This window comes from Pollicipes pollicipes, unplaced genomic scaffold, assembly GCF_011947565.3.
Source record: "Pollicipes pollicipes isolate AB1234 unplaced genomic scaffold, Ppol_2.1 Scaffold_3447;HRSCAF=4054_pilon_pilon_pilon, whole genome shotgun sequence".
Lineage (NCBI taxonomy): Eukaryota > Metazoa > Arthropoda > Thecostraca > Pollicipedomorpha > Pollicipedidae > Pollicipes > Pollicipes pollicipes.
The window spans coordinates 36,892,955-36,965,043 of record NW_023596297.1 but is presented as its reverse complement, the minus strand read 5'-3'; the positions used below and the strand labels follow the sequence as shown (position 1 = coordinate 36,965,043).

The window sequence follows — 72,089 nt, the reverse complement described above, 5'->3', positions numbered from 1 at the left end:
ATCCTCAGCTGAGGCCTACATGAGTATGTCCAGTTGGGACCAATATAACCAGCCCAGATGGGACCCATATAACTGGCCCAGAATGGACCTTTTAACTTCGCTAAATGGGCCCCAGTTAAACTTCACGGATCTGCCATTTCAAATTCCATCTCATTCATGGACCGCCGAAGTTCCAGACAGTTTCGTATTATCAATAATAGGCCATGCCATGGTTCATGTATTTGTCTGAAATTGTGTCGGCAACAACACCGTTTGTACAAAACATGTAATTCTCTGTAATCATGTCCGATGCGATAGTCACTAAACTATTCAGCTGATACTAGGCGCTGCCGCTGCCGCCGTTGTTAGCACGACGTTTCCCGCCGTCGTCGCAGTCCCTCCCGCCGAAACCATTTTCCTGGTACCTGTTCCCTTTCGTTGCGGGAGAACCCGTAGCGCGGTGTGTTGCACAGGATGGCCTATAAGAATGGCAGTGTTCAGCACCTCAAATCACTGTCCCACAGCCTGAGTGTGGATGATAATTCATGTACAGATACTTTGGCAAAGAAAGAACTGATTTTGCTAAGACGTTTACCGAGGTCGATAATAATGAGCGTAGCTATGTCTAATAGCAGTGCAGAAATGCACTTCACGCGAATTCTCTCGGAGAAGTTGTATGGGAAAACTTTACGTGAGGCCACTCACATGGAGCACTTGAGTGAAAGCTGCCTTGAGTTGTTGTGCCCTACTGCGATCATAATGCCGACATCAAACTATTAATGGTGCCATTTATGAGGATAATCAAGCGAAATGTTTATACCTTACGGGAAAGAAGTGAAATGTTGCAATATATTATGCCAGAACGATGCTAACAAGCACACTTCTATCATTATTCTACATACCGGAACAAAGTAGCTGCCAGCTGCCTATATGGGAATACAATATTAACTCGATAAATCAATTTTTAGAACTGCTGCTTTCCGACCCACTCACTCATTAAAGGGTAATTTTGAGTGTTGAGTGGTTTCATACACTTGCTCTTTGCCCTTGCAATAGATGGCCTGCGGCTGATGGCAATGAAATATTAATAGGTGCACTTGTCAAAAAATGTGCGAGATAAAAAAATAAATCAGCGAACCCCGGGCGAACACAGCCAGTCCCAGTTTCAAAAAGAATGGTATCATTTCTTTCGTATGTCACGATTCCAAGACTTGGTTTGCATGTTTGTTTGTCAAAGTGCTAGAAAAATCTAACAGATAAAATGAATTTGTCTTCGCTTGCTCATCCTCTGGAATTACCAATAATTGTGGTAATGAAATTCTCGCTGTCAATTGTGGCAGACTTGAACGTGAAATATGAGCTGAACATTAAAAACCCATGTGGTACAATACCTGCTTTCCCAAGCATGATGATTCTTGGGCAGCACCAGTCGTCTTCGACGGAAGCCTCTGGTTACTTCGCTAGCTTGCTGGCAAACATCATGTTTCCGGGTGGCCAGAAGCAGTCCTCAAGCAGTTATTCAGAACAGAGCAGCCGCAAAGCTCACCAGCAGTTCAGCGGATCAACAGCGTAGCATTTTTCCCACTAACCAAGGGCTGGAGTTGATGCCCGTACCCCCCCCCCCCCCGCCCATCGAAATCCGCAGCAGCGAAACTAATCCTACCGAAAAAAACACGCCAAAAGGGAACGTAAACTGAAAAAAACAATAGTGTATCGCTCGGACATTGCAAGCACACACATCAAAGGAAACAGGCGATGAGATGTGAAAATGCATTGTCGCGAATGGAACAAGTCATGGAAGTCCAGGACCTCGTCTAAGACCTTTATAATGAGGAGGGGGAATTTGTTACCCATACTAATTAGCCTCATATGACGCTCTACACAATGACGGGAGCCGACTTCGTTTCATTGAGGCTCATTTAACCAGGGGAGAAGGTTTCCACGCCGATGGGTGTGAAGAGATGCACAACATTGGAAGGATTTTCGTCCTCTATTCAACAAGGATGCACGGCACGCTGCACGGCATGGTACAGCCCTGCGAGTGCACCGCTCGTATCAAACACATCTAGTCAGTGAAAAGCAATCATGCCACATGAAAGCGCAATGCCCGAAACGGAAATGATATCGCGCAACGCACACTCAACGATGCAACCAGCAAGCAAACGTCAACACTTGCAGGAGGCGTCCTCCCTGCGCGCCAACTGTCTGGGAAAGGCAGCCACTCTTCCCGGGCCGCTTCCAGGAGCCGTCCTCCCTGCGCGTCAACCGTCTGGGGAAGGCAGCCACCCTTCCCGGGCCGCTTCCAGGAGCCGTCCTCCCCGCGCGTCAACTGTCTGGGGAAGGCAGCCACCCTTCCCAGGCCGCGCACCGGAACGGGCCCAAGGACCCTCGGCCGCCAGCCGCCAGCATAACAACCAGGATGCCGGGCGGGGACGATGTGGCGAAGCACGGGCGAATCAACGATAACGTTATTTGGTGGAAAGCTTTGGAGGACCGAGTCCGCCTCCCAACAACTGAGATAATCTAGCACTAGGCTTGCGGCGGTACATGAAAAGAAACGCCTCAAATACATCTGATTCCCCCATTCTCGACAACGTCCTTCGCCCCCAGGGGCGCAGCCAGAGCATTGGCAAGGAGGGGAGGGCGCCGAATTGACAAAGGGCCTCCTGGTGGGAAAGGCCCCACCCTTCCAAAAAAATCGCCGGCTGTGGTCTTCTTGTTATTGAGGACATGCTTTTCTTATATATATATATATATATATATATATATATATATATATTGCACGTTTTTACATTCTATGACTTGAATATAAGCCGGATGCTACCGCGCGATCAGTTCTGCCTTAAGTTTATAGTAAATAAGCTGACAAAATCATGCGCCAAATGACTGCATGAAACATATCGCCAGCACTTTTCATTTTACCATGGCCCTGTGGACCATTTCTAAACCGATTGATTTTTGAAATTGAAATTGAACATGATTAGGCTCTACAGTGTGTTCTGTGGTCTGAACGATACAGGAGCCCAAACAATGTAAATCGCGGGCACGCTTCGTCTGCGTGGATAATGGGCCCCAAGAGCTAAGACCAACACGGAACCGATTGTTCGCTGTGCATGATCTCTGGGCGAAAAAGAGGAACGCTCTGTGTCAGGGTTCTTATAGGCGCAACAGATCATCTTACTGACGTATGAGACCACGGCAGGGGTCTTTGGGCAGGAGTCCTTAATGTAACCTACAGCCAGCCCTCCGCACTCTGCAGCGATTTCATCGGGCCCCTGATCTTTGGTCCCGAGAGACTCTTGGGCCCCTCTTCGGGCCCACTCAAACACCGCGCCGACTCGGGGCCAGTTACCGCCACAAGATCTCTGTTCAGCACTGTGGTCCTTAACCGATAAAGGAGCCCCTCATTGTGTCAGGAACCCCGAACATTGCAAATCGCGGACCCCGGCCTCGCTTCTGCTTTGGAAATGGGTCTCAATGGCTCGGTTGGACACCGCCCCGACTGTTCGGCTTTCGCGGCCTCTGACTGAATTAGGCACCCGCTCTGTCTCAGGGGGTCATTAAGCGGCGCGAGAGAGCCTCGGACTGATTTTTTAGGCCACGACCTCACGGGCCGCGATTCTTTATGTGACCTACAGCCAGTCTTTCGGGCCCGTATGCCTTCCAACTGGCCCTTTGATCGTCGGTTCCGGCGGGCAAGTTGGGCCGCTCGGGCCCCATTTCGGGCCTTATCGAACACTTCCCTTGGTCGGCCCGGGGCCCTTGTGAGCACAGAGCCCTCTGTTACGCACTGTGTGCCCCTGACAGATGCAAGGCCCCCTACCAGTGTAAATCACTGGCCTCGGCGTTATAGCTGATTGGGAAGTGGGTCCTCATGCCCACACTGAGGCGGAGCCGACTGTGTGGTACGGTGGTGCCTAACCAATGTATAGGCTCATATCGACTCAGGGGTTCCCCAATCGGCGCAAAAGGCCCTCTGGCCATTATTTGAACGTCTGCGTTCGCAGGTCGGGGTCCCTGAATAAGACTCCGACCAGCCTTTATGTCCTTAGACCTTCCAATCGCACCCTTGATACTAGGACTCGGTGGGCCCTCTAGGCTCTTAGGACCTCCTCGAACACTGCGTCTGGCCAACTTGGGGCCCCTTGATGCACAGGGCCCTTTAGGCGCTGTGGTGCCCCGAGCAATGTAAATTGATGGCTCCGGCCATGTCCATGCTTAGGAAAACGGGCTCTTAGGCCCATGCTGCCACGGAGCGGACGGTGCGCTACTGGTGATATCTGACCGAAATGTAGGCCCTCATCCACTCAGTGAGTCCCTGATCAGCGCGCAGGGCCCTCTGACTGGCATGGAGTGCCCAGTCCTGCGGGCCGGGGCGTCTGAATTTGACCTCCAGCTGGCCTTTCGGGCCCTTAATCGTAGGTACGGAGGGGCCCTTTGGGCCTCTTGGAACCTAAGGAGGGGGGAGGGGCGTGCCCCCTGTGCCCCCCTGCCTACGCTACTGTCCGCTCCTGCGACCAAGAAGGGGTGCGAGGTGGGTCAGCGCCGGCAGAAGCAAGGGCGAAGGTCATGCGGCGTCAGGTACAGCAGGGCGCAATAAATGGGAGGGCGAGTGTTGACAGGTGGGCTGGTGGGTCACCGGTGTGATGTCAGAGAACGGCTACGTCCGCCGGTCCGGTGGTTCCGTGGAAAGAACATGCATTGTTTATGAGCGAATCCCCATGCTTAAAAGCATCTATACATAGAGCACTGCCACTCAGCTCCAGGTTGAAATCACAGCTTGATTGCAGTAATTTCATATGAAGCCATAACAGCATGAACTAGCAGGCACTGGTTGCCAGTCGTGTGCTGCCGTTGCAGGCAACACTAACGTTGGGAGCCTATTATTAATCACCACCAAGACAAAGATTTTAGGGCCAAAATCCCATTGAAAAAAGGACTTATGCAATAAGCAAATTCTTACACAGTTCTCCATGAACACATGTGCATAATACACATCATGTGACGTGTGTATGACAAGACAAAAAAACGTGCGCAAAAGCTAGTACCAAAGACCTTGTAAGCACATTTTTGCGTGCTCACACGCCTACAACATATCTGCTATGGCAAAATGTTGAAGGCAAGGCAAAAGCTCCTAAGCAGACTGTTGGCATGCATAAAGTAGAACACAAAATTTTCCTCGAACAATCTTAAGCACGTCAGTGGTGACAACACAAACAATGATTCACAAAAACAAGTACGTAAAAGTTCTTAAGTATCAGTGACGCAGCAACAATTGCTTGCATGCAAAACACTCCTTTGAGAACGTTTCAGAAGAAGTTGATTGCACCATTATCAAATTATTCACGCCACTTCTCCGATGTCGTCTGAATATGGTTTTTGAGGGATGGGTTCATCTCTTAGTCATATAATGAAGCTTGGCTTTTCCAGCTATTCGGTGTTCTGTTCAAACATTGTGGTTTAAGAGATGTTTGTCGACCTCAAACAAAATTCCAATGAAAAACGCTAAAAGCGAAATAATGTTTGCCAGAACACCATTTAGGTGCGAGGATGAACTTTGCAACGCCAAAGAACTGTAAATTTCTGGGCTTAGTGTCGCACAACTCAAAATGAAGCGGTGCTCTTTCTACCTTAAGTACGCCACCGCATAAGACGCTCTCACAACGCCACCACATAATAACCTTCACTTTCTGGCAGATTTTTTTCTTCAAAACATCAGGCAGGCGTGCATGTGCTTTAACACGCGCCCGGGTGGTCGTCTGGATACCCTTCGCTCGGGTGGGGGTTAGTTTGGCCCCTCTGAGGTCTCAGAAACTAAGAAGGCTAGAGACAACAACCTCACAGGGTGTGTTGACCTATATGTGAACTCACTTAGATCAAAGGCTGAGCCTCCTAGGTCATGACGTTCGGATCAAATAAGGTCAAACAAGGTCATACTTCAAGTTGGTCTCAAGAGTGTCCCCAGAACCTAGATACCTGTTCTAAGCAAGAGTTCCCATGCTCATCCAAGGTCAGTGACCTTGTTTGACCTTTCGAAGGACGTGGTGGCCAAAATCTTGGAAGACTGCTTTGAGTTTTGCATTTGAATACGCGACAAAGATTAAGCTAGGCAGTATGTTCATAAAAACGAAACGTTGGCCTGGGTCATTTTAGGTCAGTGACCTATTCTGACCTGCAATAAGTCCATGGAAGATGTCTAATGCGGTTTATGTTATCATAAATGCAAAATGAGATGAACTAACCTAACTACAGAAACTACCCCAAACAGCAAGCCCTAGAGTAACAACACAGATTGCTTTTGACCTTGTTCTGACCTTCATATCGGACCTTAGGTCAATGGAATTCGGTCATTCGATTGGTGTGTTGCCTAAGAAAATATCTCATAGATGTATGACTTCGTCTAACACACCGTTGTTCAATCAGATTGAATAATTCCCTTGGAATTGACCACCGAATTAATGGCTTGACTATGACCAGCCGTAACTCAGCTACCTTACAAGGCACATTCGGTTTCCCGGCACCACACAATCCGCTATTCATTTGTCTACAGCTATGCAAATTTGGTGCGGCTCCGCGGTGGCGTTCGGAGGCCATTCCGAAAAAACCCTCGGGGGTCAATTTGACCCCCACCCGAGCGCGTGTTAACACGCTATCCGTGCTCTGCTGGGGTTTTGAGCTGGGCCAAACCCTTTTACCTTCTGGTGTGGCCATGTCAGGGGTTCCATAGAAGTTCAAATAACGCAAATATTTTGGTGTAAGCAGGATACATGTCATGTGACATGCAATCATGGCATGCAATGACGTGAGTCAAAATGCTTTTTTTCTATTGTCGGCGATGGTACCAGTATTTCCGTCGGGCGTACTGTATCTTTGGTGACCATTTGACATGAACATAATTATGCATCCATCATACATCTGAATTCTTACTTCATGTGCGCACGAATGTGAAGCTAACTTTGTGGATGAAGAGCATTTGAGGACGCATGTTCGTGTATTGACGCCATACATCTGCGCACTGGTAGGCACGTATTGCATTGAGCATCCGCAGCGCACAGTCGGACGCTGTCAAGAACCGGCTAGCTATTCGTATCATCCAACCACCAAAACCATGGACAGGCAAATACCGTCCACATGCTGAAAGCCCTTATAGACGGTTGGTTGCTGGAATATCAGCTTGGAAACAGCGAAACAATCGGGTAGAGTTGTCCCTGTCGGACGTATGGCACTAAAGCTGTCGATAAGATAAGGATGACCGTCTGGGCCCGTGTTCATTGAACACCAAGCAGCTCAAAGAGCTGCATCTGATCAGTTGCATGCAACCGCCAGACTCCCAGACCAATATTAAAAAGGACAGTGGTTAGCGGTGTGATTGGAACTCCCGGCCCGCCTGACCAGCCGGCCCGCCTAGCCACCCGGCCCTCTGGCCGGCACCTCAGCGCTCCTGAAGGGATACGAAGCCTTCACTCCCCACCTTCGAGATCCCAGCGGTCAGCGCGACAGCCGTAGATACCGACGGAGCTCCAAACGCGACCAATGACCCATCAGCCAGTGAAAGGTAAATAGAAGGTTCATTCCATGCCCTTAGCGCACAAATTTCCGGCAGGGAGCACACCAACTGCCTCAAGTGACATGACAGTGAGTCGATCAATGTTGACTCGAGCTAAGTTCGCCTAAGTGCGGTCCATGTGGATGAAATCCACGCCAGCTGTCTCTTTTTCATTTGTACGCGGCATAATAAAACCGAACTAGTAAGCACACGGCACGAAAATTATTACGCACATAGTTAATATGATAGTATATGGGCAGCCAATCTGGGTCCCAGACGGGGCCCAGGCACCAGCCCGCCTGCATCTTATGATGGCATGTGGCTGGCTTGCCCACATGCGGGCCGCTTAGATCAGAGTTTATGCTGCCCTTCATTTTTGCAAACTGACTGTAAGCGATCAGAAAATATCCACCTTGGGAAAGCAAAGTACAAAAATGCATGTACTAGTAAAAGATGTAAGTTGTAAAAGATGTCAGCTCGTGGGCTGCTCATCTGAGTCCTACATGAAGCCAAAATATCAATAGCCCGCCTGCGGCCCACGTTAACATGAGCCCAGCTTGCCCACATGCATCCCATGTGAACCCCAATCCGTGCTGCTCTCCTTTGTGATGCACTCATTTCTATATGATAAGGAAAAAATCCAATGTGAGAGCGTAAAGTAGCAATGCTCATGCACCTGTGCCAAATATGGTAGCACCTGACAGCTCATCTGGATCCCAAATTAAGCAAAATTACCAGCCTCCCTGCAGCCCACATGGACGTGAGCCCAGCTAGCCCATGCTCAACCCGTACGGATCTCAGTCCAGCCAGCTGTTCCATACTGCAGAATAAATGTACACGACATGGCAAAACTTCAAAACGATAAAAACAATTGGTGTGCAAAATTGTGTACGTGGCAACTTTATTGCGTATGTAACATATGAGCAGCTCATCTGAGTCCAATATGGAGCCAAGACATGCCCATTTGCGGCCCATGTTAACGTGAGCCCACCTTACCCACATACATCCCGCATGGGCCACAACTCGTCTCGCTCCCCTTTGCTGTATACTCACTTCTTTATGGTAGGAAAAACCCAACGCGGGAGAACAAGGTAACGAGCCCAATGCACCTGCACCAAATAAAGTAGTGCACGGGAAACCCAACTGGCTACCAGATAGAGCCGAAATACCAGCCCACCCGCAAACTACGTGGACATGAGCCCAGCTAGCCCGTGTCCAGCCCCCATGAACCCCAGTCCAGGCAGCAGCCCCATGTTTTAGAATAATGGTATTCGACATGGTGAAGCCAAGACAATACAACGACTGGTATGCACATCAATATTGGGTGTGTGGCAACTTCATTACGCGTGTACCGTATGAACAGCCCGTTTGAGCCGCAGATTAAGCCTAGATACCAGCCCACCTGTAGCCCATGCTGCTATGAGCCCAGCTTGTCCACATATGGCCCATACGGATTCCACCAAAGCAAGCATTCCCTCGTTGCGATCATTTCATTATTGACGTGATAAATCCCGAAGAGATAGTACAAGGCACGAACATTTGAAATGCATACAAAAATATGAAATGTTGTGGGCACCCCATGTGGGGCCCAGATGGAGTCCAGTTAAAAGCCCACCTGAAGCCCATGCCCACATTAACCCAGCTGCCTCACGTTTTGCCCATGTGGGTCCCATTTCGGAATGCTGGCTGGATTACAGCTCCTGAGACCTCCGTGACCCTTCAAACTATGGGCACTAAGGTAACCGGAAAACTACTCGGTTACTCTGTGGTTGCTCAGGGGTCGTATTCACCTCTCAGGTACCTCCAGTGGCGCACGCAGGAGATGCGCAGGGGATGTGCCCCCCCCCCCCCCCCCCGCCGTAGGGCATTGGGGACAGACGATCAAATACCCGATTTATGGCCCCGAAAGGCCCGAAGGGCTCGGCGGATATTGTATTAGGGATCCGACCCTGCGGCTCGTGTACTCAATGTTTATCAGAGGGCCGTTCGCTCCGACCGCGGGCCTCCGGAGTCGGTGGGGCCTCTACGTCAATCAGGCACCACAAGAACCAAACAGCGGGCTCCACGTCGGCTTGGGCATAAGAACGCATTTCCCACGCGGGGACAAGAACGAGCTCGTGACATACATTGATCGGGGACCCTGAAACAAGGAGGGACACTTTGTTGGAGGGGGGCCAGTGTACTTACCAGTGGGTTCTGTGTTGGTGAGGGCAAAGAGCACCGGGACACTGAATGTTTTGCGTGTCGCGGATGACCATTGTTGTCTGTCAAGAATAAGTGTCGGTAATGCACAAATGTTCATGTCTGTGTTGCAATATGTATGTGACATATTTGCGCTAAACCGGTATTGCGATAACTGATGTATGTAGGCATAAGATCTATGTTAGAGCAGACACGATGCAATTTAACGTTTGCAGTTAATTGTGTGTGTTTTGTGTGTGTGTGTGTGTGCGCGCGTATGGGTGTGCGTGTGCGTGTGCACATAGGTGTTTGTGTGTGCGCGTAGCACTATTGTTCGGCACTCTTTGCGCATCGAGCACAAGCATTGACCGAAACTGACAAGACATAGGAGTGATATAGATAAGATAAGACATAGACATAGACAAGATATAGGAGTGATCGGAAGCAGAACATGCTACGGTAACTGCATCTCTTTAACTCTACACTGTCAAAATGCTAGAGAACTGGAGTAGGCCTCTTACTTTGTGAGCTATAGAGCCTCTTACTGTGTGAACGATAGAGTTACCCCCCCCCCCAAAATCCCTCGCATCCCGGCAATTAATCTTTTTACTCTTATTTTTGCAACTTGTATACGGGAACCCATCTTACAACGTGCAGCCTCAGAAAACCAGGCGTGGTAAGCATGCAAATACATGGAGCTTGTTGATTTTCTCCAGATGATGGTGGTAACTGATGATTTCTCCAGATGATGGTGGTAACAGGTGATAACTGATGACTAAGGCAGACTTTTTGCTTTGGCTGTTGCAAAGGAGTGAAAAATATCCTAGCATTCAAGATGTATTAAAAACCTGAAGTACAAGCATAATACCTGTCACGAATTCAATGGTCAATTGAAATAACATGCACAACATCGGCGACGACAATTACACGTACGAATTCATTGGCGCATATCCAACGGCTGCTCTAAAGCTAACGCCCCAGGGGGAATCGCCACTCTGCAAACTCGGAGCTCTGTACAATACGACATTTAGTCAGGCCCATACCCATAAGCAGCCGAAACACCCTGGCGCTCGCGAGCACACGTGGCCCTTTCGGCAGCAGAATAAGATCCTTCTCGCTCCATCGGAAGAGCCCACAACCATGTGAAGGACCCCGTAGCGATCAAGAGTGGCCCCGCCGATGAAGACCTTGGTTCGGGGGAGGGGGGGGGGGTGGTATAATGGTTATGGGGCTCGACTCTAGAACTGCCAGTGTGGGACTCGATTTAGATTTCGGCCCCTTCAAGGAAGACCCAATGAGGAGAGCCCAAACGATCGAGTTTGCCAGAGCAGGTTAACGAATGGGGCCACCGATAAGAGCGTAGAGCCTTCGGCAAGTGGCAGGGAATTGGAAGCGTCCTAGACCAATGTAGAGCGCCCATGAGCACATCGCGGGTGTGTCGGTAGGTTAACCGAAACCAACGTGAAGGGCGCTTGAGCAACCTAGAATATCCGGCAGTTTGATATATGGGACCCCGGCTGTAGCGTGTAGAGATTTTCGGACGGATGGGAAGGATGCGTCGAAGCCCCTGATCGACAGGGTGCTCCGGTATGTTGGGGCACCCTTGCTGGGACCTCCGAGCAAATGTAAAGGAATCAAGACAACGTGGAAGGTTCCTTGGCGATCGGGTTTGCCCTGCAAGGGGCCCAGGGGAGGCCGTGACCCTATGCCCCCGCCCCCACTCTGGATCCGCCCCTGAGCGTCAGCAAGTCTCAGTCGCCAGCCGCAGTGGACAGATAGGGTCCCAGTTACAGCGTGGGGCCTCTGGACGGTGTAATGAGCCTTAATCTCTCTTAACCACCACCCACTCGATCAGTGAGCAATCCCATTGTTCTGCTCGTGGGCCCTCTACTTCCGCTTGCGACTGGCCTTGGTTGCCTGGAAGCCCAAAAACGTCCCATCCTGTAACGTTTTGTGTTAAGAACTGTGCCTGTTGAGCTGGCTACGGGCCGCTTTCGAAAGCTATGGGAGCCTTCGGGGCCCCAGGGGAGGCCGTGACCCTATGCCCCCGCCCCCACTCTGGATCCGCCCCTGAGCGTCAGCAAGTCTCAGTCGCCAGCCGCAGCGAGTCTCCTCCAGAGCGGTTTGATCTCACTGACGGGCGCGCACCGCCTCATCACATCAGCCGGCCGGCCAGTACCAGCGGACATGACAGCGAGTCGGGCGGGATGATACCCGACAGCCGCCAGCGGCCACAGCCGCCGCACTTGAGGCAGTGCCGGCAGGTTGATGCGGTGTCACCGCACCGCCTCTCCCACACACCAAAACGTTTGAAAATAAGCTCCTTGCACTTGGACGTGAAGCCCTCGACGGCGCCGCCAGGCTCACCCGTCACACAAACATGTTTCTGCTTGAAGCCACGGCCGGCAGCATTGGCGGCGGCGGGAGAGCCCACCTACCCTGCGGGCGCGGCGGTCCCGGCCGAGCCCAAGCTGGCCGCCACGTCTCCAGACGCGGCGCCGCCCGCCGCGCCCGCGCTCGGCCCGCCGGCGAGCCCCGGGGCGCGGCCTCGCTCAGGCTGGCACAGCCGCCAGGCGCTCTGTGTAATTCATAGTAATCAAATTCCACTATACCTAGCACATGTTCATCGGTGAAATGCCAGCTTGGCTATGCCATCTGTTGACAAAAGAGGGAAATGACGGCAGAGGGCGAAACAAACTTCTGCTACTGTAGTGTCGTCTAGCGGCAGGAATCAAAACTAACATGAGTGCCGTGAACGCTGCATGTTTCGAAGCTGTGAACACTGAGCTGTGCATGTTTCGATGTGTCTGCGCTGCATGTTTCGAAGCTGTGAGGTTATGACTGGATATTGCGCGTTTGGATGCTATGAACGCCCCCAGTGGGCACGGGATTGGAAGCATGCCGGCTGTCAGGGATGGAACTTTGAGTTTTTCTTTGAAGGGGCCGAACTCATGAAGTTTACCAGTCTTACTTCCTTAGACGTATTTTGTCGTCACGGATTTCATCCACTTTTATCTGTGCCTATAATTTGGACTTAACACAGAGAAGAAATTATTTTACCTCCTCGTTTTCTTTTTGGTATCATGAGTTGACTGTCGTTATTTTGAGTTAACGACCTTCAACATACATGGAGTTACCCAGCCAGCATCCCCAAGTGGGACCCGCAGGAGCTCAACGTGGGGCAACTGGGTTAATGAGGGCATTGGCTATAGGTGGGCTTTTAACTGAGTTCCAGCTGGGTTACGCGTGGGGCGCCCACATCATTTCATATTTTCGCACGCACTAGACATGTTGGTGCCTTGTTCTGTCCCGTCAGAATTTGTCACGTCTAGAGGAAATAACTCATGAGGAGGGAATGCTCGCATTGGTGGGATCCATATGGGCCATATATGGGTAAACTGGGCTCATGTCAACATGGGCTGCAGTTGGGCTAGTATCCAGGCTTAATCTTGGACCCAGATGGACTACCCATATGTTATATGCCCAATAAAGCTGCCACACACACGATATTGATGTGAATACCAATGGTCTGCATTGTCTTGGTTTTACTATATCGTGTACAACTGTTCTAAAACATGAGACTGCTGCCAGGACTGGGGTCCCTATGGGCCGAGCACGGACTAGCTGGGCCGAGGTCCATGTAGGTTGCGGATGGGCTCGCATTTGTGCTCCACCTGGTACCCAGATGGGTAGCCCCCAAGTTGCTATATTTGGCGCATGCGCATTGGGTTTGTTACTTTGCGCTTCCGCGCTGGATTTTCCTATTATGTACAAATGAGTGCATATCAAAGGAGAACAGCACAGGCTGGGGCTCATGTGGGATGTATGTGGGTAAGTTGGGCCCATGTAACATGGACCGAAGATGAACTGGTGTTCGGGCTCCGCATCGGACCCAGATGGGCCGCCCATATGCTGACATTTTTTTTTACACTAGAGCATTGATTTTTATGCTACGCTCTCCATGGTTGGATATTTTCTGATCGTGATCGTGGGTCGCAGATGAGCAAGCTGGCCGCATGTCAGCATGTGATGTAGGCGGGCTGGTGCCTGGGTCCCATCTGGGACCCAGACTGGCTGCCCATATGCTATCATCTTGACTATATGCGTAACAAGTTTCGTGTTGTGTGCTTCCTGGCTCGGTTTTACCATGTCATGTATACATAAGAGGGACAGCTGGCATGGCTCTCATCCGCGTTGGCCGTGCGTGGGTGAGCTTAGCTCACGTCAACATTTATCGATTCACTGTCATGTCACTTGAGGCAGTTGGTGTGTTGCCAGTGCCCTAGAATTGCCGGCTTTGGGTGTCAGGCAACATCTCATGAGGAGGAACTATTCACTCATTTTCCCCCTGTATTATGTGAATTTCTCACTCCTACCTGACATCCAACCAACATGTCCAACTGGGATCCATGTGGGTCCGAGATGGGCAGTCATATGGCGCCCATCAGGGCTGCCCGCTTTGGTCCCACGTGGGCATGTCACGGGCAACCACCTAGGTCCTACATGGGCAGCCCACCTGGGGCCCATATGGGTCCAAACTGGGGCCCGCATTGGGCTCAGTTGGGCTGCCCAGTTAAGACCCATTTCGCTCCCATGTGGGCACCCCACCTGGGGCTCACGCGGGGCCTAACTGTGACCCACATGGGGCCCACCTGGGTTGCCTAGTTGGGACGCACGAGAGCATGTTCGGCTGGGGCCTATATAACCAGCCCAGATTGGGCCCATATGACTAGCCCAGATGAGACCTTGTTAACCATCCCAGATGGGACCCAGTTAGGCTTCACCGATCTTCCCTTTCAAATTCCACCTGGTTGATGGACCGCCTTGATTCCAGGCATACCGCTTCATGTCATCAATAGCAAGCCTGGCCAAGGTTTATTCACCATGTGTTTGTCCAAAATTTCCTCGGCAACAGCACCGTTGCACAAAACATGCACATTTGTATTATCATGCCCGATGCGACAATCACTAAACGATTCAACGCATGCTATGCGTTGCCGTTGCTGCCGTTGTTAGCGCAGTGTTTCCTGCCGTCGTCGCGGCCTCTCCCCCCGAAACCATTTTCCCGGTACCTATTCCGTTGCGTTTCGTTTCGTGCGCGGTATGCTGCGCAGGATGGCCCTGGTGTAACGCGTAATCGTCAACGAGGCGTTACACTGGAAATTATAATATCCAGTACCTAAGATCACTGCCCCATGGCCTGAGTGTGGATGACCATTCATGTTCACTGATTGTGGTACTAAAATAACTGATTTTATGTTCAGCCGTTTACCGAGGTTAATAATAATGAGGGCAGCCCTGTTGAAAAGCAATGGAGAAATGCACTACAAATGTACTCTCTCAATGTACCTGTGCGGAAAAACTTAACGAGAGGCGACTAGCATGGAGTATTTGCGTGAAAGCCGACTTGAGTTATTATGTCTTCCTGACGCAGCTATGTAGCATGTACTCCAACGTCCTACAAACGTTCTATGACGTAGTCAAATGATGACGTTTAAGTAATTCATTTTCTGCATTGTAAAATTTGCAATCTAGAGCAGTCTTTTGGACTGAAGTAATACCTGTGGTTACAAATGCATCTACTTCTATATTTCATGCAGGCGTCAACATCTTCAAATGTTAAATATGCCTTCAAAATTTGAGAATGTTTTGTGTACTACTATTTAGCATTGATTTAAAGAGGCAAAGCCAACTTTAGCACCGACCTTGGCACATCTAATGGTGACATCCTTGACGTTCAGGGCGTTTCGCAGCAAGCGAGTAAGGCGTGGGGCTGTGGGTGGAGGCGGTATCTAATTGTCACGAGATTTCAATCTTGGTTCGTAGCTCAGGTCCTTGCCTTTTTGTTGCGGCTCTTTATCTCAAGCTCCCCACTCTGGAGTCATGGTAAGATTCGCCAGGAATTGATAACAAGTGTGCCGTTATGGCATGCAAGTCACGTATGCTTTTGGATAGGTAGGTATCTCGATTTAGGCACAACGGTTATATTGCTGCCTTAGGTAGAGGAAGACATAGGTACCTCATGTAACAAAAGAGCATTGTACATAGGTTGTCTTGTTAATGGAAACAAATGCTGTAGATGATCATAAAACAGGTATATCTACACTTTTACATTCAAACTATAATAACTTTTATAGGTTATATCAAAGCACTCCAGAGATGCAACATTCCTGCCCCATTTGCACCATTACTACAATGGTGTGATCTGCATGAAATACCTCTGTGAAAATGGCCTTTGAAGGAAAGTAGGAAAAAAGAACTGTAGGCTCACCTAACCCAACCCAAGTGTCATCACCTTGACCAACCTCCCCCCATCAAATCCCCTGCTACCCACTGTCTCAGCATTTGTATGCTCAGTGCGACAGAATAGCACTTGACAGACATTGGCCATCCTTATCATAATTATTGTATTTGTAAATGTAAGATGATAAGATGTTCAGGAATATTCCTGTTTGATTATCATGGTGTCTGATGCCTTACAGACTTCAGGTATTGAACAATTCAGTATTACAGTGTAAGTTACTAGTCTGGGCAATGACCCTACCTTATGTTGCAAGTCTGTAGAAGCAAGCATTTCAGTATATGAGGATTTCTTAAATTTCAAAATGCTGACCTGATACTCTGGGTTTCAGTCCAAATAAATTTTACCAGGAATTACTTTTGAAGTGGATGTTCCACATTCAAAGATATCAAGCATCAAGCATCAGATGTGATGAAACAAGCTCGAGGCCATCTGTAACTGATGCTCATAATGCCAAATATGGAATATCAAATATGAACATCTCACCTTTCTCACCTTACCTTTCTCCATTTTTGCAGGCATATAGGGTAGGAAGTAGAGTGGCTCAGGTCATAACAAGAGCAGGATTGTTAACAGCTTTGGAAGGTTTTCTGCATGGCTATGTCAGTTCAGAACCCCATACAAACTTGGGGCACTCCCCTTTAAGGTACCTGGCACAGTTATACCATCTGAAGAGGGAGGTTATTTATGAAATATGTGGTTTGCAAAATAAGGAGCTTGGTACAGATAGTGCCCTCACAGAAAAGAAGGGTATTGTTTAGAAAGACAGAGAAGAGGGACATCATGAAATGGATATATTAGGGATACCTTGTCATTTTACTTTTAAAAATTTGACTGAATGTGATGCTTTTATATGGTAGATAACATAGCAATGTGATATTTCACTACACATCAAAAGGACAGCAACAGGTTGTGTGGGTGGGCAATGAAAAGGCTTGAATGTCTTCAGATATGGAATGTTCCCCTTATAGGAAATGTTCCACATCTGAAGATATGGAGGCAAACATCAGATATGGTGACAAAATTTCATTTATAGCTATTGGTATATTTTTAAGTAAAAAACACCACTAGACTACTCTATTCCTCTATTTTGTAACTATGCCCCACAATTTTGATTGACCCTGTCATGCTCTGCACAACATTGCATCAGAGTCAACTGATGGTTGTTGTGTTTGTAGATCATGCGTATGAATGCCTGATATGAACAACCGGGCAGTTGCATTTTTCTTTGACTAAGCCACCACATTTTCCTGGCATGGAGTAATGGCAAGATCTCAATGGTATGGTGCCATGGATGCCTGGAAGACCTTGAAGTAGTGTGCATAAAATTGTGTTCACATCTTTGTGAGCACATAGCTCGGAAATCAGAGGGATTCAGGTCACAAAAGGGCATGGCTGTGAACTGTACCAAATGTTCTTGAATGTGACTATTTCAGGTTAAAACCCCAGACAATTAAGGAACACTCCCTTTGAGTCACCAGCACAGCAATAGTTGAGCCATGTTTAATGTTGATGTAGTCTGGCACTAGTAAGCTGGAATGGTGCAATAGATGCATGCACATGCATGTGCACCACTGGCTGGATTTTTGAAAATTGCCTAGTACAGTTTTCAATGAATGAAGGTGAAACCTTAGGTTTATCTATTGAGCACATGGGGAGGACCATTGCTTCAGGCTTACATAGCTTTACTCTTTGGCTTATCTCTTGGCTTGATTTAAAACATTCCCATGATATATTCACCAACTTTATTTTTACACCTCCGGGCATTATTTGTGGGACAATGCATAATTACTAGATCTTGTCACAAAGCAAAACTATTTCAGATGTAACATATTTACCTGCAAGATTGCAGTTTTTACTTGTACCTGTACCTGTAAGACCATGTGTTCCTGAGATGCATCCCAGCATGCATCAATAAGGACATTTAGATAGCTATATTTCAGTGCCAAAAAAACTGAATTTCAATGAAGGTGATGAGAGGAAAATGACTCTGTCCATGGGACAAATTAACTAACAAACTGAGATCATGCAATGTGGAGCATGTCTTCATGTGTGAAAGAATATCTGGTGAAAATCACCACACTCCATCTGTTTTGCCAATGAAAGGCAAGGAAAAATAAGTTATTCCCAGATAGAGAATTCCCACTAATGCAAAACAAGCATTTCTTCAGGAAAAGCTGCATGATGATGAGGAACATGGTTTATCATTCAGCCCGCACACGTGGAAGAAGCATTCAAAGGACATGCACCCACAGTCTTATGTGAAAGTTTTGGAGAAATCTGAAATTTTATTGCGGATGGAATTTTGAGAGGATAGATTTCCAATGCATTTTAGGGTTACACCAATTCATGATTGCAAACAAAGGTTAAATTTGAACATCTGGAAAGAGCTGATGGCACCATGGGGCAAACATTGAGAGGGCCAAAGAAGTGAACAGAACCTCCAGCAGTGTATTGCGTGAGATAACTGCTCTAACATCACACAACGCAGCCCGACCTGAACTGGCATATGGGTCCAAGATGTTGAGTTTACCAAAGACCAAATCACCCAAAGGATAGGAGGACATTTCAGGCACCAGGGCAAGATAGGGTGACCCACTGGTCTTGAAGAAAATGCCCACAGTGCCACCAAGGCCCCTCCTTGTTCTTTTTCAGAGGTTAATCCATAGCATCCACACACTATAGCCAAGGGAAGAGCACAGATATTGTTCTGCAGAATTTTACAGAGATTTTAACTCCATGTTATGTCAGTGACTGCTTGAGGTGCTCACAGCTCCAGGGATCTGTGGAAAACTGCCCAGTTTGATCAGACATTTCATTCCAGAAAGAAGGCAAGGCAAGGCAGGGATTGACAAATGTCTGTCTGTATGACAGCACTCAATGTTGTATGGTGGGGAGCAGTTGTGGTGCCAGTATTCTGTTATGTCAGTAAATTAGTCTCCTGACAGGGGTTTGAAGTAATGGCACAATGTATGTAGGCAACCCCAACCTATTTTGTGCCATCATAGAGAAAATGATGTGCAGCTCCAAGATGACCTCAAAAAGTGTTAATTTTTGTCAGTTAAATGAATGTTTTCTTCTAATACCACCCGAGACAAAAGCCTGCACTTTGAATGAACAAACCCATACCACGAGTATCAAATGAGGGAGTCCAACTTGCAGAGGATGACATAGACACAATCTGACCATATACAGCCTGGCCTAAAGACCAAATCATCATGCAGCGAGTAACAGCAGAGGTTTGAGAGTACTGGTGGATGAAACTGTGAAATTTGGTGATGGCTGGTTGTGGTAACTTAGAAGTCGTGAGGTGCTGTAAGTCATAAAGTAGTCTGGTGAGGATATGGACTGATAACATTACCACTCCTGCACAAAACTCTGTTCAGGTCAATATCAGAGCATGACTTAAGTTTTTTGGGCCTTTCTATGAGGAGATCAGAGATAAAAAGCTGGTTAAGAGGGTGCAGAGCAGAGCTACTCACCTTGTCCCAGGTATCAGCCATATGAGTGATGCCTCAAGAATCTTAAGCTCCTTTTACTGCACTACAGGCATATCAGTGGCGATGGTTCATGATCATAGTGTATGCAGCCCCACATGACATCTCTGACATGAAAATGTTGAGTATGTTTTCACTTCCACAACTAACCATAAGTCACTCCTTGATGCTTTCAAACCCTGGGTGTCACAAATTTTGAGTCATCACAGCTTTAGTATCAGGTTGATCCATCATTGGAACAGTCTTCTGGCATCAATGATAAAGTAAAAAATAGTTAATTCATGATGTAGTCGAAAGTAGTAAACAAATCTGACAACAGACCTCATAAACAGAGCATGTGATCCCCAGACCGAGGTGAGTCTCATGCTGTGGGATACCACAAGCAAAAACACCCTTTAAAATCAAATCAGTACAAGGCTTAAGGCATATGATTATTCAGACTGCTTGCTACTTCGCACCTAAGTCTCATGAATGCAAGGCATGTGCACTTACAGGTATTCATGCATTTAGATTGCTTTGATGGCTCAGGCTTTTTATGGCTGATGTCTGCTCTGGCTTCATGCCATTTGAAATGGTGTATTTGAGTTGCTGGTTTTCCCATTTTTAGCAGCTGGCCTCGGGCTAAAAAATACAATTGTGACTACAGCTTCAGCTTCATGTGGCTACATCTGCTGACCTTGTCTTTGTCATAGTGGATCTGTTCACTGCAGCTTCTGTAAGTGTAAGAAGGACCATTGGTCTTTGGGTATGTAGTTGCTATTAAACCCTCATTGCCCCCAGATGCTGATGTGAGGTCCCATCAGTGACCAACCATCCAGCCACCATGGGTCAGATGCTCTCTGAGCCGGTGACCCACAAGGAGACGCACAGTCTCTGGTCGGAGGCGTACCGCGTGGGTTCCAGCTGTATGCAGGGGTGGCGGGTCAGCATGGAGGACGCGCATACCCACATCCTCTCGCTACCGGACGACCCGGCCGCCGCCTTTTTCGCCGTGTTCGACGGCCATGGAGGTGAGGCGCCCCTGCCCCGCGACGCCGGCCGTTGACGACCTACGTGTCGTTCAGGGAGTGGCCGCAGTAGACCTGAAGTTAGCCAGGGCGTGCTTTTGTTGCTGCTAATGGCGCACCCTCAACTTTGTTCCCTGGAACAATGCCCACTGAGTTTTGTAACTTTCAGTCTGGTTGACTCATAACATTCAGTGTATATCATAAAGTTTCATCCAGATATAAGCCGCACTTGAACGTGAAGATCCCACTTAGCAGATTGTTGCTGGAGACCCTGACCCCAGCTGCATCAATTTGAACGGGGATGTTTGCACGGCAGGCGAGAAGGTGGCGCAGTACGCCAGCAAACATCTTCACAAAGTGGTGGTACGCCGCCCTGAATACGAAAAGGGTCGCGTGCAGGAAGCGCTGCAGCAGGCGTGCCTGGAAATCGACCGCATGATGCTGGCCGACGAGGTGCTGAAGGATGACCTGGCGGGAACCACCGCGGTTAGCATACTCATCCGCAACGGCATCCTCTTCTGCGTGAGTCCCGGCTAAAAATAGGCGATGACTTTGTAGCGGTGACTGTTTTGTGTTGCACGAATGATCTGTTTTGCAAAGGCTCCGGGAATTTTTCTCGAATGGTAGGTGTTCCAAAAGTTGCACAGTGGTGAGCATGTACGGCCGCGTGGGAGAGGCCGGTGCCGGCGTCTCGACAGCAGCGCGGCAGTCTCGTAGCCCGGAACCGATCCTGACTGTTAACCCACCACCACCGACTGCACACTGACCGGCCGCCGGCAACCATTCCCTGTTGGCCGACTTAATGAGGCGATCGCCGGGGGCAGAAGTCCTGCAGTGTATGGATGGAAATTACCACACACTCTCAGCCCGTGTAAAACCCGTAACGATGGGTGACAGTCTATAGATGGAAATTACCACACACTCTCAGCCCGTGTAAAGCCCGGAACGGTGGGTTGCAGAGATAGATAGAAATTACCACACTTAGCTTGTGGACAACCCGTAACAGTGGGTGGCAAGGAGAGATAGAATTTACCACACACTCTCAGCTCGTGTAAACCCCGCATCGATAAGTGGCAGGGCGCCAGCTGTGATCTGGTGTGAGACCGAACAATCAGCGACCCTGTTGTCAGTGACTAGCTAGGCGCGAGTGCACTGCAGTGCTAATCGATCTAGCGCCCAGTCCGAGGCAGATAATCCCTGTGCCGTACTTTGTGACGGGGTTCAGACCGCGGGTCCAAGCTCCGCACGACGCCACCGACATGCCGAGTGAGCGGCGCCCAGTCTAGCCGGGAGCTGCGGGCTGCGCCTGGTACCCCCGGCGTCGGAGGGAGGGAGGGTGAGGGGCAAAGGTATCGGATCAGAGATGCATTCGCGTGATCCTGCAGGCGCCCGACTTCTCTGGGACCCAGAATGCGTTGTAGATGGGGTGTCTCCAAGGGGTGAAGTCAGAAAAGAAACGAACTCTTATAGTGAGATGACTGTCCCAAAATGGCTAGAACCCGTATTGTAATGAGAATGAACACGCGGCTCATGCCTGCTTCGCTACGCGAAGAGGCAACAACAGTGTTGTCTCCTGCTACAGAACATTTTAAACGCATTAGATGTGTAAAATATGTACTAAAGGGTTGAAGAGCCACGGCCGCCCATGGGACATGCGCGAAAGCCACTATGCTTTCTTTCTTTACCCTGGAGGAAAGTCACTCACTACTGCTTTGCTGCAGTGAACCACCGACACCACGAATGTTCCCCCAACAAACCGCTGAAAATGAAGCTACTTTGCCAAATAAACCTTACAAAAAAGCTATCGTTAAAATTGCAGCAATGTGTCGCATGAAGGGGAATCGGCCCCCTGTTCGCATGCCTTAGGCCCCCAAGTAAGTGGCCAAGGTCTGTGAATGCAAAAATTAATTTGAAATGGGCACAACACTATAAGAAGTGCGTTGACCAAGCCAGTGTGGTACGCGAGCTGAAGTGAAAAATCGTACTCTTGCAGTGGCTGCTAACTTGTGCAATAATAAATCAAGTTTGCTTGATCGCGCGCGCAAATTTTGTAATGCGGGCTTAGCAGCGCAAATCTGGCACGACTGACCTTACGCACACCAATACCACCTTTAAGATGGCAGACTCCTCTCGAGTCATTTAAAACTCGTGTGAGTGGTGTCCTCCCTCTGTCCTTCCTGCTCATCCGGACGCGTTGTCCAGCTTGACCGCTGACGCTGAAGGCTGCTGGCGTGACGGCCATGGCCTGCACTCTCGGCATGAATGAACAGTCTCACACAAACTGGGATCAGAAACACATCGTTGTTCGGGATGTTGTGCCGTCTTTCTGGAGGTTCTACTGTGGCTCATCCTGCCCCCCATGCGTTGGCATAAAGTGTGTCCCTGCTGGAACAAAGTCGATTAAAACAGCGTATCGCGCACAGCGCTTATAAAGGCCTTTCTCGCCCGCACTGTGCCCAACGCCGATGTGGGGCGAGCGTGCACTTACGTCGTGGATATTCACTTCAGTTGAATCCACTATGTGTGCATATTCCACCGGAATCATTGTAGCTCCCTGTGCCTACGTGTGGCTATTATGAGGGCGGTAACCATACAAGAATACCAACACTCTTGAATTTGGTGTTTAAAATCGCACGAGCTGACAGCAGCTGTATGTATTTGACGCTTGTTTGATACATCATACGTACCCCTGACGTAGTTCACGCGATAAGCTTCTTCAGCCCAAATTTCAGCCGTACAGTATTTGCCTACCTCCGGAACAGACCGGAACGCCAGGAGGCTCGGCCCACTGCCGCTCGGAGCGCGGTAGTGCAGTGAGCCGTGGCGAACGACAGTGTGGGTGCGGTGGCGGTCGGGCCCTCAGTCTGCCCTCTGACCCGGCATGTGGCGCGCTCTGCAGGCGAACGTGGGCGACTCGCGGGCCATCGCCAGCGTGGGAGGTCGCCTGGAAGTGCTCTCATTCGACCACAAACCCAACAATAAGACGGAGGTGGAACGGATCACGGCGGCCGGCGGCTGGGTCGAGTTCAATCGCGTCAACGGCAACCTGGCGCTGTCGCGCGCGCTGGGCGACTTCATCTTCAAGCGGAACGAGGAGAAGTCCCCCGAGGACCAGGTGGTGACGGGTGAGCGAGCCGTCCCACACGAGTCCGGCCGTACTGCGCGCGCGTAGTTAGGCCATGGAAAGCCGGAAACGTGCGGGTGTGACGATGTGCCTGTTGGATGCCTTTAGCCTTGTTTCTGTGGGTACGTGTGCGTCAGCCAGCATTAGTTGTGCCAGCAAGCGTGAGATGTGTACGCCAGTCAATGGTCTAGCGGTGGTACGGTCCGCTGTTTTCAGCATTTCCCGATGTCGAGACAAGAGAGATCACCAAGGACTGGGAGTTCATCATTATGGCTTGCGACGGTATCTGGGATGTGTTAACGAATCAGGTAAGCGTCTTGCTCTGCTGGTACTATTCGTGATAAACGACAGGGTTTTGGCATTGCCACTGGGTAAAGTGTGTCGAGATGCATATTGTTTTGGTAGCTAAATAACTCCTTTAAATAATGAGTCGCCTGCGTGGTGTGGGGGATGATGCTGCCCAGCAGTCCTGGACAATGAATGGTGCTGAACTAGTGACCCAAGGGTCCAGCTGCCCTGGGCACCAAATGATGCTGGACTGGTGACCCAACGGTCCAGCGGCCTTGGGCGGAGAGTGATGCTGGATTAGTGACCCCTTGGGCGGCGGATGATGCTGTACTGTTGACCGTTGACCTGTTGAACGTAATCCTGGTCGGCCATCGTGAATGGTCGCGCCGCGGCATTGTACCGGGTATAAGAACGTCCGCATTTCCGCCCGCCAGATATGCCGGCGCAAAAGTATCTAATAACTGGATCAGTCCGTCTTAGGTCTCGGGTAAAGGGTACGGGTCTTCTTAGCAAATGCTTCGAACTTGAAGCCACCCACGCACACCATTCAAAATGTATCCAAGATTTTCAACATAAAAGCAACACAACTCTTGTCTCCACAGTTCAGCTTCGAGCCACCTTTTGTGGTGCCTATTGACAAATCAGAACAAATCAGTGTAGGTCAAATTGTAATTGCACGCTAACTGTTTTCAAGTCTGAATACACCAACACCCAATATGCGTGCAGCATTTAGTACATGCATCTCAAATAAGCGCAGGACTCGTCATTGCGGGACTTTTGTTGAGATAGCATTAAATCGCAGTTAATACCGAGGTTGACAATGCGTGTAAGTTCCAGCATTTAACCAGTATCTTCCACTTTCAATACCATTTCGGATGTCATCGTTACACACCAGTACCATTTAAACGGAAGTCGACGTAAAGCAGAGCTAAAAACGACCGATCGGGGCTGTTGCCGTGGTGTAGAGGAAACATGTAATGCAGACGATGTAGCTCGTGATCCAGGGGCACTGTGCGCGAGTCTCAGACCGGACGCACTGTTTGGCAAGACTGAAATGGACAGGCCAGCTTGCAACGGGCCAACGGGGGCCGCCCCAGGTTCGGGGTGGCCCGGCCGCAGCACTGCGCGGCAGGGAAGACCCGCCACATTCCTGGCTGGGGAAGACACGGAGGCCAGACTACGTTGAACTTGATGGCACAACATGGCTGGTGGATTGAGACCTCAGGCTATACCCAGCAAGCTATGCCTAGGTGACACTGAGCCCAAAGCCAGTCTTGGAAACCATTCGTAATAATATATAACAACAGCGGCCTCATCCTGATAAAGAAAAACGCGGTTAGAGTCGTCTCGCTTTCCTCACATCTGCTTTAGTCACGATTTTATTCAGATGCCCGAGTGTCGTTTGTGCGGCGCGGCTTTGTAGGGAACTAGTTGAAGTAGCTTTCCATACATACAATACAATACAATAGTTATCATACTACGTTAACGTTTTAGTAGTACGTTGCTGTGAATCGGACCATCCGTGTTGACGACCTTCATTTAGCTGAAACGGACGCTCAGTTTGCTTTCGACATCAAACATCCAACAAATCATTATTTGACCTCTATTGCTGTAAAGCCGATGCTGCTGGTGCAGCGCGCTACACATTCCAGGCGGTTGGACAGGTCATACATGCGGCGTGGCGATAAAGCCTTTCGCTCTTATACTGATGTCAAAACTGACGTGTACTCCTGTGCGACGATGTGTTTGTTGGAACGCTTTACTTAACTCAATTGCCAATGGACATTTACAAGGAAGGGTAATGCTTTACTATTTGCAGGCGTCGTGGCTTAGATCATATGCGATGCTGTCACGGCTGCAGAATACTTGTGCCGTCGCGATGCTGTGGTATGCGATGTGGGGTTTGTGGTTTCGGTGAGCACTTCTGTTCGCTGATACCATTCCCACGTCACCTGTCGCCACCAGGAAGTGCTGGATTTCGTGCGGACCCGCATCGGCCAGGGCATGGAGCCCGAGGACGTGTGCGAGGATCTGATGACGCGCTGCCTGGCGCCCGACTGCCAGATGGGCGGCCTCGGCTGCGACAACATGACGGTGGTGCTGGTCTGCCTGACGCCCGGCGGCTCGTACGCGGAGCTGAGCGCCCGCTGCGCGCAGCGGCCGCCGGCCGGCGCCGCCGCCGACAGCGACACCGAGGAGGACAACAACTGCCTGGTGTAGCGGTGCCGCGCGCCAGCGGCAGCCGTCCGCCGGGCCGGACCGGGCCGGCCGCGGCGGCCAGCTGAGGCCAGAGACGGCCAACGGCTCGGCCGGTCGGCCACAGCATTCCCCGCTCAGTGGAAACGGCGTCGGTCCGGCGCGGTGCACCGCAGCCCATCGGGGCACTGACTGCGCTCGTCAGCGATGACACGGCCCACGGTCTGCCTGGATACCAGCAAATCGTCGCCACATAATAGGAGCTCTAGTCAGCTGGAAAATCAACGTGACCTGACTGGATAAGTGATCAGCCGCTTAACATCTTTCAAATTGTATATACCTGGAACCCGAATTGTTAGCGTTGTTGATTGGTGTGTTACTGGACAAGTTTGAGATCAATCGTAATAGTCGCCCATGTTCGTGATGGTGGCGAAATTCCTGTTTCGCGTGTACCCGTTAGCTGTTTCTATTGGGCATGGGATGACTGTAGGGGTCACCGTGTCGTGCTCTGTTCAAACCGAAAATTATTTTCCCGTTGTCCATGGCTGAAATTAAGCGACCTGGGAAGGGCATCCATTCGCCACTGTAATACTCGGCACTTCAGGCCACGCATAAAAGGCACGGTTGTGCGCTGTCATTGCTCTGTTTCGCTGGGGGAGCTCTGGCCATGCTGTGTCCATTGCCATGTGAGCGAGACGCGCGTGTGGTAGAGGACGTTGTAGGGAGGGTATGGCTGGCATCGGTGTGGGGTTGTGGTAGCGCCTTCGTAGTGTACACATTGACAAAATGATGCCTGTGGAGCGGGTTGGCTGGTCAGAGCCGGTTAAGTTAGCAATTAGGCTTCTGGTCTGCCCCATCATGCTTCTTCGCACAGCATGGTGCTTGGGGGTGGGACCCATGGACGCCGCTGTGAGTGGATGTATGAGGAAGCTGGACATTGCTGGGCCGCGTCGGACGCTGGGCGGCAGGGAGCCCTTTGTGCGCCTCCTCAGGCTCTAACAATGCGTCGGCCGTCACATGCAATAAGGTGGTGGGATGGTATCCCACAGCGTGCGGCGGCGGCTGGAGCAGGTCGGGGCACGTGTGACCGGAAGCGACACTAACGCCGGTGACACGTGCCGGGCCGGGGTCGCCTCGCCCTCCCTCGCCCGGTCATGATACCAGCATGCTTCACCCATTTCTGGTGCGTACAGTTATCTATGTGCTCGCGATTGTACTTAAATTTGTCCTGGCCGTGCTATGTCTGAGCGAATGTGTGGGCGCCGAGGGGCGCTCCTGGCCGGCGGCGATGCTCTGCAGTGTGCTTGGCGCGCAGTGCTGCCGCGCTGCGACTGGTGGCGCGCCGCCCTCATACAACAAATCATCAGTCATGCGCAGGTCATACCGCCGACTGCGCGCACCATTAATCCACATTCCTCGATACCGGAACCAGTGCGCACGGACGCTCGGTCGCTATAATATAGACTCGCATATTTTGTCAGTTGTTGAAATCTAATAAAGGCATGATTAGGTTGTTTTCTTCTTATTTATCAGAGGGATGGCTGCATTCGCATTTGGGTAGATTCCAGATTCAGGGGTGTTAAAAAAAGGACTTTAATCTGGGACTGCTGCAATCTAGGCTGCTTGGTGTGGCATCAAATGGAAGTCTTGGTGATCATGATTGTAATACATAACAGTTGACGGGAGGACTGCAGCGACGTCACCAACATCTATGGTACATCTCGCTAGTGGCCGGTACCGCCGCACCCATTGTATAATAGCTGTGATTGTCACAGGCGGCACGCACGGACGCAGCCGCGGATTTGGCGTTGGGGTCAATTTTCCGACGGGCTTCTTCGCAGGCATTTTCCCGGGCGAAACGTTCCAACGGGTCTCATGTGTTTGGGCGGGAAGGGTACATTGACCCTACATCAGCCTGTTCGTGTTCCTCTAAAACTAGGTCTACTGTACATCCCCGTATAAGTGAAACCGAAACCGACATTTATCCGTGAATACGGGATCTGGGAGGCAAAAGAACGCACCGGGTCACAGATGGTCATACGAGCCAATCACGAAGATTTGTTTCAATCCGAAGTGATGCCAACCTGCGTAAGTTTTAGGTTGCTGGAGAAGCCATTTTTCGTGGATTCGATACGGTTAAGCCGTGAACTTATCATAGGTGTGGAATGAGACTTCGCTCATTATTAGGTGGAGTAGTCGGACGTTTGAAGGTTATGTGCGCGCGTCCATTTAGAATACTGCGTGCATTCCGGCGGCCCGGCGAAGGTGGCGCCGCGACCGGGCTGGAGTGACACAAGATCGCTTCATTGGACCAGTACGCTCGGGGCGTCTGATCCACACTGGGCCCGACTCTTAACGAGTCACCAGCCCGGTGATGTACCGGCTCATAGCCATTTGGCGCGTATGAAGCAAAACTAAATACGCGCATGCCATGATTGTTCCTGGTGTATACAAGAACATACGATTCCTTAAAGAGTAGATCCTTACGAAAAACTGCTCAGGCCTGTCCGGTAGACATAATTCCGCTGTGCCCTCAGGAAAAATGCATGTCAGCATCGTTCGCAAGGTACCCATTCGGATTCATATTCGTAGGCGCTGAAAACGCTGTCACGCAATACCCTGTCATGAATACATCGAATCTAAGCTTGAAAATAGCCACGTGCTAGTTGTGACTGCAAACATGCAGCATGAAGCATCGCCAAAATGGCGTCTCAGGGTCGCCACAAAGCCGTAGGAAATCGGAGGTAAAAAAACATGGCGACGCAATACCCGCCAACAATGTATAGTGTAAATGTGAGAACAGCCACATACTCGCCGTGATGGCAGGTGCTCTCGCTCTCATGCTCTTCTGGCAACCTGATCTCTGAAGTGTACCAAAAACCTCCAGACGATTAGGGGTAAAAAGGCACGGTCGTACACAATGCCGCCATAAGTGCATCGATGCCAGACTACCATATAGACTACACTCCAGGTAATTAGGGAAACGTACGCCACCGGCGACCAGCCGTTCGCCAATACTAACCGACCCTGCATCTGAGCCGACGTGCCGCGGTTCCGCCCTGCCTCTGCAGGATGGCCAGCCGGCCCCTCCGGTGGCCGGTGAGTGACCAGTCAACGTCACACGAGCCCGAGGCTTGCATGATGGAGACGGGCGACACCACGGGGGCAGAGCGTCACGCTGAGGCTGTTGCGATCCCACCGGGCGGCGGTGACAGATGTTACGATGAAGTCAATGGTGGTGTGATGGACACGACAGCGAAATGGAGCTGAAAAAGTGACCAGCACTAATGCTTTCACGCAGACAGAAATACGAGATATCTGGACGTGCGTGCATCGCTGACATCCCCTCCCTCGACCGTCAATGGTCAACACCGACAGTGCACGATCGTCAGGTGCTCGTCGCTGCACAATCGAATCAGACGTTCAGTCGCCAATCCATGGTACGGAAAAGGCAGGTGAGGAGAGCGTGAGGAGGAGCGCCAGCAATGCAACGGCACGTGGGCGCGGGCCACGAGGTACTACGATCGGACATATTTAGGACGAATTCGAAGGATTTGCCGGTTTCTGTTGAAATTGAGTATTCAACTGATCAGTTGACGCATGCAAATTTATGCAGAGATCCGGTTTCAGGGCAAGTGTCTTCACAGGTACCACTCACTCAGTTCCCCCGCTGAATCTGAGATATTAACTCGGACCCCAAGACCTAAACCGCTCCTGAAAAACAACCAGTACTGTTCTGAGTGAAGAGCGGAAGCCTTAAAGCACGTGCTGCACACTTTAAGCCCAACGCATTGCAAAAACAAACATGTATGTATTTCTACGTCCCTGTAGCATTTGATAGTGCAATAGTCATTTCACCACCAAAACTGATCAACATGCAACCACAAGTTCCATACGCCCCAAAACACTAACAACTATTGAGTAAGTAAGCCATCCGAAGACGGACGATTATGTTTTTTACAAGATGAAGGTTCGTTAGCAAGGTAAGTTTATATTGCTCCAGCTTTCGTGCTGACAGTATCTCTGTGGCTGGCACACGTTGTTGAATTAAACGCCCGGCAAACTAAGCGTATGCAAGCACACAACGCAGACCTGCTGACAAAGCTCATCATTTCTCTGCACTTTGAAGTGCAGTGATATCAATGTCTGATGTTTCCTTTCCTTCCAACTTATCCAACATCTTCTTTTCAAACAGCAAGTATGACTCGTACACCGATTTTGATTCGTACTCTACCTCTGCCATTTGAGCTAAGTCCTCTGGGGTTTGTACCCCTCGCTGTGGCGGCACGGGTGGAAGAGAAGTAACGTTTTCTGGCGCGGAAGCTGGTTCCTTGTCTTCCTCTTCAGCATTTTTCCTCTCTTCCTCCTTGTTCTTGGCTTCTGTTTCTTGGCGCAATGTTTCGCGGGCAAATAAATTCTCCAGCATTTTCATTTCATCTCCCTCCATTTGCGATAGTATCAGGGGCACCTCCAGCAGGTGGAGGTTTCCTGAGTTGTCGCTGACTGACAACACTTGACGACGACCTAGCTTTCGTAAGCTCAAGGTTGTCACTTCTACACCTGACAGACTCTGTGTGAGCAGAGCCTCTTGGGCCCGATCCAGCATGTCCCAGACTTCAATCGAGCCCTGCTGTCTACCAATGAAGAACACAGAAGGCCGTGTCAACGACCATACTCCGCTGGTGCGTCGGGATGGGGCTTGGGCTGACACCATAAGAGGCTTGTGCTTGATTCCAACCTTCCACACCGCAAACCGAAATCCACCGACGGTCAACACCAAGTCGTCAAAGAATGGAGAGATGCAAATGGATCTGATCGGTTCAGCATGAATCTGCTGCTCTTCAAGCTCACATACTATCGTCTTGTTTGTGTCGGAATCTCTTTTTACTCTGAGATCAAAAAAGAGAATCTCCCCCGCCTGTGTCCCAGCATATAAGCTGAGCGGGCTCTTAGCAGCACCTTCTGGGGCTTCCTGGGCAACTTGCTCTTTCTGTTCTGTTTCTTCAGGCTCTTCAGCTTCTTCCCCTTCGTCATCTTTGAGTTCTTTTGCAATGCACCGTACACGGAACTGGTTTAGACTATAAGGTGTCCCATCGGAGCGGTTTGGCAGGTTAATGCGAACAACAGGGCGCCAGTTGTGGTCCAGGAGCTGCCAATGCCCAATTTCGGTACTACCCACGTCGGGTATTACACCGAGGTGAGCCCTTCGAGTGTTCTGCACGAAAATGTCCCAAACGAAGAAGTAGTCGTCACCGGCACAGGACATGATCTGGTGGCATTCCTCATCGGACTTGGTAGTGTCTTCAATCACCTTGCCTTGTTTGTCAATAATGTATGGCGGTAGCAGCCACTGGAGATCGGTCACACACGACGGGTGACCAAAGTCGGTGTGTGTGGTGGCGACTGGTTGCACTACAGGTATCTTTCCTTCGGTGTCTTCCACCAAATTACTGAGAAAAGCTAGTTTCTTGATCTGAATCGTGCTTTCTGTCATCGCCAATTTCCCATAGTACTGGGTGAGATCCCACAAGACAATGCGACCGCTCATGCACCCACCCGCCACAAGGTTCGGGTTCACGGGATTGAAGCGGAAAATAAAACAATCATCAGGTGCTTCCAGCAGCAATCTCGGGTGGATTGGATCCTGATAGTTCCAGAGCAGAACCAGTGATGGAACAATCATAATTCGGGACATATTCCGCAGGCGTACATCAAATGACATCTGCTCCACACAGCTGACACCAACCAACCCTGGGATAGTCGTATGCCAATCGTCACAAATGATTTGCTTGTCCTTGCTGTAGTGAAGATCCTGGAACGACTGATACTCTTTCAGGTACGAGTCTTGCTGCGCAGTCATCATAGACCTACTAGGGTTTAGTTTCACCCAGTCGTTTCGAAAGACATCTATGATTTCGTTCTGCTGTAGTGCCGCCTCCATAACTGGAGTAACATCTTTCACGAACTGATCAATGACGTCTGATTCCATTACATCTCCTTTGTCTTCCTCTGATAGTTCGCGGGCAACATACTGTGACCATTGCCTAAGTGGTTTTCGGTATTCCGTCTGAATGGATTTTACTTCTTCAGCAGGAACTGCTTGCGTGCCCTTGTCGAGTTCTTTCTGGCACACCACATTCCTGCGCTCGTAATTAGGCAGACATTCCTGGTACGTGTCTTTCCCGGCATCAGCATCGCGGTTGCTGAAGTTGCATTTCTCGGCGAAATGACGACGAGACTTCATGATTGTGAGTTTGACTTTCGGGCGGCATTCAAACACGGTTTCATCGACAACCTCCATGTCGCTCCCTAAGTTTTGCCATGGCTTCGGTTCAGGAGGGATGTAAGGAATGTCAGGAAGGGCGAATGGATCCTCCTCCTCTTCTTCCTCATCGGGGGGAAACAAGACATTTGTTTTCGCTTCTTCTGTGGCGCAAGCAAAAAAGTTTTCGCCATAAAGAAAATCTGCATCATAAACGACAAGAAACTCATCCGAGGGATACGCAACTATCACCTCGTTAATTGGAAAAAAATCCGAGATAGCCTTTCTTTGATTGATATCCTCCAGAAGAGCATTTTTGTCCAAAAGAACATTAGGTGATTCTCTCGTAACATTTACATCAGCAAGAATTTGGAAAATTTGTTGGGTTTGTGTAGTGAGAAAAAGAGGAACAACACCTGGTGGTGGTTCGGGAAGAACCTTTGCCTCCTGAGCTCCATTTTGCGGCTGCGCTTGAACTGGCTCTTCCTGTGATTTAGACCTTCCTCTTTTGCCTTTGTTTTTTGGAGATTTTGAGCGACCCCTTCCTTTCTTTGCACCTTTATTCCCTTTCTTCGGAGAATTTCCTGGACTGACTTTCTTTTTATTTGGTGATTTCTTCGGACTTTTCTCCGCAGATTTTTCTGGGGTTTTCTTCTTTTTGTTTGGTGATTTTTTCACGCCTTTGGTTTTTCCTGGCATAGTGATGTATGTTACCTGAAAGAGAAAGCTACAGATAAACATATATAGTTTCCATATCAAGCATTGCATAAGGTACCACCTAACATAACAGATGCTGCAGGACTCCTGCAGAGATGTCAATAGTACGCAACGTACCAGTCCACCACCTTTAACCGAGTCCTTAAATTACGTAATCTCTCCCAGCTAATCTCTTTGCTAACGTGCCACTCTATTATAAAAAGTGGTCCTATTCTCGTGTTTTACCTTGAAGTTTCTGAATTTGAGCATTTGCTAGAACTGGCGGTAACCCAACCTCTGCGTTAGTCGTGGCGGGTCAGCAGGACTTCCTTGGCGATTTCAAACGCGATCTGCCAGAATAATTGCGCGGTAGTCCTGAACATTATGATACAAGGCAATGCGAAAATTTTTACCCTAGACTGGCGCGTCGCAGATCGCGGCGGATGACATATACATGCCACGACAGAAGCCAACATTTCATTCTTAAAGGCTAATGCAAGGTACAAGCTTTGAACAAGTTGTGTACAACCTCAAGTGAACGTACTCAGGACTCGAGTCCCATCTGACAAGCGTGGGTGCATTGGCGCTAACAAAGCGCTACTGTGTGGGTCAGGCGTTGCAGCTTACCGCTAAGTCACGCGTTCCTGTCTGTACCTAACATCAGGGTGAGCCCGCCAGGGTGGATGGTAGCGGCGCTATAAACAAGGTGACACCGGAAGTCGCGAAGGAAAGGCCCTCGAGTCAAGTGGGATCTGGTCAGATAGAGGGCCATTTCAGGACCGCCAGACGACGCCAAATTCTGCATGATCGAAACGTTCGGATTTCAGCCAACTAATTTTCAGAAAATCCTGTTCCAAAATCGTCTACAAAATACCCAACATATGGAGAGGAGTATCCCGTCTTCAACAGAATAGCCGGGCCTTCGTGATAACCTGCTGGATCTACCACTGGCTGTCCGGTCGCGATGAATAAATGTTCACACCAAAGCAAAGTAAGATGCCCACTTGGGATCATGCAGATGTGCTTCAAATAATCACTTGCCTGGAGTGTCATGTAATATCCATCCAGAGGGCAGGCGGGGGGGGGGGGGGCATGCCCCCCACGCCTTAGGCCCCGAGAGCCTTTCTGGTCCCTCGGGACAAACAAGGGCCCGATTTGAAGGCCCGAATAGTTCGAAGGGCCGTTTGGAGGTCGTATTAAGGGGCTCCGGTCTGCAAAGCCGAGCATTCAAATGGCTGTCAGAAGGCCCTTTGAGCCGATCTCAGGCCTCTTAGTTACTGAGGGTCTGTTTGTACCTTTACCTCTATCAGTTTTCCCAAGAAGGGAGAAGACCGGGACCCGCCGTTTACAATGACAGGGCCCCTTTAAACAATGAGGGGACCCTGTGTCGGTGAGGGGCTACAGTGCTCACCAGGGGTCCAGTGTTGGCAAGGGGTTACGAGTCGGCCAGGAGGCAGTACTCGAGGGAGCTCAAAAGATGGGCCGAAGGATCCTTTGGATCTGGCCATTAGGAGTCAGATTTGAGGACTGCAGATCTGGACTCTCAAAGGTCAGTCAGAGGGACCTTCGCACCGATCACGGGCCCAGGGGTCGATGAGGGCTCCTGTATTGGTCAGGCACCACCAGTACTGAACAGTCGGCTACATGCCAGTCTGAGCCTTGGGCCCCGTTTCCAAAGCATTTCTCAACATTTGCAAGGGGGGACAGAGTCGACGCAAGCCTCCTTGTCGGTCAGATACCAACAGCATCAAAGACTTGGCTCCCCGTCGGCCTGGGCCTCAAGATACTTTTCACAAGCAGGGACTAGGCCAGCGACTGATATTTGCATTGGTCGGGACCCCCGAAACAATGAGGACGGAGCCTGTGTCGGTCAGAGTTCGCGCTCAGGCGCGTCTCCCAGACCGCGTGCTAGCTCCAGCGCCTCGTGCGGTTACAACTGAGCGGAGCGGTTGCACGGAGCAACTGAGTGTACCGTGGCATATGAGACCCCGGAAAAGCGTATAGAGCCTTTCGGGCGACTGGGAAGAACCCGTGGATGAAGACGTGATCGATCAAGAGTGTCCAGACATGGAAGCGGAACGTGTCCCAATAGCAGCGTTAGGTCCTGCGAGAAAATGCAAAGAGGCCAATGGTAACGCGGAAAGCTCCTCAGCGATCAGATTGACCCAGCAAGTAAACAGGGCGACCAACAGCGCAATGCCTCTGGACAACGTAATGAGCCCCAAAATTTCCGCAAGCAAGGCCTTCTCAATCAGCGAAAAATTAACTTTGCCTGCTTATGGGCTTTTTAATTTTGCTGGCAACGGTTTGTGGTCGTCTGTAGGCCCAAAGACATACAATTTTGTTGTGTTCTTGTTTTGTTAGAAAACTGCGTCCGTTCGGTCGGTTACGGCCCCTTCCGAGCCTATAGGCTCCTCGGCATGGTCCATGGGTGGTGTGCGGTCCCGTGCCTTCCCTTCTCTGTATCCGCTACCGGTCCGAGCAGCTCTAGATGGGACCGCCAAGAACACGTAGGGCATCCATTCAAAGTACCCAAGGCACAGCCTGGAGGGCCCCAGAGTGATCGAGTGTGCCCGAGCAGGTTAACAGATAGAGGCTCCCGACAAGAGCGCAGGGTCCTCTACTCAAATAATAAATACCCACGACACAATCTGGAAGGCCCGAGAATTATCGAGTGTGCCCAAGCAAGCTAGCATATAGGCCCCCGTCCAGAGCGCAGGCCCTCCATTTAAATGGGAAGCACCCAAGACTCAAGGTAATGGGTCCCGATAGATCGAGTGTGCCCGAGCGGGTTAACAGATAAGACTCCCACAAAAGGGCGTAGGGCCCTCCATTCAAACAGGAGGCATCCAAGACACAACGTGGAGAGCACCAGAAACAATCGAGTGTGCTTGAGTAAGTTAACAGATAGGGCCCCCGACAAGCGTGTACGCCCTCCATTCAAATACGAAATACTCACGACACGATTAAGAGGGCCTCCGAATGGTCGCGTGCGCCAGAGTAAGATAGGTCCCCAGATAGGGCGTCAGATAGGGCCCACGTCAAGGGCGTGGGCCTTCTATTAAAATAGGAAGTACCCGAGAGCCACTGCACGTACTTTTGTCAAGAGTTTGCATTGCTTATCTACCTGAGATGTAACACCTGTCACCTGTTTCACTTTCGTTGCCTCAAGGAGATAAGTGCGTGACATTGCGTGCGACTATTTATTTGTTATGTTTTCTTAACGAGTGTCTTAATCTGTTTCTCGTCTTAATGTCTGACCAAAGCCGGAGAATGGATAAACCAATAAAAACAAGCCGGTTGAAACATCATTCTTAAATTTCTTTTGTACTAGCCCAAAAAGTCTATAGCATAACAAGCTGGTTGAAATATTATCTTACATTTACTTTACGAGCCAAAAAAAGTCTATAGCACAAACACCAACCAGTTCTTCTAGGGACTCCATAACACCGACGACGGCACGTGACAGAAGGTTAATTAGCCCGAACATGTACGTGCATACTAACATAACCTAACCGGAACGATAGCCAGAGCGACTATTCCATCTGCAATGTTGATCGCTATGAATAAGTGCCTGTTGTTTAATACAATTTACATATATATTTCAACAATTTGAATGATGCCCTAGTTTCAGAATCCTTGCAAAGTAGAAAGCATTACATTTACTCCGGATTCAACATTTGGCAACTTTAACCACCTACTTCATAAATTGTACTCGTCCTTACCTTGGACATCACAAAATGTAGCCTTATCATTCGGCTGGTCCAGGTGAAAGGAAGCTTTCTAATGTTACGGCGTTACCCAAAGTGAGTGACCTTAACGATCCTTCAAGACTGTTACACTAAGGTCGAACAGTAACTAACTGATGGAAATATAATCGTTACTGAAATGTTCCCCTCAGCAGCTTGCTACTTGTGTTGGCTTGTTTGTTGAGCCATCATAAACTCGACCAAGTTTCACGAAACTACCTTAAAATGCAACTTGAAGCTTAAAACCCGGTTTAAGCTGAGTGGAGACAGATGCTGCTCGTCGTAGTCATGCTTATTACATAAATATAATGCCGCTTGCGATGACATGGCATCACTAATTATGAACGGCCATCGCATTGACGGATGGTACGGGACTCCGCGGGAGTACTTCTTTGAAGCATGATCACACGATCACGAGTAGGCTTTTGATTTGTTTTGGTATGATGGAATGAAATGGCCCAACAGCCACTGGCAGATTCGGTGAAGAATGAGAAGGTCATGGCCACGCCGTAGGAGATGGAATATTCCTCTTGGGGATATCGCTATTTTGCACGCACACCGCAATGAAGGACCTTCTGATAATAAGATGTCCAAAATCCAACCATTCCACTCCAGATGGTATTTCTTAGATTTTCTGGTTCTGCAAATAATCCAACCCACACTGTTCCCATGGCCCCTTCCTGCATGGGGATTTTGTCTGGTGTTGGACATAGGCTACATCACCGCGGCACTTTGGGTGACTGCAACGCCTGGAGAAAGCGACGCTTCGTACAAAACGAGCCATTAAAACGCACCGAGGCGCCCCCACGTGCGCCTGTCAGATCGGAAAGTTTGGTCAGGTTCATTTCAAGGCAGGACAAAGTCTTTTGAACAGTCGCGTGCCGCGCGGTGCATTGCTACTTGTGTTGGCTTGTTTGTTGAGCCATCATAAACCGCCGCAGGTCACGCCGCCGCAGGTCACGCGTTTTCCTGTCTTTACACTGCCCGACTCCATGGAACACTGGGTTTGCACAGGCGGCCGCTCCAGAGCTGCGCGCCATGAAGATCAATAATGGGCTGCCGTCTAAATACCCAACTCCCTCGAAACGGAACATTCAGCGTTCAGGATGCGCCGACATCCGGTTCAAGCACGTGGAATCATGGTAAGCCCGACTGCGGAATTGTCGACCCCGCGGTGATTCAGCCAGACTCCCTGCCTCTGCTCAGATAACTAAGCCTGTGCACTGGTGTATGATTTCATATCAGGTTTGTTCCTTTTGGGGTACCGCCGTAGTGAAACTTACTATTGCAACATGAGCACTTAGCACCTAAATGTGATGCTAATACGTTTATACCACGCAGCGTGCACAACGTATGTGCGCACGGGGTTACTAATTGGAATCATGTGTAACTTTGCTGTGATCAGGATTCATCCCCTTGAAACCCACCACTGTGTTTCATTCTCTTAAGTTCATCCTAATGACACTTAGTATGGACACCACCATGATACGTATGGAAACCACTATGGAAACGATATGTCAATGGATACATTATGGAAACCAATACACTGCTCATATTTACACGAAAATCACCTGCCGCTAGGTTGTTGAATCGCGTCCCAAAAAGCACACTGAGTATCCAACAAGAAACAGAATTAAGTGTGAACACGCAGGCTGGACTGCACTGCACTGGCTGGACTGCACTGCACTGGCTGGACTGCACCCGGCGTCACCCTACGCGACCGCTCTTCCAATTTCGATGAGCCCTTCGCTGGTGGTTCGAAGCGTTGAGATAGATACGAACATGAGTTTAGAAAACCTCTCTGAAGTGCATTTACTGCGAGAAATAAGCAGAACCTGCCGCTTTTGAGGAAAATATCTACCACATGTCGCCCAGAAAGAGTTCATAGCTCATGACCCGTCACGGAGAGAAGCTTCAAATCGTTGCATGTGCTAAAACGACGTAAACTCATGCATTCCACACTTTAGCACGGTGCTAAAACCGTACGGAAGTTATCCCGGAAGCAAAACCCGGTGCCTCCTCAGGTCCCCGAGTGTTACCCATCGTACGAAGCGTTAATATGGCGAGAAACAAGTATGCATCAGATGGTGTTAATGTAAGAATGCTTGATACAAAATCCCGGTGAGTGACGTTTGCTGTCCAGCACACTAGCACCTTTATAAAAGCTCGTACATTATCCCTGACCAAATGCATACATCCTTGCCTTGACGTTCCTCCACCGATTACTGTATCTACCAAGAAGCCAGTTTACGTCATGGACTTACATTGACATCCAGACAGGCTAGACGCGTGCGACCAAATACGAGAGGCTAGCAGGCAAACGGCTACCGGGGAGTGCGACATGCACAGTTATGCAAATGAGTAGGATCAGTACCGATGCATGTTTTATTAGCAAACACTGCTGCTTAAAGGCGTGGACGAGTAATGGGAGAAGTCATTGTCTGCGGATCAATGCAAGGGAAACCGAGCAAAAAATCCGCCACAAACTAGCTGACGCATTACTGCCACAAACGAGCACCACCAGCACCAATACACGTTGCTATTCAAAAGGAGTGGTTCTCTGCCTTGGTTGATTAGGAGTACTCAAAACAGTAACTTGAAAGCCGCCGTTCAAATGGCAGGCGTCCGTAAGGTATTAAGCAGCGTGTGGCGGCTTCCGAGACGGCTTGGACAGGTCCAAGCGTGCGAGGGCCATCCGTTGGATGCAGATCCGTTGCAGGTCCCCAGTCTTCTCAAAGTCAGCAAGAGTGGCAGACGCGCGAAGGTATTTGTGAGCTCAAGGCGATGGGTGTATGATCCGCCCGTGGTCTGGTGTGCGGTGGTCTTCCTGCAGTCCAGCGGCGCTCCACAAATTGTTTGAATAGATAAGTTGTTACGCCCGACTGACACGGAAAGCGCGGGTGACAGCTGCCCCAAAAGGGTTCATCTGGCCGATGTGGTCATTTCGTAGAACAGAAGGGGCTCGTCAAACTCTGTGCTGTAAAATGGCTGCAAGACTGTGTAGCAAAAGGGCTGCATGGAAGATTATCAAATAAACTAAAATGGTAGATGCCTTCTGATTGATGTGTTTAGCTTATGCACAACAAGCTCTTCTTGCATCCCACAAACTACCAATGCAAAAAAGTTAAGATAGCCTTGTAACAAGCTTTCTCACGTGGAACTCGTATCTAATTTTGAAACAGAATATGCATGACCTTCTGACACGATGCGGGACGATACATGACCTGCTGACATCTTTTGGCATCTTGCACAGATGGGACTACGCTGGTCAGCCAGATTTTGCATTGCCACTTGGCCATTGTCCAACCACCTCCTTATCTAGCATTTTCTCTTATTTTTTTTCTACTTTTGCTATCTTAGTTTGACCTTTCTTGCTCCACCAAGTATCGAACCACGGGCGTGGTTTAGAAAAAGAAAAGCGGGCTGAGGAGTATTTACGGCATTCGGGGTCCCGTCTCCGTACCTGCTCAGCAAACATTACTCGGACCGTCTTGGGCGTGGGGCAGAGTGTAAGCTGAAGTGCGCGACTTCTTAAGACTGTCACGAATACCTTCGTTGGTAGCCGCTAGACGGATTGTGGACTACAACGCCGCACTCGCGTTAGGCATGTCCGACACGACCAGTGTTGTTTTGGTGGTCATTGCTGAAAATGGCCGTTATCGGTTTAGATGGCTGGCGCACATTGTCAGGTTTTCGTAACTGTTAATATTCGTAACCTTCGAGTATTCTCGCCGAAGTGGATGTCAGCACACTTCAGCTTTTTGGGTGTTAATATCTGCCATTATAGTAACGCCGGGACACTCATACAACAGCACCAAACTAGGCTGGAGCCGACAAGGCATATTAAATGTATAATCAAAAACATGTAGCGTGCAGCATATAACAGAGACCACTCAGGTAGGCATGGTGCGAGTGCGGAGCTATAAAGGTGTAACTAGCTCCGACAGCTGTACTCAACTGAACATGACATCGCTGTCTTAATCTTTTATGTTCTTCTTATCCTGCAACAATTAGTCGAAAAATTATGCCATCCTGATTTTATTTTGAGTTACCACTTCTTAAGTCCTGCTTGTAGTTGGGCACCACAAGGGTAGGGGCAAACTCACTGAGGGGGAATTGGACATTGGGGGGGGGGGGGGGGGAGGGGGACCCAATAGAATACAAATCGGCATCTGCATCCATGGGTCCCATCGAACATCCACAGTAATTTCGCAGAGTCCATTTCCCTCTTCACATCACTGGGCCATTTGCGTATATATACATACATATGTTCATGTATATATAGATACACGTGTGTGATCGACATTTTATGGACAAGCAAACAGTTTCAATTGAAGGCTGATAGTGCTATGAGGAGGCAACACATTAAAGAGCTTCCCAACAAACAATTGCCGCAGTTTCTCCGTCACACAACACAAGCGGCTGCACCATTTAGCACGTATGCTGCAATGAAAAAGATAGTGCATGCCCATAAGGTATTTGCAGCAGCGTGCTACAATGATCTGACATGAAAGAACCATAAAACACAACGCTTAGTGCAACAATGAAGTTGTATGCTTATCTTTAAGCCATCTAATGCGATTAACTTTTTCGCTCACACATTCAGCTTCGGCATGCTCACTGGCACGTATTACCTCCCTACTTTTGCCACACGTTCCGCCTCGGTGGACAAATGGTGAGCCCTCGGTTAGCAGATGGTGACAAATGACAGACCGCTGCTCTGACCTTTCTGAAAATCGCACAGTTGGATTCAGGGCATAAGACGATCTACTATAATAATGTCAGGAAATGGATAAAACGTTAAGTGTTGTGGCCCTGTCCATTTGTCGCAGAATATCACAACTGCACGTAGCAAGGCATCGTGCAACCTCCCCGCTCCCAGTCCCACGATGACTGGAACACCACGTAATCTCACCAGGTAATCTCGTTCTTATATCAATGACGTGCTCAGTGGAGAGATGGCATGGAGTGACAACGCGTGATCTAACATCTCAGCTTGGCGGTGCAGTACAGTGGGATGCGTCTCTTGGAAAAGTTGCACCTAAACATTGAAAATTTCCGTAGTTATTTATTAGCTATCTATATTGTGATACGGGTCAGTAAAGGTGATTTTTGGTGCGTAAACGGCGAACATGTTTTGACTGCTGGCCAGTGGGTCACGACGTTCAACACTCATAAGTTCCACTCTTGTTTGCCTCCGGTAAATCGACGGCGCTGCATCAAATGCTTTTTGCAGTCGTGGATTGGAGAGTTTACTTTCGAGTGTCAGCATTTTAGCGCCTCCCTACAAGCGAGGTTCTCGGTTCCCCGTAATCTGTCATTAATAAGCTCTCGCGTACGGGACATAATCTCGAAAGCTGTGTCTCGGTAAACAATACACCCTGTCAGTGATACCAAGCTGGCTCCAACACTAAACCTCTCCGGTTACAATGAGTCCTGCATTTCTGGAATTGAAAATCCAAACCATTTCTACGAAGGAAAACACTTTTTACGTCACCTCCTGAGCTGAAAGCAGGCGAAATCTGATGAGTTTTTGAAAATCAGGGCATTTTATGACTTTTGAAGACCCAAGCGGACGCAACCCCCCCCCCCCCCCCTCCCATTCTCGGAGGCGACCCATTCGGATTCGAACAAGTGAGAAAGAGAAAGAAAGATACATTCTTACTTTCCGCCTCTGGCCGCGGCCTTCAGGTGCATTATCTGTGCCTTGCACCTCCACGCAATTTGATGAAATTGGCACAACGCAATTCAACGTGGGCGACGAGGTCAACAGCGACTCAGCCAACACTAGAACGCAGCGGAACAAAATGCGACGAAGAGCCGCAAATACGACGAAGCGAAACGATAGCACACGTTGCCATGGCAACCAATTCTAGTATCTCCATTCGTTGGCCTCTTATTAATCAGTCACCAAAAATGACTAAAAAGCACCAAAATCGAGATCGCTACCAAATTGGTTCCATTGCCACAAAAATGAACGAGTCGCCACCCATTGGGTTATTTATTGCCACCGATGTGGCTATTTTCACCTCCGGTTCAATGAATTCGCTAGCTGTAGTGAATACTTGAGTTATGAAGACGAAGGAAATACACGAATGAAATATCCAGAAAGAATGTCATTTACCAAGCGCGATGAGGTTCTACCAAGGTGAAACAAATCACGAAGATATAGCAGGAAATCAAGAATTGGTACAATAATCTGGAATTCTGAGCCCACCAGAAAACACACCATATTTTAAATCAAGCTCATACTAACTTGCGAATGTGCTGGGGTGCAGATGTCATTATTCCCATTGGAGTTGCCTTCTGAGAGCGAGTCACTGACCAGTATTGAGTTTCGTACATACCTAAACATCTAGGGGTGCAGCCAGCTGATTGGGGTGGGGGACGAGTACACAGGGGGTGTTTCCTCCAGCTAGACCGAGTGGCCTTCCAGACCCTAGGCACAGACTACCAAAGGTCCGATTGGAGGGCACGAAGCGTTGACCGGGGCACGATCTCGGGGCGAAGACTTGGCCCTCGAAGGCCATCCAAATGGACTCGTTGTGCCTGTCGGGGGTCCCCGGGACGACGAAGGCATCTATGTAGGCCTGAGACCACGAATGCTGAGCAGCTGTCTCCAAGCAGGCTAGGGGCCTGGGGCATAGGTGCATAAACGTTTCAAAAAGTGTGGGGGAGGGGGGCAAGCTCAGGGCGTATTTCGGGGACTTCTTTCTGGAATGCAAGCCCGATGACTGGGGAGGGGGTAGAGATGGGGTTATAATCGCTCTTTGTTCACATGTCATGGTGCTATGCTAGATATGCATCCAGAGCTCTTTCACTGGTGCACAATCTTGCCTACTCGATTCATCTATGTCATTCGGGAAATAAGGCTATCCAGTTTCCCCAAGATTATTCGTCTATTTCAACATTGCCTTTCCTGGGGAGACGAAGTTCCATTAGCGGAAAGGCATTTTGTGTCTTTGAGGAGGCATCTACCTCCACAGGGTAGATGTCAAAATAAGGCCTAAACATAGGCTGACGAGAATTTTGAAAGCGAATCAATGGCTCACAATGCGGCAGATTTTCATGCACCTTCATTTTGCTGGGTGCTTTTCAAGAGATAAGGCTGGTCGTAGCATTTTAGGCGAAAAATTCGGAGGCTTCAAACTGCCGAAGACAATGTGGCAAAAGCTATAAAATTGGAGATTCTCTGTTACTCTGGAGCCAGCCCCCTACCCTGTTTTGGGCACCTACACCCCTGCGGTGGAGGCTAAACGAACGTGACACGCGACGAATTTATCACCAGTTTACTCCAGTTTCAGGTCTGGGATTCAGGGCGCATTCCCCAAACAGGGACAAGACCGGGGCCCGCGAATTGCATTAGTTGGAGCCCCTGAGACAACGGAGGGACTCCTGTGTCGATCTGAAGACTACAGCGCATGAGGGTCCTATATGGCAAGGAGCTAAGAATCGGTCTGGGCAGTGTTTGAGCGGGCCCGCAAAGGGTCCCGAAGGTCCCTCAGGACTGACGATTAAGCGCCTGATTGGAAGGCATGAAGGGCTGGCTGTGCGTCACATTAAGTACCCCAGTCTGCAGATTGGGGCCCTCAAATGTTCGTCAGAGTCTCTTACACCGATAAAAGACACCCTGGGACAACGGGCCTCAATTTCTGTCAGAGACCGCCAACAATGAACAGTCGGCTTCGTGTCGGTCTGAGCTTTGCGAGCCCGTTTCCCAAGCAAAAACAAGGCGGGACCCGCGTATTCCATTGGTCGGGACCTCTGAAATAATGCAGCTCCTGTGTCAGTCAGCAGCTGGTGATCATTGCCAGTGGTGAGAGGTCATTTGGTTGGCCGTCCTTCCAGTTGCAGACTGCAGCACGGTTGCACTTGTTCCTTGAACCTTCAAACAGCGTCCTCACGGTCAAAAGGCAAAAACGACAGTCAAATTGGCTCCTAGAAATCTCAAAACGGTTCCTCCAACGGTCCAGACTCAAAAGTAACACTTATGGCGACTTCCAAGACTCTGCTCCCCCCCCCCCCTAAATCATTCTGAGAAATCGGCACCCATGGGTGCCTCAAACTCTGGGTGGGCTCCAAAAGGCTGCATGCCCCCTACCCCGCTTGACAAAATTCTGAGTTCTTCTCTGAGTACGACATGAAAATGTCTGCCCAAATCCAGGACATTCAGCCTGCCAGCGAAAACGAGATGTTTTAAGCCCAACTGGCATCAACTTGGGTATGTTTCGGAACGCAGACGTCACCCATTGCAGTCATGTTTTGAGAGCGAGTCGCTGACTTGTATTGAGTTGCATTACACACCCACCTGTGTTGAGTCCCCCCCCCCCCCCCTCCCCTCCTTGTCTGCCCAGGTGTGCAAACGAGGGGTTCAGGGGACATTTACCCCAAGGCCTTGACGGGGCTTCGGGACCCATGGGATAGGCTATCATGGGCCCGATTCGAGGATACAAAGGGCTGGCCCGAGGACGACCTCGGCCCACAAGCCTAGTCCTCAAATGCTAGTCCCAAAGGCCCTCTTTCGCCTATCGGGATCACCGAAACAGTGCAGGCCTCTAAGGTAGGTCAGAGACCCCCACCGCTTAGCAGTTGGCTCTGAGCGGACAAAGGACCTGGGGTCCATTTACAAAATAGGGACAGGACCTGGGTCCCCGTTTGCCACTGAAGGTCTCCTGCGTGGGTCGGGGTCCGTAAAACAAGGTGACCCCTGTTTTCGCTAAAGGCCTAGTGCTTAAAAGGGGGGGGGAGGGGGTTGTGTCAGTAATTGGCTCCGAGTCGACACATTTGATGACAGAGAACGGGACGGGACCCTGAGCGCCAGAGGGCTACTTTCGTTGTTCGCGATCCTCTTACTCTGAGACTGAAAGGAAACACAAAACGGACAATAGAATGTTGCGCAGTGAGACAATATAAGGGTCTTGCCAGTCCTCGACCCCAGTACCAAACAGGAGCCATTGAGCGCCCTGGAACGGACCAATGGCGGCCCACTTCAGGCCGGGGCCCGCTAATCTTGATCGTTGCCAATGTACAACTTTTGGTAAACATTTTCACTCGCCGCGGTGCGGCGCTCGCGTCACCGTTCCGCGGTTGGCATGACGCGGGCGGCAGGAAAGGGAGACGGTCACCGTCATTTGTGCGTGGCGCGGGCCTCGCTTGCACATTGCACCACAGTTCAGCTGATTCACAGACCTGTCGCTAATTGGCGGGGTTGGCTGTCGGCCTCGGGCTCGGAAAGCCAAGGCAGGCTGCTGAGCGATAGCAGAACTTCCAATCAGGTGACCCAGGTGCTATAGCTGGGAGGTGCCAATGCGCATTGGAAAAGCTCGTTTATTCCGGCGCAAACCCTATGTAAGCCGTGGGTTTTCGCTATTCGGGGCACTCCGCACCGTGGCCAGGCTGGGGCAGGTTCTTGGGGAAGGGCCAAAGAGGATGGCACTCTCTGGTCTTTCGGGGTGGGGAATTCCTTTGCGTGGCCCTAGATGTTTGCATTCTGTGTTTTGATTCGCGTAAAACGCCCGTTTGTCATTGTCTGATGGTTAACACACGCCCGGGTGGCCGGTTGGATACCCTTCACTCAGCTGGGAGACGGGGCAATTTGACCCCCTGAGATCGCAGGGACTAAGAGAGCTAGAAAAACCAAATTCACAGAGTGTGTTGACCTGTACGTAAACTCACTTAGTTCTAAGTTTGATGTTCCTAGGTCATGCCATTTGGGTCAAATAATGTCGAACAAGGTGAAATTCTAGGATGGTCCCCAAAGAGCCCCTAAAACCTAGATAACTGTTCTAAGCAAAAAAATCGCATGCTCATTTAAGGTCGGTGACCTTTTTTGGCCTTTTGAAGGCCATGATGACCAAAATCATACAAGACAACTTTTGATTTTGCATTTGGATAAGCGACGAAGATTACGCTGGGCAGTATGCTCCTAAAATCAAGATGTTTACCTGGGTCATTTTAGGTCAGTGACCTATTATGACCTTTAAGAAGTCCATGCAAAGTGAATAATGTGGCTCCTGTTATCAATAAATTAGAAATCAGCACCAGCAACTACCGCATACAACAAACCTTAGTGTAATAAAACAGTTCTGACTTTGATTGATTTGACTCAAATCTAACTTTACTTTGGTCTGACCTTCATACCAGACCGCAGGTCGCCCATTCACTTGTTGTGTTGCCTAAGAAAGCATCTCAGAGATGTACGGCTTCGTCTAACACTCCGCTGTTGGATTAGATAAAGCGATTCCTCCATAGAAATTGCCTTCGCTGAAACCATGGACTGACTGACCGACCATAGCTCAGCAACCTTAAATGGTAAATATAATTTTATGATGCCAGAAGATCCGCTATTCAATTGTCCACAGCTATGCAACGTTTGGTCTTTTGCTTCTGACGCGACATTTTGAGATTCGGAAACCATTTTGGAAAAACCTTCGGGGGGAGGGGTCAAATTCATCCTCACCCGAGCGCGTCTTAAAGCAAAATCCAAGACGAACGCCAGTGTTTGGTGTTAAAAGTAATCGCTTCAGTTGGAGAAACGTTTCCTTGAGTGACATGTGTAGTGAGCAAGTCAAGTGAGCTTATATTTCCCTTGCTGTGGCGCTGTGCCAGAGTTGCACTGCGGTGGACATTAAGCAAACTCCCTCCGGCCCGCACATCCCCACCGTGTGGCACGCGGAGAAAGTGTGCATCGCACGGAACCACAATCATGTATTGACAGAGTCTATCGGTGTATTGTGGTATTTCGCGGGATCGGCTGGCGCGGCTCGCTGGCCGGTGATGCGAGAACTTTACACTTGGGGGTATGTTATACCTTAGTCATAATTTCTCCCAACCTTTTTGATTCATTGAATTTCTTTTTGATCAGAGCTCACGCAGAGGAGGATTCTTGTGTGTGTGTTTTATGGTGTAATTACTATCCTACCTTCCTATCGTAAAACTCAAATTCTACAACAGAGCAGTGTAGAAAAAGCCTAACGTACCGTAATACTCGGCACGGGCCGCCCCGCCCTTTGACCTCCCTGACATCAAATGGCAGCTGCCACCGTCTCTCTCTGCCACCGGTCTCACACCATTCAAGCAGGGTCAAATAGCGAGGCGCGAGCGCGTTGAGTTATCACTGTGCCGCGCCCCTTCCCCCCTTCTTTTCCACCCTGACTGCGTCATTGCGAGCGAATACGTAACGGCTTGGACCCGCATACCAGTAGAGATGATTTGGAATCCCCAGGAACTGATACCTTAAGCTACGGAGTATGGAAGGCAACAAGCTGTGATTTTAGTTATGTGTAATTCGTTTTTGGTGCTGGTTCTTGACGCCCTGCCACCCGTAACTGGACGTTACAGCCCTTATGTATAACCGGTTCACTATACCAGGCTTTAACTAGCACCCCTGGCACCATCGTTGATGTATCATTCTTTTCATTCACGAACTGGTCGCGTTGGCTTGCCGATTCAGTTGGTGACACAGACGACTTTTGGTGATAGAACTGCTATTCTCGTCACCCAATAATTGTGTGTCGTTCTAAACTGTTCGAGGTTTCGGTCTTTCAAGGTTCACTGGAGGCTTGCTGGTTAACTTGTGTCCAGCGGTACCGTGGTCCAAGGAGATAGGCACATATTTCTTATGTGGTGAGCACTATCTGCTAGGTACTAAAGGTGCGATCGGTTTCTCAAGTTCTGGAATTTCCCCTAATATTGGAGGTGTAATTTGAAGACTGGACTAACGACGAACAGGGGTCAAATCTTTGAAAGTGTGGGACAGTCGACATTCTGTGGTGTCGCAAATTGGTATGAATCTACCTATTTCATGGTGCTGTTTGTCAACGTGATTTTATTGAAAAATGTGGGCAAGCTGTTGATGGGACACACCAGAAAATGCTGTACTTTGAAACATAAAAAAGAAAGTTTTGATGTTGAAGGGTTAGTGTCAATGACTGAGAGCTTGTGAAAATGATAATGCTCAGTAACAATTCATCACCACTCACTATCAGCTAAGATGTCTGATTGATCTTAGTGATAATGAATATTAATGGGTGCAGACATAAATTGTGGATGCTTTCATGGTAGCCTGTGATATGCATTAGTTAGCCAGGATCATTCTCTTTCCATTCATTCAGTTTGAGTTTGGAAGTGCAGTGACAGGAGTAGCACCTGGGGCTGTTGGTTTTAGGTAGCAGTTGTTTGATATTTTGGGACTTGTCATTCAGCTAGAGCAGATGAGTCAAATTTGGTTGACAATGCGGGGCACGAAACGGCCACAACCAGCGCGCCCACAACCAGTGCGCGTTAGCAGAATTACCCAACCTTGAAATCTTACAACACAAACAACATGTTTAGCACCCGAAATAATGAACAGGCAGTTAGCATTATTCATGTTGTCGTCTCGACCATTGCTACTCACAGTGCTCGCATGATTGTCTATCATCTTCAAGAAGTTGACATCTGACAATATTATAATTTCAGCAAGGAACCAGTGTGATTTTTAACACGCAGGCAGCAGACCATTTATAACACGTACTAAAAGTGCAAAAAAGCACCAAATCACGGACATACGAGACACCAAGAAAAGTATCCCAGTTCTGCACATTTGTGTCTCGCATGGTCTGTTTGTGTGCTGAGCCTTCAAACATAACATGATTTTGATCATTTTTATTAAATATTTGAAAACATACGGCCCGTCGCACGCAGAAAGGCTCCTACACTCTTACCTTATCATTGCACTTATTTCTGCTTCTTACCTTATTATTGCACTCCTAATTTGTTTCCAGTTCTGAAGCTTTCATTGATATTTCCAAACAGACAACACAGAAAAAGAGCCAACAATGTCAGTTGAACTGGAGTATTTCCAGTAATCTTAAAAAACGGGCCAAGCCACGGGAACCCGCCACCGAAGCCGGGCCAACGTTTTCGGTATGGTACATAAACGTCTATTAGCGCAGTGCACCTTATACACGAGTCTGGATAATGCGACTCGTACTTATTAGAACCAAACACATCGTGACGACAGTGTCGCTTAAGCTACAACACTTGGGTTCAATTAATATGACTACTCCGTTGCCGTGACATGCCGCCACCACGTCTTTCCTCCGCCCCTCCCTCCATAACAACTGCTCGGCTTTTGCTGCCTGGTTATGATCAGCGCCATCTACCGAAGGGCATGAAACTGCAAGTTCACAGAAAGCCCGGCATGCAGTCCGGCTGTTCATACCAAAGGTAACAGGTACCGTTCATTTCCTTTTCGACTCTGCGTCACGACCAATATGTGGGGAGGCCTGTGGCGTGCCGCCCCGCGCTTTCTGCATTATCGTTGCGCCTATGTGAAGGCAGTCGTGGATCGGTGGCCGGAAAGGGCATAGCGCCGCTCCACGCACGCGCTGTGTAGGCATCCACCTTCATCCCATTGTGTCGTATCTACGTGCAGGGTCAAAACGTCAATACATGTGCAGTGAGGATATCTGGTTAAACCAAGAAAGACGTAAGGCCCCATAGTGACACGAGGCCGGATGTTCAGTTAGCAACGTATTTGTTTCCCCTGTCGGGACCTCTTGACTGAGCTGAACCCCCGCATGTTTTTACTGCTGGCCATAACTCCACGCTGTCTGATCAGGCCAGGGAGGGGACACGCACGTCCTTTCCCTGGCGTCGCTCGGTCATGAACTACCCCGATCCCTTCCGACCGGTGGCAGGACCTCGGCGCGGCGTCCACCATCCGGGACCCAGCCACCAGTCGGAAGGGACCCGAAAGGACAGGCCAACAGAGCTGAACTAAGTAGGGCATAACTTTAAGGAGACACATGACAGGGGACTGGTTTACAAAAAAGCAAACCAAGTAAATTCATATTTGTCCGGAACACGCCGGCTGCTGAATCAAGCTGTGGAAGTGCGAATCTTTACGCGGAGCTCATACAAAACTAAGTGATCAGTGTCGCGGCGGATGATGAATGCGCCGCTTCGGAGGATCATTCGCCAAGCCTGGCCAGTTTTGAGTAGGCACGTCAGCGGTCAACAACCTAGGCCCATCGCGGGGAATGAATCCGATTCATCAGTGGGTCAAGCCGCAGCACAGCCGGCAGCGGCGGCCACACCTGTGGAGGCCATACCGACATCCACCGCACGAGCCGCGATCATCATCAGCTGTGTGCAGTGCTGCAGACAACCAACATTGTGTTACGGGCAGGAGGACCGGCAGGTCAGGCAGACCTTGCTGATCTCATGGTGCGGATAAGAAATTCTGTCCGCGGATTTTGCAACTTCATTTATCCGCAATGGTCACGGGCGTCGATATACATTCTTGAGTGATTCACTTGCCTCCCCAAGTCCAATCTGGCCACTCCCCAGGCTTCTAGTGATAGAAAGAAACAGGACATTAAAAATTGCACCTCAAATTATGCCAAATTTCAATAAGGCTCGTGCTAATGGTTTCCAGCTAAAATTAACACACCAAATTATGACTGATATGTTATGTTCAGTTTTGTGCAGCTAGCCGGGGTTGTTCCACTTTAAGAGCTTCGCTCCTGCTCTCGGCTGCGGCTGACGGTCGCTTCTGGCTAGCAAGCACCCGCTCCAGCATGAAGATCAGCCGCTCCTCCCGCTGCGCTGCCTGCTCGGACTGCTGCATCATCAGTGCCGCCGAGCGCTCGACCTGCTTGCCGTCACTGATCAGCTCGGGCCCACGGGATGGGCTTGGCTGGACTTCGGTTGGCTTGGCTCGGGTTAGCGTGGTCTGCCTTACCTTGGTTGGGCCGGGCCGGCGCCCGAAACATAACCGGGACTGTCACAGTAACCGTACGTCTGTACCGAGAGCGGACTGGAGCAGGGCCGCGGGAAGGCCCAGACCACATCAGATCGGATCGGATCGGTTCGGATCAGATCGTATCGGATCAGGTAGGATTAGATAAAATTGGGTCGGATCGGATCGGATCGGATCGGGTCGGATCGGGTCGGGTCGGGTCGGGGTAGGGCGGGGCGAGTTAGGGCGGGGCTGGCCGGGCCGTGTTGGGTGGGGGCCGGGGCCGGTGCCAGAGCCAGGATTAGGATGGCGACCGCGACGACGGCCGGGACCTGGGCAGGGTCAGGTTCGGTCCAGAGCCGGGGCGGGGACGGCGACTAGGGCCGGGGCTGTGTTGGACATGTAAGATGTGATTTGATCTGTGGTCAGACCACTTCGTGCTCGATGCTCCAACCAGCCTTGGTCATATCCCCTGTCAACCCGGTTCTGCCTAGTTCTGCAGATCACAGACCATATCACATCCTGACTTGATCTGATCTGTCCTGACCTGTCCAGCCTATCCTGCTCCAGCCCAGTGTAGTCCAGCCCCAAATTCAGTCCATCCCCGATCCAGCCCAGCCTCAGGGCAGGCCAACTCCCTGACCAGTTCAGCACCCATCCCAGTCCGGGCCCCCAGTCCAATCTTGCCCCCAGATCAGTCCAGCCCCCGGCCCAGTCCAGCCCTCAGTTCAGTACATCCTAGCCCTGAGATGTTTTGCATGCAGTATAGCATCATCATGTTTGACTGATGCCGTTCAGGGAAGGAAGTCCCTGAGATTGTCAATTGTCCCTCCGTTGCAGGAGCGCCGCTGTTACGCGCTGGCTGCTGTTGCCGTCCAGAGTAGAACCCGGCAAAGGGCGCTAGTTGGCAGTCTTCCCCTGCCGGCGGGTGGCTGTCACCAAGCACAGGAGCGCCGTCGCTGGACACCCCCCCCCCCCCCCCCCCCCAATGCAGAAGTGATGCCGTTGAACGCCGACGGGTCGCCGTCGTTCAACAAAGGGGCTGGCAAATCAAGCTGAGAATGTGAACGCGACTTTGACCAGATGGCAGAGCTAACTCTGTGGGATTCCGATCTGGCATGGCATGGTTGTTGTAGTTAGGATGCTCGGTAAGCCGGATTGATACGTGATAATACGGATCGCCATAGTTCGGGGACGACTTGTGCCAAAGGTTATGTGCTCTGTATGATACCTGATTAGCCTTAATTGTGTATTTTGTGCCCCGGCTTGCTAGCGAAGCGGTCTTCATTCATAGGCCGATCCTGGGGGGGAGGGGGGGCACGGGGCCATGGCCCCCCAAAACTCTGAGAGCATGTTTTGCCCCCCCCCCCCGAAACGTTCCCAGAACTTCATAAAAGTTTCTTCTACTTACCGTCTCTTTAACTTTGATGGTGCGGTATCAAACATTTTTTCCGTTTGTGAAAAACTTGATGAAGAAAAGTTGGCTGCGATTTGAATATCAAACAAAACGCATGTTGACGCGGCTTAGACATACTCGACGCAAACATCGTGTTTGATAAGTGCGCTGGACCTCGGATCCCACACCAGCCAGCTGGCGACAAACAGTTGCCTCCCCCCCCCCCCCCCACAAAAAACTCCAGTCTAGATCCGCCCCTGTCTTCACTGACGTTTCGTAATTGTTGTATGCGAGGGCGTTTGGCGTTATATTTTGCGCTGGACAAGAAAGATTTGGATATATAACTGGCATGCATTGTTTTAACGAGCGCGCTATGAATGAGTTTCATAAAAGTTACGGCGGAAATATGGACTGTGAAGCTGTATCTCGTGTGACAGCTCCAATCTTAACCCATTTTCTTGTACGGTTTCCCGCGCCCTTCTCCCGATTAGAGCATAGAGCCAACTGGTCGTTGTAAATCATTATAAAAGTAATTCGGTGTATTAGGTTAATGCTGGCTTCAGACTGGCGTATAGGGTGTCGAGCCGGCGCATAAGCCATGTTTACATAGCAAGTCTGGGACCTCCTGGCATCTCCAACGGAACACATACGTTTGTCATCCGGAAAATGTCACCTGTGTCGTTTGCCTCATGGGTGTATACACATTGGTATATATGGAACATCTTCGGACTGAATATACGTATACATACATACATGCATACATACATACATACATACACACATACATGCATACATATGTATGTATGTTATATTATATATATACACATATATATATTTATTTATTTATTTATTTATATTTATATAAGCTATATTATATATATATATATATATATATATATACACGTGTCCTTGTGGCTTTATTGCTATGTAAGTCAACGAAATACCAATAGAAAATTGCTGGGAGACACGTATAACATGATTCAGAAACAGTCATGCTTCACGCCACGCCAAAAACGCGCTTGCGATGTGCTAAATTCAGATTCTAATGAAATATTTCAGTTGTGGTCACCCGTCCCTATGGCATCCCGCATGCTCCCCACCCTTGACCTGCGTCCTGCCAACAGTGTGCGGAATCATGTATTGTATCATGAATAATGCAAATATATCATAGTACATGCATACGTAAAGTCACTTTCGGCTCAAGGCGGTCGCGTACCCCGGGGTCTTTCACCCAGGTGGGGCAATTGGGTCGCAGGGGGCCTGTGCATCCACGGGAACCATCATCACCGCTACACCGGTCCTGCTTTGTTCCTTCAGGGACCTTTCCTGTTTTGGACGCTGTTTGGAAGTCTCGAAAGCCTTTGCGTCTGTGCAAAAACCCACATCCTCTAGCCGATCTGCCGCTACATGGCCTGCAGTCACGTGTTTCTGCCGTGGATGTCCTCCGCACGGAGGATGTTCACGGCAGGAGTTGACCGTATGACGGCTTATTGGGCAGCCGTAGGTCGCGATTTCTCGTAACTGAAACCACTCACATGAGACTGGAGCAAAGACGTGGGACCGTTTCAAAAAATGTGGGGTGGGGGGCAGGTTCGGGGAGCTTGAGAACCTTATATCCTCTTGATCCATATAACACTGTCGTGGTTGCTATGCTATATTTGCACCAATCCCTCTTTCCGGCTTGTGCACAATTTTAACTTTTTTTACTCTCATTTACACCATTCAGGAAAGCGTATTCAACTTCCTAAAATGTATTCGTCCATTTCGACAGTCCCTTGGGGAGGCGAAATTCTGCAAGCAGTCAGGCATTTTGGGTCACTGGGGAGGCATTTACCTCTACGTTTTCGATACCGAAATACGCTCTGTGCCCGGCTACTCCCAGTTTGCAGTGTCCATAGTGCACAAAAGTTTGTATGCATCAGAACTTCGCCGACTTTTTTCAAGCTCCACTTAAAGGGAAGGTTTTACTTTTGAGGATATTGAAGCAAGCATCAGATATGATGAAATTGGCTCACTTATAGCTATTGTTGTACTTTGAAGTGGAAGACTGCTCTAAAGAACAAAAAAGCTGCTTAATGTGCTCGCAATTACGTCAGTGGTTGATTGCGTCTTCGTACCTTGCACAACATTGATTGAGCGCCAAATGACGGCCTTTGCATTTAGAAATTGTGCTCATGAACGCCAAAAATGAGCGACTCGACACTTAAATGTCTTTTTTTATTTTTTTTAAAATTATTATTTAATTATTTAATATTAATTTTTAATATATTAATCTTGGTTGTCGCATGGTCAATGGAATGAGAGGATTTCAATGAAGTTGTTATAGCGTCATGGATGCCTGCGTCACCTTAGAATAATCTATACCAAACGGTCTGTTCGACTTTGCTGGCGCGTAGCTCAGAAACTAGAGAAGTTCTTGTCTTAAGAAGGACAAGACTGTGAACTGCACCGAATGATCTTCAAGATGGCTATTTCAATTCAAAACCCCAGACAAATATGGGGCATCCCTGTTAAGCTAGATAAGTTTTTGTTGCAGCGTTACAGGAAGGGCAAATTCATAGGTGTTGTAAAAGCAGATATGTCCACATGTCATAAAGTTGTAGGTGTTTCTCGTTGCCTGGTATTTTAGGGAGAAGCTAGCGTTTCCTAAAAGACTGGCTTTCCATGCTAGTTACGTAAAATGCACACAATTACAGAAACTGACGTGAATCTATGAAGCACCCGAAATCGAGGCCTGACGGAGTTACAACTACGAAGGCCATTTTCAGCGACCGAGAACCACATGGTGGTTAAAAGGAAAATTTCAAAACTCACCTTATATCAGCATGTCTGTCGAAATATAGTGAATTTTGTGACCTATTTATTGTATTGCCTGAAGTTCGAGACTGCAATCGGTAGTGTACGGTATAATATTAGTAAAGACCAACAGCCGCAGAGATGGTGTTCTATGAATACATAAGAATAAAGTGGACTTTACTGTGCGCAGCCGGATCTGAGGTGTCACCTAATTTTTGAATTATATTTAATGATCAACATTCAGTGATGATGACACTCATCACTTTCAGTGATATTCCGCCGCATAGGAAAGAACGAAATGCACTCTCTCCTCAGGCTTCGACCAGTGGTCGCTCATTGAAGTATATATTGTCAACATATTCACATTCATACTGGGTCCCCCAGTCGTGTCCGAGTGGTTCAGGCTCCCCACTCAAACATGTGGTAGGCACCTGTGGCTGGGTTTCTGAAGCACCTGTTTGACCTGACAGATACCAGTGAACGGGAGACAAAATAGTCTCCACGATTACACGGTATGGCTGTGCCAATGCATTTCATAACACATAAAGTGCTCCCCTTGACGACGAGGCAGCATTTTCAGACGAAATGCGCGAAGTGGTAGTTAGACACAGTTGTCTCTCGAAACCGTTCTGACTTAATTAAGAAAGGCTAGTGTATTTTTGAATAATGTTGCCATTTATTGCGTGGCTCAACACAAGAAGCATTCAGTTATGGAATGCGACAGCTTTCTGCTTTAAAACCTTGCTAGTGTGGGACCGATAAATTTCACCGTTTCCACAATCTCCCTGCTGGCAAATGGCGCCGAATCTCGACATTTAGACAAACGCATTGCACAATCTTTGTGGCATTCATGGTGCATGGTGCTGCACTGTTTTGCCCCTGTCCGGCGAACGCACCTGGCGAACTTCTGTCCCTGAAACCAGTACCGCTCAGAAATGTCTCCCACAAACTCACGGCTTTCTGATCGTCAACGTTAGCACCAGCGGACACCGGCACATATTCGAACATGCCGATCACCTACTGGAGACTTACTATAAACACCTTGTGCATTTGAAGCGGTTCACCACCACATGGCTGATGGATAAGAAGTTGTGTAGTTCATATGTCCTATTTGGCGAAAGCACAAGCAACAACACCGACTCGGAAACCAACTCTTAATACTGAATCTACACTCAGTTTAGTGAGACCTGTACTAAAACGCTCTATGTTCTTGTAACGTTTTATGAAATGCCTCAAAATGTTGCATCGGTCAGGCAAATAGCGTAAGTATTGCCTTCGGAAAACGCTCACGAACTTCTGGCCTTTCAACAGAAGTAAGAAATTTTCAGCCAGACAACGAAACAGACGTAATTTTTGCGACAATTTATGAAACACCGGCATTGCAAAAACCATTGTTTTTGCCTCGCATGCTGGATTACATCAACCGTCGATGACATGTTCATCTTGCTCCATGAACCTATACTGACGGGCCTGTAAACAGGTGGCGCTGAGGAACAAGGATATATAAAAGACGGAATGGTCCTTTCGTACTGCAGTAGTCTACGTTTTGGACCGCAGAATATTTCCATTCGCCGGGCGTGACAGGATGAAGTAGTTGCGTCCAATCCGCAAGGTTGCAAAGTAAGTCCGCTAATTGTATCTGAGAAGCCGGGAATTGGTCTACATTGCTGGCCCCACCCTTATAAGTGAGAGGCCTCGGTCCCCGTTGCCCTCCCTCGCTCTTCAAACCTCCATGAACTTAAGAATGCGATCGTACCGGCACGCATGTGCATACCTATGTTCAGCTAGCCACGTATCACGTGTGCAGATATATTACGCGCTATCGAGCGTAATACATGGATTGGTCAATCATCTCGCATGCCATGTGATGTCAATAACAGTTTAGGGCCGAATTATAAGAACACTTAAGAATGTCAGGTTTGGTAAACGATACGATGTAATATATGATTGCGGTAGTTACCGAAGGTAATCCGTCAATACCGTCATGACAAATGTTCCATTCACCAAGCGCAAATAAATGTTTGAATCAGAACCTGCATCCCATCATTTCTAACAAAGTAACATCATGAACCTAGCAGAGCCCAATGGCAGCCTGGGGCATTTCCTTAGCCGTACCACCTTTGGGTTCAAAAAAAGAGCCTTGAGGACTCTCGGGCGTCGCTGATAGCCGAAGTCAGTCTTGCAAGTAAGTTATTCAGTTCAAATTATCACTCGCTGTCACTGAAGCAGAGTGCGATGGAGACCTTAATACTAGCACATCCGAAAGACGTAATTCACGTCGACCAATATCCAACCAAGCCATTGGCGTGTTTCATCACACTTAGTCTCAATAGCTCGAAACGTGAACCGCTGTAAAGTTGCGTAATCCTTCCGTGTAAAAAGCCACGCGCGTTTTTTGGTTTGCCGCTGGCTATGATCTACTTATACAAACGCGTGCTTCTGCGTAGGTCCTTCACGTGGTGGATAGGCAGGCGTGTGAATGAGCATTCGGCACCCCGTGACCGAAGACTCACGGGACAAAAGCAATTCGAGTGAGACTGGAGGAAAGCTTTGGACTGGAGCATGTAACCGTACTGATAAACTGCCTTCCGTGTGCAAGTGACGCACAATTCGCGCACAAATCACCAATCATCTCATGCGTCGTGTGATGCCAGTAACACAGCCGGAAAAGGCAGTTTTGCTACACGAGAATGGAAGTCTAGGGAGAGGCATTAGCAAACGTGGTCACGACAAATTTGCGGCGCAAAAACCACTTAACGTATGAATTTGGCCCTGAGTGTAACGTGCGCAACGTCATTAACCCGGAAGCACGTAAAGTATTTCTTAGACGCGACGCATAGAGGTTCAAAGATGTTTCTCCCTTTGAAAAGTCATAGCGTAGTGGATAGTCGTGTTCATGATCATCAATGAACCGTTAAGTGTAAATCGAACTCAAAACCAAAATACAATCGGAATCGAAAGCTTGGAGTGAAATTTTGAGATGTTTAGAGGGGTTTCTAGAATACTGTTGTTACTCATCAAATATTACGCGTTTGGTCTAACAATAAGTGCAAGCACGAAAAGGTGGGGTACCCTTTCAAGCTCGGGTGATGTCTGAGAGCAGGATAGGCCTGCTGAGAGAGCAGGACAGGCCTGCCGAGTATTGCGTTGCCCTGCACCCTTGTGGTGCCAGATGCAATGCAAACTCTCCTCTCTCGGTCCGTGAGTGGCGACTCAGAGCACCTCATGTGCCTCTCGGAGACAGAGCCAACAGAGCCGTGCATCATAAGCATATGCTCCAAGCACATGCCAAATGTCATATATATGTATGCATATGTATAAATAAAGCAATATATGTACACATATGATCGTGTAAAGAGTACATAAGGCACGCCTTTTTTAAAGCTGCACGCTGTTAATGTGCGTCATGGTGTACATATGGACATGCCAAGCTGGAAAAGATCGGTTGTGAGGAGAAATTTACATTTGGCCTGGCCTAATGGGGTGAAATATTAGCCTTAGAGGCATAAAACTGGTTAAGACTAGCGAGACCTCGCTTAGACCAATCGCCCTGACGTCCCGTCCCCGGACTTCATGCTTTTTTATTGTGACGGCAGCGGTTCACATCTACTGCACCCCCATCATCAAGAAAACCGGCGAAGCAGGGCAAAGGTTCACAGTCGCTCTACGAAGGGCACCCGGATGTTCTCTTTGGCTTGCAAAGATCAAAGCATGCAAATACGCCAGTTAGCCCGTAACAACTGATTGCACGGCTAAATCATAAGCAAGGACATGATGAAACAGCCATTTCCAGCTTGAAGCGCTCGTCTCAAGCTTTTGACATTGAGAAGACGTAGCGCCCAAAGTAATACTGTTAGTAGCCGACTAGCCAATTGTACGATCATACTACCAAAGCCCTGGGCGGACAACTCTCCGTATCCTGCAAGCCATTTTTGACAACAAAGGTTGATAACTTAAATGACATCAGTTTGCAAACGGCGAAACAATGGAGCCAAGTCGCCCATGTCGGGTTTCCGATGCTGAAGCCGTCGTTACATTCAAGCATAGCCCCGTGAGGCTATTGGTCCCTGACAGCTAAAAAGCGGTATCTGGCCGGCCGGTATCTGACCGGAAAAGCGGTATCTGACCGGAGCTTCCGCGCAGAGGTTCAAGGGGTGAAACACTTTCGAGCCTCTAGTGCGAAGCCCTCGCTTCCGACCGCCGAGATCGCAGCGGTCGACCGGTCAGCGGGACCTCCGCAATTACTGGGGAAGCTCCAAATGCGACCACTCATCGACCAACCATTGGAAGGTGAGCAGAGAGCTCACCCCCGTGCCCGTAGGGTATAAACTTCCGTAAGGGAACGCAAAGTGCCTGAAGTTGCCAGGACCGCTAATCGGAGAAGCTTTCCCACGAATCGGTACAGCTCCCCACCCTTTGGCGTCGAGTTCGGTGGGCTCAGTGTCAGGGATTCAGCGCAGGGGCGTAGCCAGGGCCCACCTACTAGACACACATTTTCCCATTTCATAAAACAACGGTTCCGGACAGCAAAACAAAAAATGGTGCGATGCGTTCACAGCGATACCCGATACCTCCACTCAAACCCCGTACGAAAACCCTGGCTGTGCCCCTGATCCATCATATTTCAAACCTGCAGCGATCAGCGCGCTCCGCGTCAGTGCGCATGCGTGGTCGCCGCGTGGATGCAGTCAACAGTCTTCTGCTTGCATGGCGAGCGATTTGTTTAATTAAGCCATGGGATACCGGGTCATCGAAGGGCGGAGGCGGGGTAGCTGGCTGATTATTGGCGAGGACGGACACTCCTACCTCACGAAGCATCGTATCGAAGCTGGCACCTATCTCCGGTAAGTGACTTTCTGTCGCCAGGATGTGACGGCGGGGTAATGTGGGGTGGGGGACGGACCCACCTCACTGATGGTTGTACCTACGATGCTTTGTTATCATTATCCATAACCTGTGCGAGTAATGTGCTCGGTTCCTAGTTTCAAGGTGTGCCACATTAACAATATAATGCAGTACTGCAGCCACTTGCAGCGTATATATATATATATATATATATATATATATATATATGTATATATATATATATATATATATACATATATATATATATACATTTATATATATATATACATTATATATATATATATATATATATATATATATTTATATGTATACATATGTACATATACATATATTAGGGGCATAATTACTTTTTCAGCTCGGACGGCTTTTTCCGGTCGCAAACTTTGAGAACAATATTGCCGTTCCCTTGGAGTGACCCGTTCTGGGCCGTAATTTGGGAAAGCTCTGGCCATTTTGCCATTTTCCCCTCTTTAGTCTCCGCACATACTTCGCCAAAGTACGCTCTCCGATTATTCGATAATGCGAAAAAGGAGAGAGTGCCGTTCTTTGTCACACATGTTAGAAGTGCATGGTTTGCTGAGACGTGGATGGTGGAAAGGCGTGGAAAGCTTGGATTTACAGGCGAATGGCACTCAGCCTGTCTTTTTCCGCAACCAATCACTCTTGTCAGACTGGTCGTTTGCCAACGGCCGATGTGTCCCACTTCTCGATGAAACATTTCTTTGGGATGTGTGTGTCTCCCATTTTGCGGTGCGTCGTAGCGGGCTAAAACGGCGGGTCGCTGAATGGTGAAATTTGGACACGACGCGCGGGCGCACGGGACCGTTTTCACGGGTAGATCGTGTGCCGTCGCGGTCAGGGGTTCGGGCGTGGCACGTGTCGGTTAGGTCGCTTTTGGCCTGTTGGTTTGGCATGGGCGGTGGGAAAATGTGAACCGCGCAAACCAATTCAGCATCCTTTCGTAACCGTCCTCACATCTCTGTAACCACGGGTTAGACCACCAATAAATTAGCACGTCTCGGTGGCGAATTGGACGTCACGCCACGTCACGGACTGGGCAAGGTGGTATCTCGGCATTTCGACAAACGGTGCCAAATCCAGCATACTGTCGAAACTGACCCGGTTCGTGACAAAATTTAATCCTGTATGCACATTTTCGGTATTTGTTCCTATCTGCCCATCCTTTTATTTGTCATTCTGTGTATTAGCCCGTCCGAACATTAACTTTACTTTAGGGATTGCAATTCCACAATTGACATCGTCTAAATGCCACTGTTTAATCGCTCAATCGCCGTAGGCGAGTATCTAAGTCAAGCAGCAAACCACGCGCGCGCCGTAATTTGCCGACGTCCGTTAGCAGTCATCCACCTGCATTCATTCATTCGTTGCACGGAAAAGGTGAGAAACACTGACGGTTAAAGGCATTGCTTAAGACCATTTGCATTTAGCAATGGTAGGGAAACCACGCGCATTGATCGACTAATAATTTGCCAAGAAGGCAATGGAAAGACTCACTTATGACGTGCAGCTGTATTGTAAAGCATAGCCCGTTGTTGCGGCAAAAGAGCACACGCATTGCTTCTCGAATTGTGGGTTTCGGAGCCACTTCAGAGTATGACAACAAAGGAACTATGAAGCAGCATAGACAAGTGGCCTGGGCGAAATTAGGGTGGCCTGACATTTGCAGTGACTGCAGGAATGGCGTTCTAAACCCTATTGGAATGCGTAACAACACTTCGGCCGCAGTGAAAATGTAATGAGCAAGAATTGAAGGCTTGGCTTTTCTTATTAAGCGTAGGGGTCGCAAAGTACATTTCAGTGCCGCCAAAGATGATTTCGGATAATATCTCACTGCCTTGAGTGCTTCATAAGCTTCGACACAAGGGTATGACGCGAAATCCCTAAGTGCCATGACACTGTTTATTTCAAGTCCGTAACTATGCTATCCCAATGGGTTGACGATTGTTTCGTGAAACAGATTAAGTGGAGTTCTTCACACATTTTCAAAACCATCTTGACATACCTGAAAGTTACGATCAGCGCCCCCCCCCCCCACACACACGCAAAATGAAGTGGCCTAAAGCAGAGATTTTATATCCCCTGGGGGAGTGGGCCCTTTCGTTATGCACTGGGCCCAGATGGCACCGGGTTCCTGAGTCCTGGACTGGGATCCTAGGGACCCTCCGAGAACGATCTCCAACCATGTAATTTTGATTGATTGGACCTTATTCAACCTGTGAGAAGATACTGTCGTCACTTTATCGTCACAACTATGTCATACAGTTCGACAAGTGACTCCAGCGCCGGTTTTCCCGAGACTCAAGCTTGAAAATTGTCTAGATTTGTGGGCTCTGAGGTCACATCGTAAAAGCTACGGTGAAAATAGTTCCTATAGTAACTGCTTATACTGCCTACCCCAGTAACGCATTTCACCTTTGTCCGGTTCCTCACCGGCATTATGCCTACCAGCATTGCTCATTCAGGTCGGAACGCGACGTATCCGCATACAGCTGCCTGGACAGCCTGCACCAGGCCGCCGAAAACTTGCCGGGTTCTAATCACTTTGTTTCCAAATCTTTGTTCATTACCTCTAGAGAACAATGACAAAACATCCAAACGTTTATGAATTAAGGTGCATTTTGCATCATACAATGCACCTATGAGTTGGCTGGGGCAGGTTCTCAAGATGCAGCAAGGAGAATCTGGGCGTCATTTGAGCACTGTTTTTACTGCTCGCAAACGGCTCATCGAGGCAGTATCGTGATGAGGCAATCTAAGCACGCTGCTGGCTGGTAGACATGCTTGATATGTTTTGGAACGCTTAGATATCACTACGAAACAGCGCAGCAATTGTTACCAATTTGCAATGTTTTTTAAGAGTATGACATGAACGGTCTGGAGGACGGTGCTACGGTTCAAACGCTGTGTGCCTGCGGACATTGGGGCGCATGAGGAAAGAAAACAATTATCAAGACGTTTATATATTCCCAGCATTTAATATGAGTATGGCGCGCCTGCGACAGACGTTGCTAATAATTGGCGCTGAAACGGCGGGTGCTTTGTGCGTCTTGTATAACGTTGCCGCCGCTCCGGCTTCGCGCGTGGGAGATGTGGACATGGATTTTCGGCAGGAAGGAAGGACGTGTCTGGCGAAGATGGGTGAAAGGTGCGTATTGTTTCATACATGAATGCTGCGTCGATGCCCTGATGCATCATCCAATCTTCCTCGTCATTTTTTTTCACGAGTGAAAGCATGGTACACTTACCGTGGAATTGCATGAGGTTAGATCAGTTAGTTTGACGAACCAAGGTGTTTGCGAACAAAACAAAATTGAGAATTTCTTTTAAGCGTCAATTAGATCTCACACCTAAAAGCATATCTGTATGCCTGCATTAACAAACATGTGCATACATTGAGAGTGGTTCATTTGCTTACACCATAAAGGTTGTTTCGGCCTGATTCGCAACATACATCGCCCGATCATAATACCAACACACATGGCAACAATCTACATTCCAGCACTTTCTGGTCACGCCCACATCTAAAACTAAATTGATCTTGTATATTATTCTAGGGTCTACACATCTGAATCCTTTTGAACCTGATTTTTGGCTTCAGAAGCAGTGCACTTATATGCAGGAGCAATGACTGGGATTCAGCTGTTGCCTGTTCATTGTTAATGGCCTCCAACAAGCAATGAATGTTCATGAATTATAATTTGGCATACTGCATGGAAGTGTTTTTAACAGGTTTGACAAAAGTATCAATACTATGCAGCCTAAGGCTTCTAGCACAAGTTTCCCATGGTATCAACACCTACAAAAGCCCTCAGAATTCTGACCTTGCCATGAGGGAAGTAAGTAAGTCTGATAGAAATACTGAAGAAATCATAATGCTCTGATGGTGATCATATGCAAACAAAACATCAGGAACTTCAGCCCAGCGTGGTCTGAGCTATACTGGCACACCCATGCACCAAACAGTCTGCACATTGATCTTACCTCCATGCCATTCAGCGGATGCCTTTTGCTGACTGCATTGTTGACCTCATTCAGCTGTTTGACAAGGCCTTATTCATTTGAGCACCTTTGGTACCACTGTACAATGTATGTTGACATTTGGCTGCATGCTACATTGCAGTAGGATGAATTTGGTCTCTTTCGAGGGAGTATTGCCCACTGAATGCCCTTGTAATGATCATGTTTTCGAGCCTTGTGTCAGGCTTACATTTCCCAACCCAACCGAATGCTACATTTCTTCTGGCCAGTGCACAAACCTATGTTGTTGTTTGCTTATCCATGGGAACTTCCCAGTTTTTTTTTTTAAAGAAAAATTAAAAGCAGGTATCATGTGTATCATGGCAAAAGTATCACTGTGTGTTGTGACACTTCCAGTTTTCACTCTGTTGGATTTTATCAATGACAAACACTTCATTTTTTAATTCCTTCAATTTTATTAATTTCATTGTTTTCAATGATGTTATAATGGACAGAGCATAATGCCAAGTCAATTGCATGTTCCACTGCATTTCAGTTGCTCTCCTGCATGACCATAAACATGACTACCATTTTCATCTCACAGCTCATGTGGTACAGAGTGACTGAATGATGTTCATTTAATGCTTGTTTTTTCCTGAACCATTTTCCATCCTTTTCAGATGAAGAGTATCAGCACCCAGAAGTTCTATGGGACACCTCAGAATACAGTTATCAAATCATCTCTTGCTCTTGTTGTCCAGTCTTTAAACGCCAAAATCTTCAAGGCTCTTCGTTTTCCTGTTCGGCAAAAAGCAAGGTGTACTGTCAGCGTGCCAGTTCTGTTAAAAGACCTTCACTACTTTGTGGGCAGAAGTGTGGAAACTATCCTAAAGAATAGTGAGACACACCAGCGAGGATGGCGTGTGCGTTGTGTTAGTGCAGTGGGAGATGCCAATGAAGTAGTGCCTTCTAAGTGCACTGTATGGGTGAGGAGGATGAGAAAGGACAAGGAGTATGTGATGGAGGGTGATGTGATGAAAGAAAAGGAGAGAGAACATGGGTATGAGCTGGTAGTGACCATGTGGCGTAAGCGCAGATCTGGAGCCCTTACGCCCTATCTCCATATTCTTGGCCAGCACTGTCATGAAACTAATTCACGTGTGGGTCGCCTAGGTGTCTTTGAACAACAAAATGAATAAAACCTAAATCATTTCGTGACCTCAGCATACTTCAGTGCAACAAACTTCAAACAGGCCCCAAAGCAGATCCTTCTGAGGTGAGCAAGGGTCCTGAATCACCTGCTCTGTGGGTCAAAGAAGGGCGCGTCCAATGCATGAGTGTGCCGTGGCGGCTGCACATCGCAGGCAGACTTTCTAGAACGCTGCGAGGAAGCGTTGCCTCTACGGAGACGCGGCCAGTGACCCAGCCGCATGGAAGATGGTGCGACCGGGCTGGACAGCCACCGAAGCTGTGGTGTCGCCCTCGCGTGTAGGCGGGTCGTCGTGGTGTCGGCGGCACCGCCGCCTACTGTTATGGTTGGCCTTCACATTTGTGTGCAATAAAGAAACCTCGTTATTTTTACTGGTTTTCGTTCAGAACTTGGATTTTTGCTATGTCTGTTGATTCTACGGTTGTGTTGAGTTACACTTGCTATATTCTAAGCGCGGTATTGATGAAATAAGACCTTCAATTTTCTCCGCAGACAGACGCGGTGCCGTGACCAGATTCGGACAGGACATGCAAAGGGAGGGGGGGGGGGGGGGGGCAGCAAAGTGCAGTGACTATGCCGTACATATTTTACTTTTTACATTCTCTGGTTCTGCTGGATCAGCTGCTGATACCAGGGCCCCGTCATCCTTGTAGTGAAGCAGCTCCCATCAATACATACGTTTATGCGCAAACACATTTGCACCTGAACGTTTTTATGTTTATGCGTAAAACCATTCACGCATATACATTTCTGCATTTATGCATGAATGTTAAAACTTGTAGACAAGCGTCGACCTGCGCACGATCGTCCCGTCATTGACAAGGACAGAATACGCGCACACCATATCACGGACGTCCTGCGCGCAGGTGACACCCGTGACATCCATTAGTTTAACTGAAGTTCGCAACGACATACTAAATCACACCAGGAAATGTATAACACCATCAAACGGGGAATTAAATTATCTATCATTATCCGCCCTAGCAATAAAATGATATGATATTTTAACGACCTGGTGCTGCACCATTTGAATGTTCCGCGTGGGCGCTTCGCGCGGCAATTGAGTTTACACGTGGCAACCCCCTTGACATTGCTCTGATTTAATTACTTTGGCGACGACATGCTCAAAGCTTAACAACTATTTTTAATACCGTCATGTAAAGAATTAAATTCTGCACCAAAATATGGACTAGCAAATGATGATTTATGACTCGTGGAGTGGGTGCGTCCACGTGCGTCGTGGAGAATGCGGTCTTCTTACTTACTCAGGTGCGCCATATATTTTCCCCACAGGTAATGGCATGCGAGGTATGTGGCAGCGGTAGGTACTTAAAACAAGCACATTTCATATTTCAGTTTATTTCATTCCCACAGAAGTAACTCACATGAGTTGTCATCACCATTCAGGAGTTGCATAGGCTTGTACAAGTGCATCTGACCCATGTAATACAATGATGAGGGACATTGACATGAACGCCCCGGATTGGCCAGCTCCTGCAGGATTGCAGATGCTTGTCTCCATTTCTTGGTGCTCCATATGTTTGGTCCCTGAAAATCAAATAAAAGTTATAACTCACTTTATGAAAGCAAAGTTCATGCACCCTCCTGGCTATCAAGAAAGCAAAACTGTCTGCCTTGGTACTTATACTCAGGCTCATACATTTGCAATGGTGTCTGCTTTGTGGGGCGACTGCAGTGTTTGTCTGGAGTACAACAACTGTCATTCTTACCAGTCAAGAGCCTGGAGTACAAAATTTCCTGGTGTGACATCCACCAGAAAACGGAGGTTTTTCCCACACTGTCGAGAACGGGAGTTTTTGGCGTTCAACGTACATGAAACGTTTCCACCTTGGCTACTGAGAAAATGCTATAGGGACCAAACATCCGGAGTTCCTACGAATGCCGTGCGATGGCTGAGTGACTAGGCGTAAGCACGACCGTATAAATAGTCGTCATCCGAACGTTCTCACCCTATTTTGTCAATCGCAGATCAGGCGACACGGCCTGCTCGCCACCTACGAGAGGCCTCACTGGGAGTGCCCCTTTGCCAGTTGGGCTCGGAAGCTCCTGGTGCTGCCCCTGGTACCCGCTCGCCACCTCCACACGGCTTGGGAGCTTCTCGTGGACCCTAACATGCCGGAGGTGACGGGAGTAGCGAATTTGCGCCCTTTTACTTGGTCACAGCATTCTCGACCATTATGAGTTCTGACAACGATCCCACAGTCCGGCAACTCGCTTTACATAACTGTTTGATAATAATGAATATCTTTTCTATAATTACGATTCAGTTTGTATCACGTACACGGGGACTTGTTCATCATATAAAAGCAAATTCTCAGCACGTGCATACCTGCTTGTTACCAATAGTGTAGCTGCTTGAGCATCATTGTAGCCATGCAGTCCTGCTGAAGTTGGGGAAGAGCTGCCTGAAAGGCTAGTTGCAATGCAAATCATACTCTGTAGGAACGCTCGTTAATTTCACGCCAATGTTCCATGAATCTGACCCACGTTTCCGGGCGATGTTTCGAAAATCGTTTTCAACCATTCCGTTTCGCAGGTAGAGCCTGAGCTCGAGCCGCAAGCGGCCCGCCTCAAGGCATACATGGCGAGGCAGTGGCGCGCCCTGCCGGCCGACCGCCTGTTAGTCCATGGCCTGGAACGGCGTACACACAACGACGCAGAGTCGTTTTTTGCTGGGCTAGGTGCCAACATCCCCGCAGCCCACCCCAGCTTCTGGCAGTTCGTAGCCAAGGCCAACGACGTAAGTACTTCATGTTATGTCATGCCTGGATCTACGACCATTTGTTAGAAATGATTATCGCATGTGATGAAAAAGCTTAGAAATGTACCTTAACACATTCTCTTGAAACGGCTGAATATCTCAGCCGAAATTCCTTATGCTTGGCATTTCACCCGTGCACTGATGAGGGCATATATCTTCTAGCAACGCTTGCTATGATATCTTCAGAATGATTGTAGCTGTACAGATGTTTACAATTTCTTACCAAACACCATTTTGGAATGTGCCGTCACATTTATGGACACGGCTCATGGCCGGGCAACGGCCTCGATAGGTTTGTACTACATACGTTGGACCAAAACTGTCTTAGAAATCATGTTTGTCGGTAATGTGCTGTGGTATGGTTTCATTTTTCATATAAATACATTTTTACTCGGCGTTGTCACTACCTGAGCTGCATGTTGTTCTCTGCTGGCATCATAGGCCACCGACCTTGTTGACCTGTACCCAGATTTCAATGCTATATCTCTCTTGTTACCGAATGTAGGGATGGCATTCACTTATAAATTTGGCAACGTCCGGTTTTCAGCCGCAACGCCACTTTCTCCGAAAGTTCACCATTGGTCATTGTCCAGTTGACCTTCATTTCGAAATGGTATCACAGGCGCCCAACTAGCATGAAGTGTTTGCTTTCATTCGTATTTGGACTTACGTGCGGTTCCCTCATCTGCATGTGACTTGCGATAAAAGATCATCACGGACTACCGTCCAACGTCGGCATTGAAAACCAGCTTACCTGACAGCTGGCTGGCCCGTGTCAAGCACCTGCAGTCCGTGGTTATGGTGTGAACCAGTATCGCGGCTTACCTAGTTGATCATCTGTTGCATTGTGAACATAGTGACAATTCCCGCGTTATTGTATGCAACTTAAAATGACCTGATAACATCTTGAGTTCGAACTCGGCTGAAGCACGGCGTTCTAAAATTTGTTCAAAATCGTATTGACCACCTAAAACGTCCCATAGGTCTGTCCGATTCAGATATGCTCTGAAATGGTTGGTCGACAGGCACGCTCATCTATCCTTGGTTTGAAGTTTATGTGCAGTCCGTCAGCGCGTGGTTTAACTCCTATTCCTGATCTGTTTACAATGACAGGCCATCGCCAGCGCGAACAGGAACGCCAGGGCTGCAGAGCTCGGCATCCTCCAGCCCCACGTTCGCGCGAGGCGGGAGCTGCGCGCTACAAACGTCCGCCTGCGGATGCTGGCGGCGCAAGTAGACGCCGGCACCCGGACGGTAGCCAGCTATCTTGAGGCGGCGAAACATCTGTTCCGGCATCGCACAGCAGTGGTGCGAAATGTGGAACTGCTTGGTGGCGACGAGAATGTAAGTGTTACCAAGGCGTCCTCAATGCATTGCCTAACTAGGAGGCCAGCATTCTGCGATGAGTGATAGAGAGGTATCGTTGGCTTTGGGATTGTGTCATGACCTGCAACTCTAGAAGTGTTATCACATGATCATTCCAGGAGCATGTCTTTGCAGCTTCATCCTGGTTACATTGTAGTTTTTTGCGCGCTGTTTTAGCTCATCTAACTATAGACCATTTTCAGACATTTGGTTGAAGTCTAAAAGCGCTAAAACAACTTAGATCGAAAGACACCAATTTACAGCGCAAGTTGGACCTCATGGGGACCCAATTGTGTTATCTTTTGAGGTAGCTATGTCCATGGCCTTAAATTCAAACAAGAACAAACCAGGTCAAACTAGATATTGATGTCAAACTGTCCAGACGTCCTCAGGCAACAAGCGTTAAGCTAGATACATTTTTGAAACAAGAAATGACTAAGGTTCATGCGGGGTCACTAACACCTTGTTGTCGTAAGAAAGTCATTATGACAGATAAATGACATTGGCTGTGAACTGATGTGAAAATTGTATTCTTGTAATTTGAATCCAGAATCGTATCGCATTGTCACAAACGGCGTGTTCGTCGAAGCAATATGAGCATTTACATCAGTGGTCTCTCCTGAGCTTTATGACATAAAAACGAAGCATCCCCGTGATCAAGGAAGTCGGACCGAGCACCCAAAATTTATGCATCCGGGTGAATCTTTCAGCCAAAAAGTCGTTCGGTTTTGACTTTGCCTGGCCATTCATGCACGGACCAGTGGCACTCTACCTTAAACGGCATCCCTGTATATGTGCATTTAAAAGAAAGGTTCGAATAATGCCACGCAGCACATTCCACGCGCCATCGATCGATTCGAAACCGGGACCAGGCTTTCAACTGAGCCGTCTCACCAGATTCTGCCACTTCTCTCACGATTTGTCGGCGCATTTCGGCGTGGCGGGCCCGGAGGCTTGAACACATACACATACACAGACAGACAACGGTCGAAACACGAAAGTTTTCAAACGAACGTCATGTATGGCATTTCCATTCGCTACATAAGCACAAAGCATACTTTTAGCTTCTCGATTTGATTTAACACGATCCAACGAGATGCGCGTGACGTATCACCCAACTGGTGTCATGGAAAATGAAGACCAGCAACCACAACTTAAAATCATTGAGGACCCGTTATTTTGCATACAACATTGGCTAATATCATGATGTTATTTGTAGCAATCATTCGTATTCTCACAGGTGCTGTCATGAATATTATGGCAACAAGGTGCCGTTACAGGTAGGCTAACCAGGAACGGAAGCGTGCGTATTTCTCAGCCCCAACCTAAATGCCTAGCCTTTTAAACTTACGTCAGTGTCAACCAACCATTCAATGGCCTGCCATCCATATCGTCGTCCCACTCGTTATTGCAATGAGCACATTTGTAGGGCTCCAGTGCATGCACGTACCGATGCGTGGATGTGCTGCCACGCATGCAACGTAGTTGTCCATCGTGTATAGTTCCTCTTAAAAACACGGAATCATTTTCAGGCAGATGGTGAGGGCGCTCCGGACCTGTCCCCGGGAAGACAGGAGGTCGAGGAGGAGCCCTGGCCGTTGCCTGTAAGTCTGATCTCGCGAAGGAATGTTTATCCTCAAACGTGCTTGACGTCACATCGAATACAAAACAAACCAGCCGGTTTCGACTTCAGCACGATTTGGTGAAGGAAATACATATCATGGATGACGCTGTGCCACGTCTCTTTGTTTTGAGCGTTGGCCCCAGGTCACTGAGGGTAGGGTTCCTTAACAATGTAGTTTGGGTCTAAGTTCACAACCCGTGCTAATCGATGCTTGTTCCACCGGCCCCGACCTCAACAACCCATGTTGGTACGCGGGCTCGATGAACAATGTTTTCTTACCTCGGACTGAAAACGAAGTGCCACGGACGAGACGAGAAAACGAAGTGCCACATGCTGTCCAATGCCGCCACACTTTTGCCTTGCAACCAACCTGACTTGCAAGTCGGTCGCGAAGCAATATTCTTATAGAACACAAGTGGGTATTGATTTTAATATATGAGCCCAACGCGGCGAAATATTCTATACCGTGAGTGCAGTCAGCAGAAGCCCGTCCGCGCCGACTGGACAATTCGAGAAACTAT

General features: G+C 48.9%; 2 protein-coding genes across 3 annotated transcripts; one reads left to right on the top strand and one right to left on the bottom strand.

Annotated features, from left to right (window-relative positions):
* Positions 1-15,462: 15,462 nt before the first annotated feature.
* On the top strand, positions 15,463-27,637 carry LOC119091654 (putative protein phosphatase 2C T23F11.1). The gene is made up of 6 exons (XM_037214465.1): positions 15,463-15,592; positions 20,285-20,514; positions 20,828-21,033; positions 23,411-23,636; positions 23,852-23,943; positions 25,889-27,637. Exons 2-6 carry the CDS (start codon positions 20,328-20,330, stop codon positions 26,141-26,143), a joined length of 966 nt encoding a protein of 321 aa, XP_037070360.1. The 5' UTR covers positions 15,463-15,592; positions 20,285-20,327; the 3' UTR covers positions 26,144-27,637.
* A 2,277-nt stretch (positions 27,638-29,914) lies between these two features.
* On the bottom strand, positions 29,915-49,903 carry mmm (missing minor mitochondria). Of its 2 annotated transcripts, none has more exons than XM_037214793.1 (2): positions 49,561-49,903; positions 29,915-33,095 (listed from the first exon to the last, which is right to left on the bottom strand). In XM_037214793.1, the coding sequence occupies exon 2, from the start codon at positions 33,078-33,080 to the stop codon at positions 30,228-30,230; it is 2,853 nt and encodes a 950-aa protein (XP_037070688.1). In that variant the 5' UTR covers positions 33,081-33,095; positions 49,561-49,903; the 3' UTR covers positions 29,915-30,227. The 2 variants fall into 2 exon arrangements, with proteins under 2 accessions (XP_037070688.1, XP_037070687.1); XM_037214792.1 differs by lacking the exon at positions 49,561-49,903 and adding an exon at positions 42,492-42,645.
* Between the last annotated feature and the right edge of the window lie 22,186 nt (positions 49,904-72,089).

What these genes read in the sequence shown, in the direction of transcription:
- LOC119091654 (XM_037214465.1), top strand. Translation starts at nt 20,328, where the DNA reads ATGGGTCAGATGCTCTCTGAGCCGGTGACCCACAAGGAGACGCACAGT. An exon ending in CGAGGACCAGGTGGTGACGG is followed by an intron (nt 23,637 to 23,851) that starts GTGAGCGAGCCG and finishes CGCTGTTTTCAG; the next exon opens with CATTTCCCGATGTCGAGACA. An exon ending in GGGATGTGTTAACGAATCAG is followed by an intron (nt 23,944 to 25,888) that starts GTAAGCGTCTTG and finishes TGTCGCCACCAG; the next exon opens with GAAGTGCTGGATTTCGTGCG.
- mmm (XM_037214793.1), bottom strand. Translation starts at nt 33,080, where the DNA reads ATGCCAGGAAAAACCAAAGGCGTGAAAAAATCACCAAACAAAAAGAAG.